This window comes from Chroicocephalus ridibundus, chromosome 12 (genome assembly GCF_963924245.1).
Source record: "Chroicocephalus ridibundus chromosome 12, bChrRid1.1, whole genome shotgun sequence".
NCBI classification, from domain to species: domain Eukaryota; kingdom Metazoa; phylum Chordata; class Aves; order Charadriiformes; family Laridae; genus Chroicocephalus; species Chroicocephalus ridibundus.
Genome location: NC_086295.1, coordinates 13781038 through 13850344, shown reverse-complemented (window position 1 = coordinate 13850344; position 69307 = coordinate 13781038). Strand labels below are relative to the sequence as shown.

The window sequence follows — 69307 nt, the reverse complement described above, 5'->3', positions numbered from 1 at the left end:
GGAGTGTTTAATAGGATCTGATGTTTAAAGTGCACATATCTAATTGGACCTAATCTTTATAATCCTCCTTTCCTCCCCCTTTGCTGGCGCTTTTTCTCCTCCTTTGCTCTCTCCCTGCCTCCAACACCGAGACCCCCATCCCTGCCTCTGCCAGGAGCCCCACCAGGGCCACGAGCTGCTCCCGAAGGGACTGTCCCAAAGCAACCGTCACTTTGAGCTGTCCCATTTGAAAACCCTCCAGGGTTTCCCAAACCGCCTCCTAATCCTGCTCTCATCACCACCTCCTCAGGAGCTCGCCCAGACCTGGTCAGTCCCAGGGATACAGGCACAAGCCCATCATTAAAAGCTTGTTTTAACAGGAACGTCAACAGTAGCAAAAAACACAAACACCTGATTTGGTGAATAGAAAACGTGTGGACTTCTTCCGTCCTGCTCTGTAAGAATCACCAGTCTCAGACTGTTTTATTTCAGTATTGCCTTCGCCAGTGCTATGAGAGAAGATGCACATTTTGGAAGGAAAAAGTCCTCTCCCAGGAGCTGCCAAGACGCTCAGTTTCAGAGAGTTGTAACCGAAAGGCTGAAGCAACAATTTCTTTTGCCTCCCCGCTTGTCAAATGGGAAAATATTATTTTAACTTTCTCCAAATCAACTCTCAAATCAGCCTCCCTTCCAAGCAAAGCAGCCTTAAATACACCCGCAGAGTGTTTCCGCAACAGCTCTGCATAGGCCCATGCCCGTCTACATCCAAGTCTCAGACGTGCCCCCCGCTAAGTCCCGCAAAGCCCCTCAGCTGACGCTGCCAGAAACACCGCACCTCCCGGGATTTCAAGGCATTCAAGTCGTCCCATGTAGTTTCTGTCATACACAAATATTTCAAGGCACTTTCTTCTCCCATTGACGGATATGACGGGTGGTGCTTTTGGTCGGTACAAAGCGAAGGACGAGTCACGGGCACCGTGCTCTACCCTCACATCGCCTTTCTGCTGCTGGCGCCCCTTTCCAAAATTCCTCTGAGGTTGCAAAAGCTTCAACAGTCAATTTTAATACCTGCGTTGACTGTGCTTTAAATTGTACTGTCTGCAGGTCAAGTGGTTTTTTTAGCACATCTCACATCTAAGGAAGGACACTGTAACCAAGCCATAAAGTTTACTGTTCCCAGTGCTCCCAGCTGGCTGTGGATCACGGAGCACAAGGAACGGAGCTTGATGGGTTCCGTCGCCTCCCCAGCCTGATCTCTGCCGCTGGCACAACCGCTCTCTGTAAAGACTTATTTAATTCCCGAAGTGCCGCTGCAGGTCCCCCCCAAGCTCAGCCGAGGCTGCCCGGGGGTCACAGCAGCCCACCCTGCACCTCGGACGTCATCTGGCAGCTCGTTAGTAATCACAGAGTTAAACAAGCCTGTGTCCAGCACGATCTTGGATCTCCTTTTCTGATGGTCCCTGGAACTTGTGCTTTTGCCCAGGTACCACAAACTGTCCACGCGAAGTCCTGCCCGCGGGCAGTGGCAGGGATGCAGCCATGCACAAGCCCTGTGGGAGGTCGGACCCTGGGCAGAGCCCTGTGCCTCAGTTTCCCCCAGCCACCTCCCTGCAGTACTGGAAGCAGACAAGCCCCAGGAGGAACTTGTACTTTATGGCCCATGGCTATAAGACCTTTCAGCAGTGCTCCCCAGAGCCATCCTCCTGCCACGTGGAGAAAACATAGAGAAAAATATTCTTGACCCCAGCTGACCAAGAGAAATTAAAGCAGAGAGAAACCTGTGGGTGGTTCAAAGGTTCATAGAATCACAGAATGATTTGGGTTGGAAGGGACCTTAAAGACCATCCAGTGCCACCCCCTGCCCTGGGCAGGGACACCTCCCACCAGACCAGGTTGCTCCAAGCCCCATCCAGTCTGGCCTTGAACCCCTCCAGGGATGGGGCAGCCACAGCTTCTCTGGGCAACCTGGGCCAGGGGCTCACCACCCTCAGTGAAAAATTTTTTCCTGATATCTAACCTAAATCTACTCTCTCCCACTGCAAAGCCCTCTCTAGCTTTCTTGTAAGCCCCCTTCAGATACTGGAAAGCTGCTGTAAGGTCTCCCTGGTTGAGGGGGATCAAAGGCTGAGGAAGGATGGAGCGTGCAGCAAAGCCAACATGGGGCAGATCTCCTCCAGTGTCTACACAGCCTGAATGGGAGGACGTCTCCCGTTTCCAGTCTCTCGGCTGATCAATAAACCCATACCGAGAAATACACATCCCTCCCACCCTCCCTGTGCCCACCCAGCACCTCCCCGGATGGAGTGGCCCAGCTCCAGCCACACCACGGGGTGAGACACCCCCTGCCCACACCTCTGCCGTCGTTCACCGCCCGCCAAATTAATTCTCCACGTTTTATTTGCAGTTGAAGCCAGCTCTGGCACTGCCCTAAGATTTATGCTCCACGCAAGCCTTATTGACAGACAGCGGGGTTGGGAGGTTAGAGAAGCAATATTTCCAGAATTTGCATAAAACAAGGGCACTTCATAATTTAGCTGATGCAGATTTGGATAAGATGAAATTGTTGGCCATTTTATAATTAGATGGCTAATCATAAAATAACCTTTGCGAGTCATCAAAAACCATTATTATACAAATGAATTCCTGCTCTGTACTAAACTTACTTTACCCTCGTCCTTGAGGATCAGAGACGGCGAAAGAAGAGCCTTTTTGGTAGAATTCATTCGGCAGCCATCCCCCCGTTGTTACGATGTTTTATGGATCACAAATGCTTAATCAATAATGCAGCGCTTTCGGGAATGATGTTCTTTCTCGTGTCTTTCCGTGGCTGGAACAGTTTGGCTGGCTGCTCGCAAATCTTTTAACGGGGATTCATTGTTTTGGAGATACCCTTTCTCTGCATCTCAGGGCAGATTCATCAGCCGAGCTAGAAGGAGGGAAAAAGTTTATTGGGGTAAAAAAAGACGTCCTGGCAAGCCGCTAGAATCATTGCTCTGGGTTCGCTGGGTGACTCGTCAGGTTAATGAATGGCCCTAGGAAGCCATTAAGTATGCAGCGGCTGGAAGATCCTTCCTTCAGCAAATAAAACCAAAGCGTCTCCTCCCACATGCCGGGGCGGCTTTTCTCAGAAAGCCGGGCTCAGAAAGGCGATTCCTGCGAAGGGACCCCCTCCGGGCCTGGGACCCCTGCGCATCCCTCGCTCCCTGCCCAGCCCTGGCGATGCCGCTTCCCCAGCAGCAGACATCCCGGCCCGCCCCAGGGCACACCCCGCATCACCACCTGGGTGCCGAGATGGAATTTTCCAGAAATTCAAGTTTTCCTCCGCAGTGTTTTTCCCTACACTCGATTTTCTGTCCCATTACAGAGGGGCAGACGCGTTGCTCCATGGTTAGAGCTGAAGAGGCGGGGCCCCAGGCGCCCCAGGCTCCCCAGCGCAGACCCACACACACCTCGTCCCCCCTCACATCGTAGTATTTCTCTGCCTTCTTGTGAGAACAACCCCTATTAAGCAGCTCACAAAAAAAAACCCCTGCACCGACACTGGGGACTTAGCTCAGCTCCAGGCCAGCCCTGGCCCAAAACTCACACCGAGCTTCAGCAGCACGCAGAGCTTGGGCTCCTGCTCCATCTTCTGCAACTCACTCTGCAGCAGCATCAAAGCTCGGGGGAAGGAGGCAGTTTGAACAGGCACAACTGCTTGGAGGGGAAAGAAAACAGCAGAAAATGGTTGGACGTTTACGCATCTGGAGGCAAAGCGACAGCCGTGGTCTGCAGGGCAGCCCCTGCCCAGCAAAGGTGGTAAGAAACTTCCTTGGGAATAGTCTGTGGGAAAAAGAGAGCCACCTAATTCCTGCCCTCTCTGTTTAATTTTCCATGCTCATTATAAGAGGAATTATCTATTGTAGTTCACCCTTAATTTGTGTGCCAATGTGTTTAACAGGTGTGCTGACCATGTTTGACTTTGCCACCTGAGTAAATGTTGAATGCGCTCAGGCCTCATGGACGAGCAAGAACAGGGAAGAGCGAACGAACTGCGTGTGGCTCGTTACACAAACCATCTAAGCCTGCATTTTTCCTGCAATGATCTCAAAGCACTTTGGCAAACAGTGATTAAACTGGGCCCCCCCCCACCTCCAGTTTGCAGGTGGGGGTGAGCAGATAGTCGGCTCACAGAGGGTGCTGCAGGAGAGGAGTCACCGAGGAGCAGGAGAGGCTGCAGGTCCCGGGCCACCTCCTTGCCACCGCTAGCTCACACCCAGTCACTGCTCCCCGAAGCGGCTGGGTCAGCCCATCCCTCCCCAAACATGACAACCAGCACCCTGAGACACAATTTCAGGATAAACTGAACCGAGATCTTATCCCCAGCTCTGCTGCAAGGGCTGTAGCCTCCAGTATGACCCCAGGTTGGAGCGGGAGCTTCCTTCACAGCAGCACAAGACCACCAATGCTGCAGGTCGGGTAGCCAAAACCAGCGGGGCGAGCCCGGGGGTTTCCATTTCCAGTTGCTGCAGGAGCATTAACTCTCTCTCATCAACTATGCAAACAGTGCATTTCAAGGTCCGTTGCACAAGCACCTTCTCACTGCAGCATACTTATATTTTAATTAGTGGCTTATGCACTGATTACCCTATTGGTATCCGGCAGGCTCTGCAGCGCGGCTGGCGGGCTCCCAGCAGGCAGGTAGGCAGCCAACAGGCAGGCTGCCCACGCTCACTGCCTGGTAGTCACTGCAGGGTGCCAACGGCACCCCTCGCCATGCACCCATCGCTCATTGCTCCAGGGTCTTCTTCCTTGAGGGTCTCCTTCCTACGGGACAGGAGACAGTCCCTGCGGGGATGCAGGAGGGAGCTTTCTCAGGGGGGTTGTGCTGGCTGAGCTCCTGTCTGAAGGATCATCCCTGTGCTCTGGAGGTCAACGGTATTCAAAGGAAAAGAGAGAAGAAGCAGGAAAGGATGGGGGAAAGGAAGAGGTGATGACAATGACCCCGGAGATGAAGGGGGTAGGAAAGGTTTTGTCACCATGGCAAAGGCTTCATGATGCAGCTCCGCAGAGGGAGGCGGGGTCTCGCCCTCTCTCCGTTACACCAAGCGACTTGAAGTGCAGCAACACGCGGGGACTCCTTGGCCCCCACCCGCAGCCCGCCGAGGGAGCAGTGGCTTGTGTTAGCCATGTCAGCCCAGGTGGCAGGGTGAGAGCAATTACCAGGGTCGGCTGGCAAAACTTTGCAGTGTTGCAAAACGATGGGATAAAGTCAGGCTGGAGGCGTCTCATCCAACCTTCTGCTCAACAAAGCGTTAGCACTGGCGTCAGACCAGGCCAGGCTGGTATAAGCATCAAACATGTCAGGAAGGCGCTGTGCCAGCCACAAGGTGCTCTACCCTTACACAAACACCATCTGCAGAGCCCAGCACCCACAGCACGCATCTCGCCGTGTACTACAAGACAGGAGGAAGACGTACACCCTGGTTCAGCAATTAGATACAGAGTCCTGGCCAACTCATCCAGATGATTCGTCCCCACATCAAACCACTTTCAGAAAGAACACGTTTAAAGCCAATGCTGCTCCATCACTTTCTGCATGGAGGCCACCTGAGACCAAGGGGCTCTCCAGGCTCGACCCTGCGGGCAGAGCTGGCCCTTCTCTCAGCCTTGGACATGGCAGGTGTTCCAGTCCTGTCATCTGTGGCTGCTACAGGGCTGGGACACCAGGTTGAAAAGCAAACTGAGGGGTGCCACCTCCAGAGAGTTCTCCACTATTTGGACTATATGGTCTTACCCTAAGTTCGGAGGGAACTGAAGACTTTGAGGAACTTCCCTTCCTTCAACCCCCAAGTGAGGTCACTGCAAAATAGCCTTTAGGTACAACCGTGACAGGAGCCAGAGCTCAAGATGGGCCAGTACCCACAAGAGTATCACAGCTGCCCTTGCAAACATCATGGGTTTCCTCAGCTGCAGCTCACGTGTGGAGTTCCATTATCTCTGAGTCTCAGCAACCCTCCGTTGGGACAGGAGATGTCCCCAACACCTCAGTTGCCAGTTCGCCCCTGCAACACATCAAGGAGGCAATTCATAAAATAACGTGAAGTTTAGGGAGCTGGGCCATCTCACCCAAAACCATCATTTACCTGATAAAGCAAAAGTCTTTGTTTTGTCCTAAATAAGAGGGATTAAATAAATTGAGGCAGGTGGGAGAGAAGAGGATTAAGTCTTTAACCTTCATATCTAAGTAGTAAACATATTTTTTTAAAAACTTCAAAATGTGGGTCATATGTCATTTACTGCAACCTATCTGCCTACATCCGCACACCGCAGCTCAGACACGCATGGGGATCCTCTTCTAAACCTGGTGCTAATCCTAAAAGCCTAAAAACTGTTGACCCATCATTGTTAATTAGCTTGCTGGTACCGAAATACCTGAGTAAGATGATCACGTTATTAATTTCTGTGCAACCTGCTGTGACGCCGTCTTGGGCAGGGGGAGCTGGACGGAAAGACTGCTGAAGGATTTCCCTCCCATGCCCCGGGAATCAGCTGCTCGCCCAGCGCAGAATTCCAGCTTGGCTGTGGTCTCATCCACAGCGCAGGATAGCGTGTCGCCATAGCAAGTGTGTAATAAACATAATTATAGAAGAAACTTATGATTATTCAGAAGCATGTGTGGGCAGAAGCAAGCACTAAGTGATGTAAAAGCACTTCAGTAACTGCAGCAGCGCTTTCAAAATCTCCTAATTCCATCTTTTATCAGAAGAACAGTGGGAGACACCAGTGGAGGATCTAACAGACCTTCCTCTTTAACCTCAATACTGCCACCAAAAGCTCAGGCTAAGCAGAGTTTACTCACACCTCCTGCTACACACGGCTGTCTGAGCGTCACACAGTGGATGGCACTCAGCTCTTTACTCCAAGGTTTGCTTCCAGAAACTGTATTGCTTTTTTCCAAGAAAAAGATGCACCGATCGCTTCCCGCTTGGCTTTGCCTCTCCCACCACCCAACGGAGAAGCCCCACTGGGGAGCAGGGCAAGCAGCCCCACTGACAGCAGGCAGATGTCCCAGTAAAGCTCACCTGGGAGGGCGTCCTGCCTGCGAGGACACCAGGCTCTGTCACACAGCCCCAGCCTGGGCTGGGAGCCCCCCCGGCCACCCCGGACCGCTGTTCGGCCCGTGGTCTGAGGCTGCCTCTGAGCCCCGACAGGCTGGTGGTGCCTTTGATTCACATTATTTACGGCGTGGGTGATGCGAAGCGTTACCAGACATAGACTCTGCGACACCAAGAGCTGACGTGCCATGCCCGGGGCGTGTTTCCTAACAGAGCTATTATGGATTTAAATGATAGCATTTTCCAAGCACTTGCACCGAGATGCTTTCAAAAGCCCCATGTGCTAAGCCTTAGCTGAATAGCTGAATGATCTCTTGCAGAGATGGGGGAAGGCAGAAAGGAGGAATTTAGTAGATTCCTTATCAGTAACACCCAAAAGGGCTTTTTTTTTTTTTTCCCCCCAGGAGGACTTATCCTCAGAAGCAGCAGCTTTGCCTTCCTCGTCTTTGCTGGCTGATACAGAGTTGGAGCTCTTTGTCCTTACTGAGTTATCCTGCTGTGTTCTCACCAGCTTCCCACCCCGATCTGGCTCCTGGTCATCTCCACCTCCCAAAGTCATTCTGATGTCCTGGCCATTGCCCTTGTCCCAGGGACGTGGCCCCAGGGGCAGGAGGGGAAAGCAGCCAGCCCAGAGCCGGATGGGCACGGGTAAAACCCCCGACTAGAATCTTAAACAAGATAAGGGAGAGAGATGGGGAAAGTTTTGTATTTCATTATGGCTTGTTCCTAATAACAGAGGAAACTTAGCAGGTCTCCAGCCAGCCACAGAATAGTCCAAAAGACCCTCGACAGACACAGCATGGCATTTTACCAAGCAGAAAATGGGTTCATCTCCCTTCACTTTATCTTAAAAGACACCTCTCGAGGTCACTTACCCAGAAAAAAACAACAGAAGGAATAACACAAAAACATTTTACGCTTAAGCTGCCTTTTCTAACATAAATACCACGTGTTAATCCCCTGCCTGATGCAAAACCAGGGCAAAATTTCTTGGGGAGCATCCCCTGGGCCACTGAGGTTTGTAGCCCAGCATCTCAAGGCAAACCAAACCCAGCACACGGGCAGTCCATGAGCCCCCTGCCCCAGCACAAGCCATCCTCCCCGGGGCCACAACCTCTGCTCCCACAGACCAAGAGCCAGCACGGCGCCGGCTCAGGCCTTTCTCCTCGGGATTTCACAGTCCTCCCTTCTATCACCTGTGGGTGAGGAGGAGGAGGAGGGCAGGGAAGAAATAGGATCTCGCTGCCTTCTCCTGTGCATCACATAAAATAAGTCCAAGATGGATCGGTGACCTACTTCATCTGAGAGGCAGTAAATAATATGTAGTGTAACCGATTGCCCTTCAGACCCCCCCAGCCACGGGTAACAGATAAATCTACCTGGGCAAAGGAAGCTTTCCCACGGCACACCATTGCCGGATCACGGTCATAGTCTCAGAAAGCCCTAAGGAATGGACCAATGAGAGGTAGATGCCAGAGACATGCAAAGCTGGAGATGCTCAGCAGGTCCGGGGTTGATGGACAGGAGCTGGGAGAAGGGGAAGATGGGCTGGATGGAGGTATCTGCCATGCAGGCACAGAACCAGCTCAGGGGGAAGCTCAGCTGAGCTGAGGTGCTGATCTTAGAATCATGGAATGGTTTGGGTTGGAAGGGACCTTTGTGGTGCTGTGCTTCTCCCCTTCCCCATCCCCCCCAGCTCCAGCTCCAGCCATAACCATCAGGGGGAGTTGTTAGGAGTTGCACCTGGACTTTGGGGGATGGCAGGCAGCACAGTCAAAACACTGCCTGGAGTGGGGACCTAAATATTTTGTTCCCATGGGAATACGACCATAAGTCAACTATCTTACTCTATAAACAGTGGGCAGCCCAAGAGCCCTTTGAGCTCTGCTGCACGGCAGCGGGCTGCAGGCCAGCACCTCCCCTTGAGGGGGGACACTCGCTTAAGGTTCTGTTCCTCAAGGCTGAGGGATTCCTTGCCGCAACAGATTCTCAGTAGGTGACTAATAGCACGCTAAACTTTGAAATCTTATCTAAGTGATATAAGGGTTGGTTGCACATATGTAATCCTTTAGACATAAACCGTTGACCAAGTCTGGGACTAGGATTGGATCCAGACGCACCCAGACTCCTCTCTGAGAAGTTCAGAAAGCCGGGGGGTCCTTTCTGAACCTTGTGCCTCAACAGGAGGGTCTCCCTGACAGTTCGTCTGACCTGGCCTCTAGGCAGTAAATAACCAAGGGGTACCTTGCCATCAAATCTCGTAAAACATTTTTCACTACTAACTTTGTTAAATCACTGTTTTATGTTAATAAATATTTCACTACTACTCTCTTACGAGTGAAGTTAATCACTCCACCCGCGACAGACCTTAAAGATCATCTAGTTCCAACCCCCCTGCCCTGGGCAGGGACACCTCCCACTAGACCAGGCTGCTCAAAGCCCCATCCAGATGTCCGGACTGCTGTGCTTGTGCATAATTGCCTGACTTTTAAATAAGGTCCAGTCAACACGAAAGAGTTTTTGGTACAGGATGCAGGGTATTGACGTGTAACAGAGCTCCCACTGTCTGGGTAACGCACGGGAAGGCACCAACACAAAGCTGATCTGGGCTTCACTGAGCCACCAGAAAGACTCGGCGTGATGTGCTCACAAGGGTTTGGGAAAGACAAACGTAGCCCTTAGAGAGACTTCCTCAGCAACGCCTTTCCTGACATGCCAGCAACATTCCCATGGCCAAGAGTCAGACGTGGCCAAGCTGGGTAGCCAAGACACAGAGGGGCTCAAGAGTCATCCGCAGGTATGAAGCCTCTCCAGGGAGCTCACCCCGCTGCCGCCGATCCAGATAGGTCCCTTTCACGCTGGGCAGCAGTGATCATCATAACCCTTTGTTTTACACCCGCTTTGAAAGCGCCAGAAGGTTGTGCTTGAAGGCAGCACGGGATTACGGCTTTCTCCCTCCTCCTCCTCACCTCACCTTCCCTTCCCTGGGAGCTGGAGGTTTCTGCCGGCGCCAGCTTTGAAACAACCCCTGGCAGAGCTCCCCTGGCCAGCTTACACAGAGGCGACGCAGCAGAAACGCGTTTCACAAGGAGCTGGCAGGTTTTCTAACCTGCTGTATTTTCCTGCCCCCAGGCTGTGCTCCCATTTACCCGCCTGCGAGATGGATACGGCAGCTCCTTCCCGTGCGGAGCGAACAGTGCTGTGGGAAGAGCTCTCGGTTTCACGGACAAGTGTTTATAAGATGTTCGTGCCGGAGCCTGTGCTTCACCCACCTGTTTTATTTTTAATCCTCGTTTCATAGAGCTCAGACAATTCTTTCAAGGTTCCCATGAATGATCTTTATCCCTTTTGCAGCTCATTCCAATTCTGTGAATAAAATCCCTGGGTGGCCCTGGAAGAAGAGAAAAAGGATGACATTTGAAATGAAATAAGAAACTGAAAACAGAACGTATTTTTAAGGAAAACTCACAACTCTAACTCCAGCAAGTCATAAACAATCGTGTTTGGCATCTGTAGACCCCCAAGCCCTTTGTAGGGAGAGGTAAAAAAATGACATGAATGAGGTTATTTGCATTTCATAGGCAAAGGGACAGAAGTCCTAACGAGGGAAAGGGTTGAACGGCACATACATATCTAGTGTATCTCATAGGGCAGGGAAATAACCTTGAGGTCAACGTGAGCACATAAATTATGACATGAGCATCAGCCCCTGCGAAAGTGCCCAAAAGCAGAGATCCTGAGCTGCCCTGCCCCAACAAGTGACTAACCCCCGTTTTTAACTCTCTTCTCCAGGCAGGGAGGGACCACTTCCACAGCAGGCTTTGCAGCATTTCTTCTCTTCTTATTCCACCTGCTCCTGTTGCAGGAAAGCCCATTTCACCAGACTGTCCATCCACCTGCCTCCATCCCCATCACGGTCTCCCAGCTCTTCATCAGCATCCATCCTCCTCAGGCCTCAAAGAGCTCTGTGGGTCAACTGCTCTCTCTCCAGCCAGTGCTACAGGCTTGGGAAAAAGTGGCTGGAGAGCTGCCCAGCAGAAAAGGTCCCGATAGCCAGCTGAACATGAGCCAGCAGTGTGCCCAGGTGGCCAACAGCATCCTGGCCTGTGTCAGGAATAGCGTGGCCAGCAGGAGCAGGGCAGTGATGGTCCCCCTGTACTCAGCACTGGTGAGGCACCACCTCAAACACTGTGTCCAGTTTGGGGCCCCTCACCACAGAAAAGACATTGAGATGCTGGAGCGTGTCCAGAGAAGGGCAATGGAGCTGGTGAGGGGTCTGGAGGACAAGTCTTGTGAGGAGCGGCTGAGGGAGCTGGGGGTGTTCAGCCTGGAGAAGAGGAGGCTGAGGGGAGACCTTCTCGCTCTCTACAGCTCCCTGAAAGGAGGGGGTAGTGAGGGGGGGTTGGTCTCTTCTCCCAAGTAACAAGCGATAGGACAAGAGGAAATGGCCTCAAGTTGCACCAGGGGAGGTTTAGATTGGGTATCAGGAAAAATTTCTTTACCAAAAGGGTTGTCAAAGGAACAGGCTGCCCAGGGAAGTGGTAGAGTCGCCCTCCCTGGAGGCATTTAAAAGACCTGTAGATGTGGTGCTGAGGGACATGGTTTAGCGGTGGTTTTGGCAGCGTTGGGGTAACCGTTGGGCTCGATGATCTTAGAGGTCCCTTCCAACCACAACCATTCTACGATTCTAAGATGCCAAACCCCCCTGGTTACAAGGGAATGATACTTGCCGTCGTTGCCCAAGACTGAAAATCGCGTCACTCCCCCCTTCCATGCAAAGCACGGGGGCATTTCCCCGCGCCCCGGGCGATGCGGTGCCCAGCCCCGCACCCCCGCCCGTCCCGAAGCCCCGGAGGGGAAGCGGCTGCGGGGAGGGACGGGACCCGCCGCCCCGCTCCGTCCCGGCTCTGCGGCGTGGCAACACCCCCCCTTAGCGGCGGGAGCCGAGAATAAGCCTTCAGACCAGAAATAAACTCTAATAGAAGAGATAAAATGATCTGGCTCAACCTGGCTCCGGCGTGTAAATCGGGGTGTTCACCCGGCTGCGCTTCCACGGCGTGGTACTTCTCACCGCCCTCTAAATAAAGATGCCTGACAGCAAGAGCGGGGAGAAAACAGGTTTTCTTCCTTGCAAGGGAAGGATGCTGTGTGCGCCCCTGAAGGCGGAGCAGGGTTGGGTTTGGAGAAGGGATTGCAGCTGCCAGCAGCCCCAGTCCCGGGGGGAAGGCAGGCTTCTCTCACCTTCCCTCTCCACGGCAGCCCAGGATCCACAGGCGGGAGGCAGCCGTGGGGCAGGATACGGCCCCATGCCAGGGAGGGCTCCAGAGACCCCTGGCTGCAGGGACTATTAGGCAGAAATTAATCTGTAAAGAAAACTTAGCAACAGTTAGAGAACATTGATTTTGTGTTTGTCTGCTTCTGCAAGGCCTGAGAAATGGCAGCTTTAGACATTAACTCGGGCTGTTTTGGCTTAATTCAAACCTCAATTTACACTAACCCCGGGAACAGACGAGTACATCAGCAGAGCTGAATCTAAAATTGTTACTTTTTCTTTTCCCTTTCCAGTTATCTAGTCCTTTTGGGCAGATCTGACACCAATTTTGGCACCCATTACCTGCTGCACAATTACAGATAACAGGTTTTATTTTTGCAGGGCTGCAGATTCTAATTTGATAGTGGAGTTTGTAGACCAGCAGTCTCCCCGGACGGAGGCACTTGGCAGCATCATCCCCAGCGCCACTGCTGTGACAGTTTTGCAGATGCAGGATGGTAAAAACACAGCTTTTATGCACCAGGTTTCGCATCCGAGCTCCAGCTGCTGTAGTGACGAGGGGCAGGGAGGCAGCTTTTATCACCTGACAATGTGGTGAACGTCAGCGCAACATGCTGGAGCATCTTATGCTGCCCTGGGTCATCGCCCGGAGCACAGCCAAGAGCTGGGCTCTCCCTTGCTGGATGGATCCAGGTGTTTTTGGCAGCTTGGTGCCCCTGGACAAAGTCAGGACAGGACAATGTGCATTCACAGAAAAAAAGGGGGGGAAAAAAGGGGGGGGAAAAAAGGGGGGGGAAAAAAGGGGGGGGAAAAAAGGGGGGGGAAAAAAGGGGGGGGAAAAAAGGGGGGGGAAAAAAGGGGGGGGAAAAAAGGGGGGGGAAAAAAGGGGGGGGAAAAAAGGGGGGGGAAAAAAGGGGGGGGAAAAAGGGGGGGAAAAGGGGGGGGAAAAAGGGGGGGGAAAAAGGGGGGGGAAAAAGGGGGGGGAAAAAGGGGGGGGAAAAAGGGGGGAAAAAAAGGGGGGGAAAAAAGGGGGGGAAAAAAGGGGGGAAAAAAAGGGGGGAAAAAAAGGGGGGAAAAAAAGGGGGGAAAAAAAGGGGGGAAAAAAAGGGGGGAAAAAAAGGGGGGAAAAAAGGGGGGGAAAAAGGGGGGAAAAAAAGGGGGGAAAAAAGGGGGGAAAAAAGGGGGGAAAAAAGGGGGGAAAAAAGGGGGGAAAAAAATAAAAGAGAAAAAGAGAAAAAGAGAAAAAAAGAAAAAAGAAAAAAAGAAAAAAAGAAAAAAAGAAAAAAAGAAAAAAAGAAAAAAAGAAAAAAAGAAAAAAAGAAAAAAAGAAAAAAAGAAAAAAGAAAAAAGAAAAAAAGAAAAAAAGAAAAAAAGAAAAAAAGAAAAAAAGAAAAAAAGAAAAAAAGAAAAAAGAAAAAAGAAAAAAAGAAAAAAAGAAAAAAAGAAAAAAAGAAAAAAAGAAAAAAAGAAAAAAGAAAAAAAGAAAAAAAGAAAAAAAGAAAAAAAGAAAAAAAGAAAAAAGAAAAAAGAAAAAAAAGAAAAAAAAGAAAAAAAAGAAAAAAAAGAAAAAAAAAAGAAAAAAAAGAAAAAAAAGAAATCGCACCTTAAGAGGCACCACTGTACAACAGTGATACAAGGCATCCCTCCCCCTGGGCTGGCTACCTCACTCGAAGCCAAAGCTTTGGGTGAGATTTACAAAACCAATCAACAACAACAAAAAAAAATCCCTAGGGGAGTTAGGAATGCAATTTCTATTTATTTTCCTACCACATCTGTCTAGTATTTTGAAAAAAAACCAAGAAAAACAACAACAACAAAAAAAAAACAAACAAAAAAACCACCAGAAAAAGCAAGCAAACAAAAATCCCTTAATGCGTTTACAAATAAAACCCCTGTAAAGTTTTAAATTTGCCTTTCATGAGCTATTATGTCACTAGGTTGCATATGGTCCAGGTGATGGTACAAGCCAGACTGCCCTCACTTGGCCCCTGCAGGGCCATTTCCATTTGGAAAACATTAGAAAAGAGAAGTTTCAGGGAGTTAACCCCCAAATGGCCAAATCATTTCCCAACCCGAACCCTTCGGTTTCCACAGCGAAATGTTTTCCCTGACCTCGTGCCATATTTTAACCTCTTATTATTCTGTACTGGCGGAGATGAAGAATTGCAGTTTCCCCGCTCCAGAAACAGGGCAGGGGGTAGAATTTTAAAGCTCAATTAGTTTCCTGTCCAGCTGCAGCCAGCTCTCAACACCCGTGGTCTCCATCTCCCACAAGATCTAGGAGCCGCTCAGCTAATCCTCAGCACGCACCTACCAGGCTAAAATCGTCCTTTTCATTTCCTAAACCTTTAAACCCACAGGTTAGAGCGTCAAAACAACAAAAAAAAAGCACATGGGAAATTTTACAAGGTTATTGCTTAGCAACTGCTCAATAAACACCATAAGTAAAGGGGGGAGAGGAGGCACTTTGCCGCTTTGAATGATCACCAGGGTCAAAGGGTTTTTTGGCAAAGCAGAAGCCCCAGCCATCCACCCCGTGCTCAGCATCCCCTTGCCCCCATCACGGGGTCCAACGCGGCCTCCCGTCCTGCACCGAGCTGCGATAAAGCTGGTGAAACGTTTTCAACTAGCTCAGGTTGCTCAGAACCCCCGTCCAACCCGGACTCAGACTTTTATTTCCTTTAGTCACAGGAAATACCCCAAAATAGGAAAAAAAAGCCACTTGATTCACTGTTTGCATCCCTCCGTGGCTGCGTGCGAGGATGGGTCTCCCCACGGGTCCTGTGCCAAAGAGCCCCCTGTGAGCAACCTGCTGTTTGTGCAGCGCTTTAGCAGAATTATCTGTGAAAATAAGATAAAAAGGCTGGAAAATCCCTCCAACCGGCAGGAAGAAGCCCCGCAGCCCAGAGGCCTTTGAGGGACAGGCAGTGGCTCCCGGGCTGCGGAGCTGAGCAGGCTCAGCACCACCCAGCTCCATCCTGAAGGAAGCCTGCCAGTAAAAAACCCTGGACGTCCCCTCTTTTTTCCCCCCTTACCCCGATATTTTTGCACTCTGCAGGTTTTCCAGGGCTTGTCCCAGCTGGAAGCGACATCCCGCTTGCAGTTTGGGCACTGCCATGACCCAGGAGCTCCAGCTCCGCTATTCCCCTCCCGTCCCTGCTAAAAATCAGTCCTTTTTCCATGTCTGGATTCAAAGAAGGGGTCATCTGCTCTGTTGAGGAATGCAAAATTCCAAAAGCAAATACAAAGTTTAAAATAAAGCAGGAGCTCAGGGTTTCTGCAGCTTTCCAGCAAGCCAGGCCACGGGAAGAGATTCCTCTCCCACATGGAAGAGGCTCCTGGGACTCTTTCATCCCGACCTTTCGTTTAAAGCTGAATTACATCTCCAGATTTCCTTTTGTGAAAGACGGTTGTGCAGCATGAGAGGGCTGTGTTACTGCAGAGGCTTCAAAGGGACAACAGTCAGGGCACAGCCGGCGACATGGAGCCCCGGACCGAGAGGGGTCTCCAACTCCAGCCCAGGGACTCCACAGCCACTGGGAAGTTCAACCTCTATGAGGTTTTTACTGGGAATAAAGCAGAGCATCCAAATTAACAGAAAAACAAAGCAAGCGTGGTGTGGCTGCTCAGTGGATGAGGAAGTGGTTGGATGGTGGCATTCATTGATCCATGGCTCAATGTCCAAATGGAGATCAGTCCCTTAGAGGTCCATACTGGGACCAGTGCTGTTCAATATCTTCATCAGTGACATGGACAGTGGGACCGAGTGCACCCTCATCAAGTTCACAGATGACACCAAGCTGAGTGGTGCCATTGACACACCTGAGGGACAGGATGCCATCTAGAGGGACCTGGCCAGGCTGGAGAAATGGGCCCATGTGAACCTCATGAGGTTCAACAAGGCCTAGTGGAGGGTCCTGCACCTGGGTCAGGGCAACCCCCCATCCCAGCATAGGCTGAGGGATGGAGAGCAGCCCTGCCAAGGACTTGGGGGTGCTGGTGGGTGAAAGGCTGGACATGAGCCGTCAACACGCACTGGCAGCCTAGAAAGCCCCCAGCATCCCGGGCTGCACCCCCAGCAGCGTGGCCAGCAGGGCGAGGGGGGGGGGATCCTGCCCCTCTGCTCTGGGGACACCCCTGCAGTGCTGCCTCCAGCTCCAGGGCCACCAATAGCAGAAGGACACGGACCTGTTGGAGCGGGTCCAGAGGAGGCCACAGAGATGCTGGGAGGGCTGGAGCCCCTCTGCTGTGAGGACAGGCTGGGAGAGTTGGTGGGGCTCAGCCTGGAGAAGAGAAGGCTCCAGGGAGAGCTTAAAGCCCCTTCCAGTCCCTAAAGGGAGCTTATAAGAAAGACGATAAACTTTTTAGCAAGGTCTGTTGCAACAGGACAAGGGGTAATGGCTTTAAATTAAGAGAGGGAAGATTCAGACTAGATATAAGGGAGAAATATTTTACACTGAGGGTGGTGAGACACTGGCCCAGGTTGCCCAGAGAGGTGGCAGATGCCCCATCCCTGGAAACATTCAAGGTCAGGTTGGACGGGGCTCTGAGCCACCTGATTGAGTTGAAGATGTCCCTGCTCATTGCGGGCGGTTGGACTAGATGGACTTCTAAAGGAGGTCCATTCCAACCCAAATCATTCTAGGATTTTAAGTAGGGCCTTTTTCCCCCACCACCAGCAGAGCAGCGCCTATTCCCAAGCCCCAGGACAGCCAAGCTGGGCTGGTACCATCCACACTAGGAGTTCCATTTCCCAGTCAAAAGCTAATTGCCTTCTTACTCATTAACCATGCCCATGCCAGGCCTTAGTAATTTTCCTTGGTATTTTTCTGCCCCTCAGTCTTTCTTAATGAACACTCTGCAACGCAGGAGACCCGGCGCTATCTGGATTTACAGCATCAGAGCAGCAGTTAATACTTCTCAGCTTCATAATCCTTTAATTTAGGGGCAGCTCCCAAACATATGTGCCAGGCTCACACGCTGATTTACTCCCCAGCAGACACTGCCTGCTCAGGACTCCCGGCTCATGTCGTCTCCGGGAAGGAAAAGCAAGACTAAGCTTAGCTTTGGAAAGTGACCTAGTGCAGGAACAGCTGAGCCTGCTAAAACCTGAGCAGAGAGGCATGGGTTTATGATGATTTCTCTTAAAATAACAACAGGAATTGAAACAGCTAAAGCCAGGCTTTCAGACAAGTGGTCCCAGCCCTCTTTCCAAAGCAAACATTGCAGCGCTGAGAAACAGAAATAAAAATGACTTCACGGATTTACTTTGGCCCAGAGCTTGTAGAAGTGAAAAATGAGCTGGGTTTCGAAAACTCCCTTATTTCCCAGGATCCAAGGTTTTATTAACAAGTTTGTCAGTAAAGACTTTTTTTTTTTTTACTGTTTCCAATGTAAGCCACAACCTTAAAAAAAAAAAAAAAAAAGAAGATTTCTACAGCCCTGCTGTTTTTCCACCCTGCAAAGGGACTGCAGACACTGACCCCATTAGGGGGCACAGGGCTGAACGGACCCTCTTATTTGCACCCAGCCAGAGGCAGATCTGCCACCATGGCTTTGGCGGCTTACAAAGGATGGCACATCACAGCCCCAGAGCTCACCCAAAGAGCTGTTCATCTGCTGCTCTAACCAGCGAGTCGCTCTTCAGTTTTTTCCAGCACCTTTCCAACTGCAAAAGCTAACATACTGCAATATAAAAAAGCTAATACACTGCTACAATTGACACATTCCATCCCTGGCTATGTCAAAACAGGACACTGTACTACTGTTATCGCACTGAAACAGCTACATGGATGCAGCGTTGGCCTCCGAAGGGAGGACAGAAGAGGCTCTGCTACATCACGCGCTCCTGGTGCCATTCTCCAGCCCACGGCTCTCTGCAGCCTCCACCAACTCCTGCAACTTTGCAGAGATCCCAGCCACGCTAAGCTCAAACACCTTCCCATGAAGTAGCCAAAACCATTTTGAAACAGCTGATGAACCTACTGAGGGTTGGGGGGAAACCATCCCTTTCTCCCCCCACACTGAGAAGCTAAAAAGAATTCAGCCATTTGCCAGCAAGTAAAAGATCCCACATGAAAACCAGTGCTTTGCTGCATCTCGCCGCACCGGCACAGCACTGCCTCCCCCCGAGCGTGGTGAGGCCCCAGGCAGAGTCAGAGTCGGAGCAACAGGGTGATGTTAGCACCATCGTTTATTTGGAGAGGGAGCACAGCCCTGAGGAGAGGCACCCACCGCTCCCCCCCTCCCCGCAGCACGGCAGTACAAACAGCCCCACAGGGAGCAAAGGGCCGACGCCAAACACAGGTCACCCCGAAGCACATCTCCCACAAGTGCACAACACCCTCCCTCTTCCTTGAGTGAGGGGGAACCGCTTCATCCCCGGGAAGGCCAGAAGGTGGGACACAAGACATGCAGGAACCTTCACAAAAGCCATTCCAAGGTACCAGAGCAGCCAACGTGAAATCCAGGCAGGCTGCGAGGCCGGTCTCCGCCGCCTGCTGCACACGCTGCTCCAAGGTGGAACACGGCCGCCTGTTTCTACTTTTGCAGAGCCCAGGTCTTGCACAGAGAGGTCTTGCCATTAGCTCTCCATCCATCCATCCCCTCCCTCATTTGCCTTTCTGTAATGATCCCAAAATTTGCATTCCACACATTAGCCAGCAGTTAGCCCAATTTATTACAATATAGACCTACCTGGGAATGGAAGGAAAGAAACCACCCATACATACTATAGCCTGGCCGAGGATATTTTTTCCTGTGGCTCCCCCTCCCCTTATAAAAACATTTTAAAAAAATAAAATAAAAAAAAAAGCAGAACAATCCTTCATGATAAGATTAAGGTCCTTGATGTGTGACTCTGTTTCAACATGCCCAAAAATTGTCGAGCTTTCTCCTGCATGAAGAGTTGGTCTCGGGTTCCACCACAGGCCACCGCTTTCCAAGCCCTGGTCATCTACAAAGGGAAAAGAAAGCACATGTACAACACAGTTAAGGGAGAGGACAAACACAATGTCAATATCCTGTTTTAAAAGGCTGCAAAAATAAATAAAACTAACAGCTATCTTCTACCCAAGGGAAATAAAACTTGGGACTTAGGAGCACCCATCTTGCAGCCAGGAGGAACTTGCTCCTGACAGCCGAGAGTCAGGTGCTCCATTTCAAGACAACCCATGTATCCTTTCAGGGTTTTCCCCTCACTTGGCTTGAGACAAAACCCCCAAAGCACAAACCCAGTGAAGCTCCTTGCGCTACAGATTCGAGAGGGATGGAAGGGATTCAAGAACAGCTTTGGGGTTTATTCAATTCCTACATGAGCTGCTCATCTCCAAGTCTAGATTGGTCAAAGGCCATCCTTAACAGCAATTCGATGCCTGTAGTTTCAGCAACTGCATGCAAAAAGGGCTCCCATGAGGCGCCTTGAACCTCTAGGAAAACCCCTGCAAATCCTCTGATAAACGCAGCCAAGAGATACACAGTTCCCTGGACTGGAAATACCCGTTTAACGTGCACTGCAAACACCCAGAGCTTGAGCTTCAGCATCTGCTTACAGTAACAACACCTCATGCGGCCATAGCATGGCTCTGGGACTGCTTTAGGTTCAGCCCACAGCCAGGTGAGCTTCCTTAATAAATAACTGCCACTGCTAGCAACACCAGTCCGGCACAATAAATCCTGAGAGCCTAACAACATCGCAGACAGCTCTGCTGGTTTTGGGCAATGGGATTTCACTGCACGCCATGCAAGCTGCCTTACTGTCACCTTCAAGTCATTCCCAAAGCTTTATTTATACAGATCTATTAGCTCTCTGGAAAATACAACCCTGCTTAGGACAGGAGGAGAAATGGAAGTGTTTAAGTAGGGTTTATTTTGAGGAGAGGAAGGAATTACTCTGGCTCAGGAGTACTTATTTGTCAGGAGAAAGAGCTTTCACAACAGACAGCTCTAATCCAGGGACGGCTGCAACCCTCCTTGCTGCAGTGTTTAGTGAAAGTTGAGCCAAGGCTGCTCAGTGAAGACAACACTGTAACTGGGCTCTTCCTGGGACCTGAAAACACCCCCACACTTGGCCCCAGTTGCAGTTTCACGCCCTGCCATGGAGAGCACGTATTTCCATCCTCATTCACGCTACCAGAGCACTCCCATGACTTGACCCAAGCCTGGGCGCAAAGACAGCGCTGACAGCATGGAGGATTGTCTCAGGACAGGACTCTATGCAGGACTGCACAGAGCTTTGTCCCCTTGTTCCTCCTCCCAAGGAGGGACCAGGGCTGCACTACCAGCTAACCTTCTGACTGGGAGGGCAGTGGCTGCAGGGCTTACCGGTGCTGGTGGTCTGAAATGGCTCGGCATTTTCGTGTAGGACATTTTCTCTGGTTGCACTTGCACGAAGGCTCTGTTGAGCAAACCACTGTCATTCTTCCTGCTTGAGGAGGAGAGGTTCAGGGACCTCGACAGGAAATTCACAGGCTGCAAAGCAGGGGAGGAGGAGAGGGGGGAAATAAGGAAACAAGTTAATTTGCCCTAACAGCACTGATATTTGGCCTGGCCAAAAGGCCAGCTAACAAATCCAGCCCTTCATCCACATGCACTGTTCAAAGGCAGCTGCAGGTGGCACAGCTCCTGCTGCTGCTTTGCATGGGGTTTCTTTGGAGCAGAAGCCAGCTCCACCCCTGCTCCGAGCACAGTTATCCCCTCACCTGGGCTCTTTTGAAACAGATAGTCTTGGGGAGGGCAGGCGTATTTTGCGTCACATCTTCATCCACAATATCCAGGGCCAGAGACTTGCGGACCTTCTTGATGGGACTCCTGCGCAACTGGGGGACACAGAAATACGAGTGTCAGCATGAATCAACCCGGTGAATTGACATCCTCAGGGTTCAGGGTGCACACCAAGCCCACATCACCCCAGCTCTGCAGTGCACCAGCACCTCAGGAAGAAGGTACGCTGCAGCCTTCTCTGGAAAAGGGCACAGCAGCTTCCAATGCTCTCCTCCTGGCACCAAGAGACACCAATTTAGAGGAGGAAGGCCACCAGGGCAACTGAGACAAGAGACTTTGCGCATCAGCCCACAGCCTTCTGGGAGCCCAACTTGCTGCAGACACTTCAAGTGTGCCATGAGTCCCTCCTGTAGGTTAGGGACACGGGATCTCCTAGCATGCCTGAGTTTACCACAAGCCAGGACACATCTGGTAGTATTTTAAGCAGGCCTTAATCACAGGCACCTCTTCAAACCCAAACTTTCTGACATTAACAGCAGGATGAACAAAACACCCCTCAACAGCACAGGGCAGCGCTGCAGCAGGTATTGTATGCAAAAATCAGCTCACCCCTTGTTTCCTCTTCTGTTTCTCAGGCTTCATGTCATCCTCTATGATAAGTTCGATGCCAGCTTCGCTTCGGAGCACTTCTTTCAAGTCTTCTTCCAGGTGAGGAGTCTGCGGCTGGTGCGAAAACAGGTGAGGAGTCTGCGGCTGGTGCGAAAAGGAGGACAGAGAGCACAAGACAAAATAATTTGTATGCTGGGCAGACTCCCTACTATTTCCCTCAATGGATAACGGAGCCAGGGGAGCCCACAGTGGGAGAATGAACATGAGAGACTCTTATCATCTGAACCCCAAACATGCCATCAAAGACCAGCATGCACAGAAGGCCTGCGATACTGGAAACTGCCATCCCCACAACACCCGCATTAAAAGACCCAGTTCCACAGGGATGCCTAGGTAGATCATTTCCTTGCTTTTCCTCAAGGTCATAAGGAGCCAAGCACTGCAGCCGGATTAAAGGGCAGGTTTTGCCATTTTTAGCTGATTTACAGAGGAGCTAGAAGTCCTGTAGCTACTCAACATGACATATTCACTGTGATAATGTCCCCTTCACCCTCCCATCTCAGCTTAGCACTACCAAACTGTACTTTGTTACGCCACAGATAACGGCTGTTTCACAGCTCCACTGCAACCTACCCCACGTCCCATTTGCATTAATTATCTCTCTTCCACCAGCAAGCAGCAGACCTGCCCAATACTCACCAGAGGCCTAATTGGTCCATATTTCTCCAGGGCATTTTTGAAAGGTGTCGGGGTGTGAGGTGTGTTGTCCACCACATACTTCTGATCTGGTGTGACAAACCTGGCAGCAGAGAGGGAAAGATGAAGGATGAGACATGCTGTAACCCACACAAAGTAACCCCCATCCTTCTGAGCCCTCTCATTACATGAGCCAACTGCAGAGTCTCAATGTGGTGGCAGCAGAAGCCACCTGCCTGGCTGGAGTGCTTCTGGGGTGCGAGCAGGGCAAACAGGCACAGAGGAGCCTTTAGCCGAGAAAACATCCTTCAGACATACCAACTATGCTGCTCCATCCTGCCAGCTGCCAAGCACCCTCATCAGAAAGCGGTACAGCACCTCTGAACCACGCAACACGCAGCTCTGCAGGCCAGCCCTGCTCTGCAATGCTTCCTGGGCTTGTGACAGTCACAGCTGAACCAGCACAAGTCCTGGGCGCAAATTCACTTAGAGCAGCCAAGCCAGCTTGCACCTCCTGGACAGGGGAGCTGTTCCGGACCAGGCTGACAGAGCCGTTTCACTAGCACAGCCAGCACCCCCAAACACGGTGCTGCTTCAGTCCACCAGCAAAACACTCTCTGTGCAGACCACCCCTTCCCGCCTGCCTGGTACAGTGCCTCAGGTAATCATTGCCCTGGACGGCCCTTCAGGTCAGGCAGAGCAGAGGGTGCAGAGCTAAAGGGATGGATCTGGACAGCTCTTGAGAAAATCAAATCCCTTCTCTGCTGGCACAGGGCTCACAGGGCTCTGTTTCCCAGGGCGACGTGCACAGAAGGCAACAGCTCACCCAGCAGCTGAGCACAATGGTGGTCACTTGGCTGCAGACTCCTGTGTGGAAAAGGACGCTGGTCAGGTGGGGATGGGGGAGAAGGAGGAAGAAGAAAGGACTTACGCTGAGTTCTTCTGGAGCAGAGGGGTTTTGTCCCTGTGCAGAGGGGTGGTGACAATCACCTTCTGACTGCACACAGGTGTGGAGGTCAGAGACGGGTTCTCCAGTTCTAGTGTATCTTGTTTGGTCCAAAAGTTTAAGAACTGCACAGCACGGGACAGAAAGAAAAGAAACTCAGTCTCAAGCATCCCAGCATAGTATCACAAGTCATTACTTTTTCCTAAATATGGTGGAAAACCTGAGTAGGGACCATCCTCCCATACAGAGTAGCACAAGAGGGATCTCTCCCAATATAAATCAGGATGGCTGTTACAGACTGAGTCCTGTACATGGATACACACGACACGCGTGGAAGCTGCCAGAAGATGCCTCATTCCTATAAATATTATTCACTTCCCATAAGGGATGAGCTGATATGACCACAAGCAGCTACAGGGTGGGAGCGGAGTCTTTCCCAGCACTGATCCAGATAAGGCCAAACAAAATAGTGAAGGAGAGGTAATGCCAGCCCACCAAAGGTCTCTTCTGACCTCAGGTTAGCAAACGTGAGTGAAGTCCATGTAACACAACAGCATACAATTTAACAGAATTTGCATTGAGCTGTCTTCAGCCTAAACTGTGAGAAAATGACAAACTGTCTCATCTCTGCTAGGATTTTATTTCACAACAGCTAGTAAGTGACAACTTTACTCCCATGAGGAATGAGGTTTGTAGCCCTGGGAGAGAACTGGGAGAAGAGCTGTGTTACATTCACTGATGGTTGACGCTCAGCCCGACAAGCAGGACATGCCATTTGCCTTCTCAGATTCACTCCAGGCCTTCCAGCCTTTTACACTCTGCAGAGACACACATTTCGGGTCCCACTCTGATTTCCCAGTTCTTGTTGGCCTTGCACTTAAGGTCCACTTGAACCTGAGCATTAGACTGTCCTCTGGTGCTCTCTCATGTGCCACCCAGGGCTGCAATAACAGCAGAAGTAATGGCCTGGAAGGCACAAGTAGACAGGGTCTGAACAACAGAGCAGCTGTAGGAACTGTGCTGGAGAACGCAGCAGCCTTTATTCTGTTTTATAGGCAGAACTCCTCCACATCAATACACCAGTGGGTTTGAACACCACAGTGCTACAAGGTGATGTATATTAGAGACCATGTGTGCACACGTGCGTGGAAACTGTAGGAGTCATGACAAAGGCTGAAATATCCTGAGTCTCTTCTGCAACACAGACAAGCCCAGGAGTATTTTCCTAAGCACAGCAACTCGAGATCTGCACAAGGCGTGTGCTGCTGAGCCTGTCTGCCTCACTTAACTGGAAACAAACAGGGAAAGCCACTTTCCCCCGTTGCCACTCTGCTACCCACAACTGGGTAATGCCCTGGGGGACAGTAATGCCCTGTTTGGGGGACAGAAGCATCGGGCTCTCCAGCGATTGCGCAGCAGGCAAGCATGTAGATCTGCACAGTGCTTTTGCTTCCTCACAGCAAGCACGTGTCCTGTCCTTCACACAGGGCAGCTGGGCTTCCCCGACACTGCAAGTGCTCCCAGAGGCAGACACAGGCTGCTGCTCCCACAGGAAGGGCATCAGTGAAGACGAGCAGAGCCAAAACCCAGCTCTGCACCTTGTTTTAGCAGACACACACCCTGTGCACTGGCACTGCCTCATTCAAGGGAGAAGAAACACAAAGCTGGCAGAGCTGATGGGAATACGAGGATTATGGCAAGCAGATAGAGCACTAACATACTTATTAGCTCATTACGAAGCCCAAGCAGGTGAGCACAGACTGGGCTCTGCCATTGCTCCATACCTGAGATGGAGAGAAGGGCAATGTCTTGACAGGGGTGCTCTTGGGCGTCATGCTGTTGCAGGAGTCAAGGAAGGAAAGGCTGGTGCTGGTGGCATTCTCGGTGACAGGGGAGAGGGAGATCTTCCTCTTCTTCTGCCTCTTCAGCACAGAGGGCGGAGTGCCAAAGCTCACCTCTGCGTGCGGAGAGATGGGGATGAGCTCCCCCTTGCTGCTCTTGCTCAGGTCAGAGATGGTGTGGCCGTCCAGGCGGTACTCAGTCACATTGGGCAGGGACGGCAACGGCTTGCTGGGGGTTTGCCTCACTGGGCTGTTGCTGCTACTGCTGCTGCCGGCAGATGGTTCCTCAGGGAGGTCAAACTGGGTCAGATCACACCACCCATCTGGGTCCTGCAGACAAGGGAAACCATTAGAAGCAGCCCAGGAAGGAAAGCTGAGCAGCCAACTGGTGCAGGTGCAGAGATGAACTAGGAGGTGAAATAAGTGGGTGTATGAGATTGCACTGGCTTTTGCAAGGAGCCTGGCTAAAGAAGGGCTCAAGTCCTCCTCCCATCTGCTGCCAGCACAGCTGAGAACCAGAGCAGGGAACTGACCCAGCCAAAAGCTGCTGCTTGTGCGTAGGGCAGATTTTTCTATTTACGCAAGGTTGGTTTCCCAGTTCAGTTCACAGCACAGCTGCACAAACAGCTGCATCCCCACACAGAGGGGACAAAAAAAGCAGCTGGGGATAGGTCTGGGGACAGGGGCTGAATGAAGCGACTGTCACCCAACACCAAACCACAGTCTTGGGCACACCAACACAGCTGGACACAGGGCTCTGCCGTAACACCCACTGCTAGAAGTAGATTAAAAATAACCAGACCAGTTCAGAGATCCGATGCTTCGCAGCTCAACCCCACCAATACCCCAAGTACCATACAAGCAGGCCCCTAAGGACCCACAGATGGGCCTTTAAGCCTTGGGCAGAGACTCTCTGTCCTTCTATACACGTGCAAAGTGGATCCTTCGCAGATAATCAGCTCATAAGTTCCTCAGGCAGGATGGGGACTGCAGTGACATTTGCCTCTGATGTCAGCAAAGTGCTCTGTTGATTCTAGCCAGCCTCCTGCCCTGGTGTCACTCCATCACCCTGGGGACCACAGCACTGCTGGACTGGCCCAAAATTACTAGTTTCAGTGAAGCTACCTCCACTGAAAGCAAGTGGTAGCATCACCCCAGTGTGAAGGGGTCTGTCCTACCAACAGGTGGGCCTGGCCTGTTCGTAGTCTGTCCTGTGCTATCCCATCCCATAACAGGAGGGAAACGAAAGCCCACGAGCATGGGCCTGAACTGCTATGAAAGGGGGAGCTGGGGTCACTCTGGCTGATAGAGGAGAGCTTGAGATCAGGTTTGCCAGCACCTACAGCCTCCCACACCACCAGAGTCCGTGCACAAGGACACCCACCTAGGGGAATCTGCAAGCCCAGAGCAGTACTGTCAGAGCTGGAAAGGCCTAATCCAGCCTTGGAAAAGAAACAGTGGGAAGTCGCAAGCCAGCGACAGACCCAGCCCTCCCCAGAATGCCCATGGTGATAAGCAAGGGGACCCAATAAGTTCACTCAAGGGAAAAGGGTAGCAATCAGTCTCCCTATATTAGCTGGGGAAGCAAGGGTCTGTTACTTACAGATTCAATCATGTCCAGAGCTTCATTGAAGGCTGGCACAGATGTTGGGCACAAGTAGTTGGCAGCTTCGACGACCCATTTGTACGGTGATGTGACAAATGAAGAGGCATCCTCAGGCACCGCATCATCTGGGGTCCCCTCAGCGTTATGCTCTGCTAGTTCGGCAGCTGGCAGCTCCGAGGGCAACTCCTGCACACCCGTCACTTCCTCATCACTGACGTCTTCTTCCTTTATTTCAGAGATATTGACTGGCCAGTTTGGCAGGACAGTCTTTGTGCACACGACAAAGAAAGTCCAGCCATTAGTAGAAACCAAGGGAACAATATCAAGTTCTTGGAGACAAAAAGCAAGGGTCCCTGGACACATTCAGCTCCGCCTGCTCTCCTACCTGCCATTCAGTTTGTTTCACATCCCCATTCTCCCTCACTTCTCTGTCCCACACACCATCCAAGCAGGAGTCCATGCAACAGAATGAGCACAGGACTATTTAATTGAAGATTTCACTTAATAGTATCCCAGGAAAGAGTTGAACGAAGGCTCAGCAGGTACCACTAATTCTGCATTTCCTACTTTTCAAGAGTCTGCCTTTGAAAACTACATGCCTTCTTCATGAAAGAACAAATGGGTGTACTTCCCCTACTTCCTTTTTTAGAGAAAAGGAACACAATACCTCTTCACCATGTCCCCCACACTGTCTGCAGCAACCTCCTTCTCCCACCAGCAACAGCACAACAGAGCCAAAAAAATCTTCGGTCTCCAAGACAGACCCGATGCTGGGATTGGCAAGGTAACAGCGCTAGCAGACTGCTGTCCTCTGCCTGGATAGCACACTCAGGCTCACAGTACACCTCTAGCTCCTGGAGGGAGAGATCTCCCAAGAATCGGAGTCTTGGAGAAGGCTGGGAGAAGGCACAGACTGTCTATGTAGACACAAGGCTGTGGCAAAGGCAGCGTGAGAGGCAGCAGAAGGGTGGATGAGCAGCTCTGATACGCATTAGCAGAGCAGGGGACTGACCCGGCTGCCTGCTGCAAATGTGCTGGTGCAGTACCTGGCTCCCAGCTCTCGTTTGACTTTGGCTCTCCTTGTCATCTACCTCCACGAGCAAGTACAGTGACTTGGACTTCTTAGTTTCATTGAGGAAGCCTCCTGTGTCCACCTTCCGCTTGATGGTGGAGTTCCAGTGATTTTTCACAGCATTGTCGGTCCTGCAGAGAAAGCAGAAGGAAATAGAAATCACCATTTGCAGCAGCTGTAAAGCACAGCTAACAGCTCCTACATGCTCTCCAGCCCCATCCTGTGAGCCCAACACATGGATCTCCACAGGCCACCCAGCTGTGAAGGCATCAGCAAGCAAAGAGGTCCTACCTCCCTGGCAGCAGCTTGGCAATCTCTGCCCAACGGTTCCCCAGGACCTTGTGGGCCTCAAAAATGATGCGATCCTCCTCCTCTGTCCACGAGGACTTCTTCACCTCAGGGTTCAGGTGGTTATGCCAGCGTTCCCGGCACTGCTTCCCTAACCGCCCTTTCAGGTGCTTGGCTATCAGCGTCCATTGTTTGGTGCCATATTTTTTAACCAGTTCAATTACCTTCGAAGAGAGAGGGAGGGAAATAAGGAAAAGGAATAAAGGAGGGGAAGGTCAATACAGTCATCTTCAGGTTTTGCTCTTCACCTCTCTTGGGACCAGGTAAGGGCAAACAGAAAAAGCTGGAGGGATCCAGCACTGACACTCAGGTGTACTAACACTTGTGAGCAACAACTCAGCCGAATGTCGGAAAGAGGCTATTTCCACACAGACATTTTGCCACATGGCACGTCAATGCAGATCACCGCTCACAGAAGATGAGGTGGAGACCGGCAGGTGCACCAGAGGCAGAGGTGCCCAGATTTAGACACACATGCCTGCTTCTGAGTGAGGGCCAAGCTCCTCTGCCCTCCCTCCTACCAAGGACCTGGCCACATAACAGTCCCCATGAGCTCTGCACGATCTGCCCGCTGGGACAGAGGGGCACAGCCTCCCTACAACAGAGGGTGCTATACCTAGGACATGCCAGGGCCTGCAGCTCCATGCCCCACTGGCACCAGGACACATAGTGAAAACTCCAAAGCAAGAACTAACAATATTTACTTAAGAGCCATTCACTTTGCTACTTCCCCTTCACCCAGCGCTTTCTCACTTCTGCCTGAGGCTCAGTGCAAATGCTTCTGTGCAGGGAATCTGTTCTGAGGCCCCAAGATACATCCACAGCAGTGTCAGAACAAAACAATCTATTGCCTGCAACTTTCAGCCCATCAAAATCTTAGAGAGGAGGCTGAAGGGTTCTCAAAAAGCATTTCTACCCTGGTCAGCTGCGCCCAGCTGAAAGGTACGGTAGCCAGGTGATGCTCACAGTGCTCTTGGCCTATAACAAATGTCCCTACCACAAAATCCTGATTATCAAGCACAGACAAATGGACAAAAGACACCAAACTGAAGGACAGGCCAAGGAGCTGGAGTGCTTGCAGGGCAAAGCAATGTGCAGTGTCAGGAGGAGAAAGCTGGAGCCCAGCCTGGCCAGGATGGCAGCAGGCACCATGACTGGGTAGGCTGTCAGTGTCAGGACACGCAAAGGGAAGGGGAAAGCAGGCAGCTATTGCTCTGCTGTAGGAAGGTGGAAGGACATCATGATAAGCTTCCTTAGGATGTGCTTGACATAACACGCAGATGGCAGGCAAAAGGGATTGTAACAGCCTGTAATGGGATCAAAAGGGAATGAATTAGGGGAGCAGAAGTGTTAGAGAGACTACGACAAACTAGTAAATTTTGCAGCAGGAAACCTTGGTAGAAGTTGGAATTCATTCCAACTTTTCTTAAGTACATCAAGATGAGTCTATCTGAGCTGTTCCTTCTCAGCTCACTCTGGAATCAGCAAAGAAACAGGCTAGCAAAAGTCATGATTCACCAAGCCAACCTCAGACGTCCACTTCAGGCACAGAACTCTACTGTGGCACAGGAAATGCCAATTTTATTTTTCTCTTAAGTCAACATGGCCAGGTCAGGTAGAGATCTGCCAGCAGGCAGATGAATTAATTCCCTTTTCTGTCTCTCCCTTGGCAGCCTACTGTAGCAGTACTGTGTGAAAGGGAGAAGGTGTTTAGCTAAAGAGGCCTAGACCTGTTTATGCTCGTCATGACCATGGCCGCATTAGTCTCTCAGAACAGGTCAGAATGCTGCTCTCATGGGGACCCACCATTGGGAAGAATTACCCAAAGTTCACAAGAAAAGACATGAGGGTCTGACACCTCCATCTTCTCTGCAGAAAGTCCAATGCTCAGATCCTCTCCTGCCCCGACTCACCTTTTGGTCCTCTTCTTTGGTCCAAGGGCCCTTAACCAAGTCCGGATTCAGCACTCTCAGCCACCGGTACTGACACTGCTGATCGCTGCGGTTCTAGGAAAGGAATGAGAGTGTCACGCATTAGACCAGAGACTCCAAAAACCCCTGAAGCAACAGCAGTCCACACACACAGAGAAAACCTGCAGAAGCACAAGGAGAACACAGACTAGGGCACTGGGCACAGAAAACAGGGACAGGAACCTCAATTCCTCATCCCAGCTCCAACAGATTTGCCCTTGAAAGTCCTGTATGCAAGGATATCTCCCCTGCCCTGAAGGAGCACCGTTTCACAGCCTGGAGCTGCAGTCACAGAACAGAGTCCCACTGTGCAAGGTGCTGCACAGTCACAGAGGAACCAGCGCACTGAGCACAAGCAGCAACATGCAAACACTATGATTCCCAGCTGGGCAAGGGGTCACTTACAGGAAAGTGACTGGCCAGGAACTTCCAGTCATTCTGCCCGTAATGTCTTACTAACATCTTCAGCTGCTCATCCTGCAAAGAACAAAGACATGCACTTTCACATACGTTGAGGCAACACACGCCACAGGCACCCCTGGGCTGACAGCATCAAGAGAACAAGCTACGCATTTCGAACTGTCAAGAAGGTTTTTTTTGTCGTTTGGAAGGTACTCCGTCCTTTAGCAACACTCCACTGCGTGGAGCCCAACTGGAACAGATCGTTTGGTTCGGGGCTCTGTACTAGGACAAACTCATACAGTGAGTAGAAAACAAAAGCTCAGCTCTGTTCCAGTACAGTCTGGCTCAAACCGTGTGGCCAAGGCTACTTGCTTATCCAGCCCCAGTACATCCCTGACCAGACAGTCCATCTCCCAGCTCAGCCACTGCTTTTGCCTGGCCAAGGAAGCTGACTGGTTTAAGTGTATCACCATTAGCCCAGTGGTCTACTGTCTTTCAGCGCTACTGGGCTCTACAGCATTTCCTTCATGAACCCCGCTATAGCCCAGGCTTGACAACTCTTACAGCTCACAAAAAGCCTGCCAGAGGTGTCCTTGCCCATGTGCTCTGGCTGGACAAACAGAAGCACGAAATAATTCCCTGCCAAACACAAGCCCAAGGCTTTGATCTCCACACACCACACTACTGGGTGTTCAGACCCCTCGAAAGAGAAATGAGGTTGTAGTGAGGTGGCAGTTGGTCTCTTCTCCCAAGTAACAAGCAACAGAACAAGAAGAAATGGCCTCAAGCTGCAACAGGGGAGGTTTAGATTGGATATTAGGAAAAAATTCTTCACTGAAAGGGTTGTCAAGCATTGGAACAGGCTGCCCAGGGAGGCAGTTGAATTGCCATCCCTGGAGGTATTTGAAAGATGGGTAGATGTGGTGCTGAGGAACGTGGTTTAGTGGTGGACTTGGCAGTCCTAGGTTAACTGTTGGACTCAATGATCTTAAAGGTCCCTTCTAACCATAACGATTCTATGAATATCGCAACTAATTTGGGCTCTCCGCCAGGATGACTAAGCCACGAGTCTCAATGCTCCCTGCTTTTGCTACAGAAAAGGGAGGACATTTCCACTGCACAATTCAGCTTTCTAGAGGCCTCAGACATCCTCTGGAAAGCCTCTCTGCTCACAAGACCGTTGCAGGATGCAAATGCCTCACTCAAGGCTTAAAGCTAAAGTGGTTGGAGCTGTTGCTTTCCAGGCTACACTTCAAAGTCCCAGCCTCAGTAAGACCTCGGCTCACATCAGCAAAACAGATACATGATCTTCTCCAGTAGCAAGACAGCAGGAGGTGGTGTCACGGCCAGTGGGAGACAGCCATGCCCCAGGTGCCATGCCAGAGGCCTTGTCCCAAAGCACCCGCTCCCAGCAAGCATCGGGCTCTCACTCACCTCTTCTTGTGTCCACTTGACTTTGCACCTCCCATCCCGCTGCTCCGGCACATCCGAGTCGGTATCCTGGTAATGCAGCTCATCCTGGTCCTCACTAGAGGATAAACAAAGGTTATATTTTCCACCTCTGACGAAAATGCAGCAGAGAGCACAACCTCCACCACGTAGAGCAGAGCTCCAGAGAGCAGCCTGCAGAGCAGCGCTCCAGATCTACTCTCTTCCAGCACTGGACCCTGACATCTTACAGGCATTCCGATGGACACTCCAGGTTTAAAGGGCTCCCTCAGCTTTGGGCTCCCGGGGCACACTAGCCATTTTAATGCTGCCGAGAGCAGGGGAAGGAGCATTTGTCTTCATTTCTGCTCCCTTCTGTCCCTCTGAGTGGGCTTTGTGTCTAGGGACTGGCACCATGTCCCCTCTCTACAGCTCACCAGTCTCCCGCACTGCTGGAGCGGACAGAAGGGACAGGAGAAGCAGCCAGGAGCCGGCCAGCGAGTGCCGGGAGTGCGGCACATCACCCGCCGGACCCCCCCGGCCTGCCCGGCCACCCCCCCACTCCCGAGCGGGCAACGCCAGGCCCACCCCCGGCTCCCGGGTGGGGCCAGGAGGAGCCCTTAGAGCGGGGGCCCGCAGAACGCGGAGCCCGAAGATGCGGGCCCAGGGGTGCGGGCCCCTCCCGCCACCCGGCCGGAGAGCGGGAACGGGCCGTCCGGGGCGGGGGTAGAGGTGGCCGCGCGGCGGTGAGGCACAGGGCTGCCCCACACCCCCCTTCACGCCCACCCCGGTGGAACCGGCAGACGGAGCCCCGGTGGCCGCGGCGGGGCCCGCACTCACCCGCGGCTGCGGCGCGCCATGGCGGGGCCGGGCGGCACTGGCACTTTCCTATCTCGCGCCAACGGCGCCCCCCCGCCCGCGCGGGGCCGGGCCGCGCATGCGCGCTGCCGCCTCCCGCCCGCACAAAGAGGCGCGCGCGGGAGGGCGCCCGCCCGCCCCGCCCCCGGGGGGACAGTGGGGACCCCCGGTGAGATCCCTACGGCCCGGGGGGGGGGGACACCGAGCCGAGCCCCCCGAAACGACCGCAGCAGGCAGCCCTGGGCGCGGGCAGGAGGATCCCCCCTCCGCCCGGTCACCTGCCGCCCCCCAAAACCCGCAGCAGCCCCGCCGGGATGGCGGCTGGGGGTGCACCGGGAACCCCCTCAGTTCACGGCGTTGCCGAGCTGTGGGAAGGGGTTCGCTTCTGTCACCGCGCTGCTGGGGGGGTCACCTCACGCCACGGACAACAACCGGCCACGGGGCCCCCCGCAGCCGGTTCCCATCAAAAAGGGCGAAAAAAGAGCAAATTGACATCAAACGCCTTCCCCACGTGGCTCTTGCGGCACGTCCCGCTCCGGGGGTGCGCCGTGGGGTCCCCGCGGGACAGCTCGGGCCTGGCGCTGCCGGGGAGGCAACATCGCGTCACCACACCCCCGGCTTCTTTTGCCTCTGGAATCCCCTAATAAAAGTTAAACCATTTTTGTGGGTTTGTTGTGGTGGTTTTTTCCCCTTACAGAAGTGGCTAAACGTACAATCTCTCATCATAAATAATTATGGCTGTAAAACCCTTGTCTTCTATGCAGTGCCGGGTGGTGGCACTGTCCCACTGTCAATGTCACACCGTCCCACCGCGTAGGGAAAGTGGGAGGGAGCAGCCACCCCGCCGTGACATCGGGTCCCTGGTGGCTCCGTACACCCGCACTGAGGATCCCTGGTGGTTCCGTGCTCTGCCTGCACCTGCCCGTGTCCCTGTCCCAACTGGAACGTCCATGCTCAACCTGCACACAGGGAGCTAACAAAACTTAAGAGACATGTCACCTTGTTGGGGACCCTCCCCAAGTGTTGTGCCTGGGTAGGAAAGCTCCGTGTGTCCTCCTCCTCCCACAGCAGAGGACCACGGCTCCTGCTCTCCAGGTTGCCCGGCCAAACACACACCCCAGCCCTGGCAGGACCCCGTTTGCCCCCAGCAGTTGCCCACGGCCCACAGTCACTGCCCCTGCGCTTCAAAGGGAACAGACAAAGACCCCACCCTCTCCCAAACTAGCTTAATTAGGAAATTAGCCTGTTAATTAACCACCAGAACTATAAAACCGCCATAAGTAACACTAGCAAAAAAGGATCAAGATCTTGAAGGGGATCCCTACAGAAGGTAAGTAGTGCTTTTTAGTCTATCCTCTTAGCATGTGCCTGTTATTTCCCTGGTACTTCTTGCATACTAACTTATTTAAGTTATCTTTAAGAAAAAAAAGAGTATTTAAATCTCTTAAAGAAAATTTTCCTTCTAGTCTGACCATACAGTCCCCTTTTGTAGTAAATCTACTAGCTTTTTATCTCTGCTTTTAATGCATTCAGTGTAAGAAATGGCTTCAGACCATACTAGATGCCTTCCCCTTCCCTGACCTGCTCCGTTCCCTCTGGGAAGGCAGCTGCTGGCTGAGCCTGTGGTGAGAACTTCCCTCCTGGGTGGAGGGGGAGTATGAAGGCAGTTCCTGCCCATGGAGTAGAAGGCTCCAAAGACCTTCCTCAGTGCCCTGTGTGGGTGGTGGGACCCTACAGGTGGGGGATACCACATGTGGGACTGAAGATAAGCTTAAGAGCTGCTCTCCCATCTTAACCAGAGACCAGCTTTAGAATCCTAAAAGGACTCAACTTTAATTGGTTAATGGACCCTAATGGTCCTCTGACTCAAGGAACATGGATAAAGTGTCTTGTACCTCCAGGGAAAACCAGCTCCATCTTAGTACTGTGAGCAGATGGAGAGGTTTACTGAGACTTTCCACACCCAGGGGTACAAAGCTAAAAGTAGTGGTATACAAGCTGAGGCTGAATAAACACTACTCTAGGAATGCTCTGTGATGACCTCTGAGCAATAAACAGGCCTTGGTGCAATTGTGTTGATCTAGAAGACAATGAGAGGCTGGATGCCCACCAACCTGTCCTGGATCCCACTCAGCTCCTTACTCTCCTAAGCAAGACTGAGACGGGATTCTGCAGCAGATCAGTTCAGCTACTCTAAGCTTGCAACTCATTAGTGAACAGTAATGAGCAATAGCATGTTTTTTCTAACAGGGACATCCTGGTCTCCATAAGCCTGACAGTGGTGGGATTCTGCACCATGCTGTCCACCAAGAGGCACGGTACCAGCATCCTGACCATAAAGGAAGTCCTGGATAATGGGTTTGTGGCTGGGGCCTCCAGCTATGCCCATTCTTCTCCCATTTGCACTTATTACGTAGACAAGAGCAATGCCTCCAAACCAGACAGCTGGGAGTTTCTCATGGACTTGGACAATGCAGCAAAAGGCAGTTCTGTGTGTGTTGTCAAGCAGTCAGAGTCTCTGAGCAGCTGTGTGAAGACTGACCTGCACAGCCTGACCCAGGGCATCTCCGACCACAGTCTTGTCTGCTTCTGCAAGGCCCACCACAGCCAGGCTGCCTTTGACCTGTCCGGTTTGCCCTGTGAGCACCCCAGCAGAGCCGGCTGCCTGATGGACGTGGCATCGCAGAACACCTCCACGCCATGCAAGAAAGAAAAGCAGCCCAAGCAGCTGGAGAGCCTGCTCTCCAAGAGCATCGAGCTCATTGGCGACCTCTCAACCCTTGGGAAGATGCCTACACCCAGCTGGGAGATCTCATCAATAAAAGCCCCCCTGGATACCAGCCTGTCCCTTGATGTGAGCACTGAGGAGTTACGGTTACTGGGATGCTCCAAACCAGACGCGTCATCCCTGGAGACCTCTGTAGTAATTCCTCTGGCTTGGCCTGGAGCCTTCAAGAGGCACCCCGTGCTGATCCACAGGTCTGCCACCCCCGAGTCCCAGCCGAGCAACCTCGAGCCTGTCCCCATGTTCTTCCATCAGGCTCTGTGATGCTGCCAGACGGGGACCCTCTGTGCTGTGGAGGGGCAGGGGGCTGCCACCCCCGGTGCAGCACAGAGGACGAAGCCCTCCTGCCCTGAGCTCGCTGGCTGGTGGCACCGCATGGTGGTTCAATCCCCCAGCCTGGGGCGGCTGAAACGCCTCTGCTGGGTGGAGGAAGCTTCGGCTGTTGGTGGCAGCAGCCTCGAAAGCCAGCACCAGCTGAGCAGCAAGCCCTGCTGCCCCCCCCTCCCTCCGCGGTCTCTGTCTTTTGTATTAATGCAATAAAGATTTAAATTTCACTCTGTCTGTGGTTTCTGCTCTCTGCCCGCCCGCCCGGCCCACGGCTGCGCTCCGCCGCACACGGGTGCAGGGCCCGGCCCCAGCCGGGCCGAGGTAAACAGGCCGAGCTGCCGGTAAAACAGCCGCCTCCGGCGCTTCCCCACCCGCGAGGGGGGCCCTACTGCCGACACGGAGCTCCAGGGGAGGGGGCCCGGCCGCCTCCCGTCGCGGCTGGCTGAGGAGCGGCGAGACGCCGCGGCAAAATGGCCGGGCCCCGCGGCAGCCGCCTGCCCGCCCTCCCCCGTTACCTGGCTGAGGGTCCCGGGGAGGTCTCGGTGAAGGAAGGCTGCGGGAGCGCGGCCCCCGCCGCCGGGCCATGGCGGGGCCGGCCGGGCCCGGCGCTGCCCGCGGGAGGCGGCGGCAAGGCTGGGCTGGGGATCCCTCTTCTGGCACGCTGTGAGAAAAGCAGGCTGGGAGCGGGCCGGGGAAGGCGACGGGGGGGTCCTGAGCCCCATTTTACACTTTTATGCAGGATTTTAATCCTTGTCCCAGCTGGAGGAGCTCAGCCTCGTGGGCAGAGCTGCGGGAGGGTTCTCTGCGTGACCCCCACGGCCTGGGACACGCAATCTAGACCGGTGGGCTCAGGACAGTGGTGTGAGGGTCAACGTGCCTGAGTGCCAGCTCCTGCACCTGGGTCACAACCACTCCACAAATGCCACAAGCTTGGGGAAAAGAGGGGCTGGAAACAGAAAAGGTCCTGGGGGTGTTGAATACGAGCCAGCAGTGTGCCCAGGTGGCCAACAGCATCCTGGCCTGTGTCAGGAATAGCGTGGCCAGCAGGAGCAGGGCAGTGATGGTCCCCCTGTACTCAGCACTGGTGAGGCACCACCTCAAACACTGTGTCCAGTTTGGGGCCCCTCACCACAGAAAAGACATTGAGATGCTGGAGCGTGTCCAGAGAAGGGCAATGGAGCTGGTGAGGGGTCTGGAGGACAAGTCTTGTGAGGAGCGGCTGAGGGAGCTGGGGGTGTTCAGCCTGGAGAAGAGGAGGCCGAGGGGAGACCTTCTCGCTCTCTACAGCTCCCTGAAAGGAGGGGGTAGTGAGGGGGGGTTGGTCTCTTCTCCCAAGTAACAAGCGATAGGACAAGAGGAAATGGCCTCAAGTTGCACCAGGGGAGGTTTAGATTGGGTATCAGGAAAAATTTCTTTACCAAAAGGGTTGTCAAAGGAACAGGCTGCCCAGGGAAGTGGTAGAGTCGCCCTCCCTGGAGGCATTTAAAAGACCTGCAGATGTGGTGCTGAGGGACATGGTTTAGCGGTGGTTTTGGCAGTGTTGGGGTAACCATTGGACTCGATGATCTAAAAGGTCTTTTCCAACCATAACGATTCTGATTCTATCAAAGGAACACAGCCACCCCTCTTACCGATTTTCTTGCTCTCCCAGTAGAGCTCCCCACCTTCCACAGCCACTTGCTCCCCTTCGTTTCTTCCCCTCTCCCATCGCTGCTTACAGCAGACACAAAGGCATGGAGAATTGCTCGTTAAAACCAGCCTTCCACGGCATTTACAGTTTGCTGAGGAACCACTATACACTCCCCCCTCTTCTGTTAGGGATGGATTACAGGATGAGAAGTCATGTTGCATGAGAGGGCAGGGACAAAAACAGGGAAAGCAACAGTTGCTTGGAGCCAACTTTTGTAAATTACAGCAATAATTTCATTTATATATAAACCCCGTGGCTAGCTGCATGCCTAACCCTACAGTGGCTGAGCCTCACTTCTTGAAAGCCCTCACCTCAAAATTATGGCAATCAGCCATAAACTTTAAGCATACCATATTCCCATGACCAAAGTAAGCATGTCCATTTACAAAATAACAGTTTAGAGGGCCAAAGGAACAGCTTCGACAGAGAGATGCAAGCTGTTGCTTCCACATACATTTCACACTAGAGCTTCTAGCCAAAAAAGCATCCATTCAGTGAAAAAAAATCTGTTCTTTTGCTTCAGCTGTCAGAGTGGCATCACAGACAAACAGTAAACAGGGCGCTGCTTGTATTCTCCCTCTGCTCAGATGACTTTTTTCTAAACCATGTTACAACAGCAGGAACAGGTGACAAAACAACTCAGAAAAAGGGCCCGGAAAGAGAATGTATTTACAGTTTGAAGTATAAACACTGCAGAAGGGTACAAACCAGATCTATAATTAGGAAGAGGATTGCACAGTTGTTTGGTTCAACTGCAGTCTGTGCCGGTTGACTGATTGGTGTTGATACTGCAGAGGAAAGATTAAGCTTATTGTGTAAATCTGTAGCTGGAATGTACAAAGTACTCTGTGTCACAAACACAACCCTGCCCTAAAGAAAAATAAGTGAAAGAGGAAATTAAAAATTTCAAACATGCTGCTATGGAAAAGGAATGTCTGCAGTGGAAGAAGAGATACTGTGTGCTAATAAAATGTTAGCAGAAATGGTTGCAACTTCGCAGGTGTTTTGGGGCACCTCCTTTAGAAAAACCTGTGCCAAGCTGTCACCCGAAGCATAAAGCAATGTAAAATAAAATGACTTTTTGTGGGGTGAAAGATGAACAGATCTTTTGGAAAAAACAGCTTTGACATTAAAAAGGCATGGCAGAGCAAGATAAAGCACAGGTGGCACAAAGTCTGCATAGAAGGCTTGAGTTGGGGAAGAATTTAAGCTTCACAGTTTGGGTGTCAGATTAAATACAAATTTTTTTGGATGTCAAAGTGCAATCTCAGTGTTGGTATAAAAAAAGAGTCCTTGCAACACAGACACGCAGTGTTAATGATGTTGACAAATCTTTTCTTCTCACCACTCACCACTCCCTGGCTGTATTTTTGCTGTGCCTTGAGCTTCAACATTCTGTGGTCAATTAATTTCACTTGAATTTTCATTATTCTTGTGCATTATCTAGGCTCGCTATCTCTGGGAATAGGCTAGATATCAAATAACTGTAAGTAAAAATATTTCTGAGTTTCTGCACAGTATCACATTTTCTTAATAATGATCCATTAAATCTTAAAGTCATTTTCACCCAAATGCCCTCCCTTCTTTTCAAAATTATGTACTTCCAATCTTATATGAGACAGCAATCTGCAACAAAGTCATTATTGCTTGATTTTGACTCCTTGCCTCCCTTGGAAGAAATGTTTTCCTTCTACAGTAACAAACCCACCTCTCCTTGGTTCTCTTTGGCAGAGAGACAAAAGGAGACTGCCTCAGGGTGACAGTCTGACATAATTTCAGCAGCTCCTGTGTTTATTGCTGTATTTTCTTTTCCACAGTTCACAAAACAACAGTCTTCCCACAGTGCAATTAAGGACTCCAGGTACACCAGGAAAACTGGCAGTAAGCCTTACTGCAAGAAAATCAATATTGGAGCCAGAAAGACCAAACCCACATTTTCTTAATATAAGATTTTTTTCATATATTACAAAATTACAGTTTCAATAAAGAAGTAGAAAAATAGGAAAATATTTGGAAAGTGCTTGCAAAATACAAGCACTTCCTCAAAAAGGCATTAGTTATCCAAACTACTACACAGAAATGACCCGAATGTTCAGTGAACTACTGAGATGGTCCCAATCAGTATACTGAACACAGAGGCTGAAAAAAAATGGAAAAGTACGTTTTTACTAAAAGGTCTGTCTCAAACTGGGGAAAGCCAGGTCTCAGTTACCATTCTGGAATCCAGCTTCACTTGTGTCAGTATCATGTTCCTTAGGAAAGGAGAAAGGAGAAAAAAGAAAAAAAAAAAGGATTTTAACAATAGGGTAGAAATGGCAGGGTTTTGTCTTATCTAGACTATTTGAGAAACAGGGAATACTTGTTAGTAGAAACAGCTGATGTGCCAGTATGTTCCAAACAGACTCTGAAGCATCAAATTTACTATAAAGAATTATTTCAACACAGTACTGCCTGTGAGTAATAAAGCTGGTTTCATGGTTTCACGTCTACATTTAGCGTTAGCAAGCACTGTGAACATTCATGAGGGCACACTGCTGTTACACAATGCACCATTCATGAACCATATTGAGCTGACATTACCAAAACTACACTTGCATGTATTAATCCCCCAATTAAAATAAATGAGAGACTTAATAAATTGAGCACTACGCATTCTATACAGATTAACAGTCGTAAGTATTCTGGATTACACTTCACTGGTCTAATTTATTAGACAACAAATGTCTTAACACATCACTGTACCTCTTGCCTGTGACAAATGTGGCTGCTACAAAGATATATCGCTCCCAGTGCAGATACCATCAACTATTCACTCGCAATTCTGTAATTAAAAATACCTGATTCAGTTTCTTAAACTCAACCACTTGGAAGAAGATGTGCTCCAGGATATGTTTGGCATCTTGCTTCTCTTTTGGGAGTTTACTTGTTACTCCTAGAATATCACCGCATTTTCGTACATAAAACTCCAGGTCATCATCAGTACCTAAACAAACATCCCAAGGAAGAAAGCAGTTGAATATCACACCTATCCGTATCAGCTGGGCAAAAACTTACTACAAAGCTCCATTTCCTGTTGGCATTCTGGAAGGTTAAATCCTACAACTAAATTCAGTGGACTAGCCATGACGTATTCCTGCAGCTAGTACTTTCTCATCTTGATTAGACTTAAGGAGTGTTTAGAATAATCTTAACATTTTAACTTCAAAGCATAAAAAGATGCAAAATTAATCAGCAAGACTGTGCAAAGCAGTTTATGCATGATATAGGAAACAGCAGGCAGAAACATAATAAAATGTCATGTAACAAACAAAATGTCATGGTACATAGTCATGTTATCGATTTCCAAGGCCTTCCAATTTCTTGGCCCAGGACGAGACCAGTGGATTTTCATTAATGAGGCCCATGTTTTAAAATTAAACATAACGACAATTTTCCTCCAAGAACTTGGACTTTATATATAAATGTGTAAACAATCAGCCTGCTCTGCTTACATTTGTTTGTAATCTCTGCAAGACGAGCTTTCTCAGAAGAAAAAGTTTCATCCAAGTCAAACAGCTCCAGAGGGGGAGGAGGCAATTCTCTGAAAGCAGGTGGAAAAACCTTGAAGAGAATAATTAGCATGGTTTATTGCCAAATATTTTTCTTACACTTTACAGATCTCCCAGACAACCATTTTAGACTTACACTGGACTTGAAGAAACTGTTTATAAAGTAAAAAGCAACTCCAAAGACCACAGTACAGAGGTACACCTTTTTAAAAATTCTGCTTGTATTTTGCAAAAATAGGTGAATATTCCAAAAGAGTTTAGTCACAAGCATGCCAGAATTATCAGCTAGCATCGTAACTAGACACACTGCATTTGCTGTCTGGCTTTAGTTTTTCTCCATGAGACCCAGGTGACAGCCGAGACAGCTGAGGTACTAAGCTCACCATAACAGTTCACCTTGGAAACGTATTCATGTTAATTCCGATAAGGGTATTTTCTTTTTCATGCAGTCACCACTTATGTCACAAGCTGAACTTGTGTTTTTAAAGAGCAGCACATGAGACACTACTTTCAGTTGCACCCCTGCAGCTATAAGGATCCCAGTGACGATTCCTCAGTGGCCGAGGTAAAGAAGGATGGTGCCATGATGGCAAAACTCAAAGATACTCAAAAATACCTGCTTTTCGAAATAAGTTTGACACTGCTGTAACACGCGCTGTTGCTGCCAGCCCAAGTCTCTGCTGGTAAAAGTTTGGCCAGCCCTTGCTATAAAAGGCCAGTGCTCCACTTTCTACTTCCCTAAAGGAGATGGGAGATGGAAGAGCAGGACAGATGGGCTCCTCCCCTGGCAGCAGCCAGTGTATTGCTTACAGCACTGCTGCTTTCTGAAATACCACATTCTCTTTGCACAGTGAAGGTGGAACCAGCACCTCACCGGACTGGGAGCAGCTACGCAGCTGAAGGCTTGTATACAGACGGTATTCTCCTATGGTACCAGATGGAACATTTTCAAGCTCTGTTGATAAACTTCAAAAGCATAAATAAGTGTTCTTTCCTAAACAATAATCCCTGCAATGTATTCAACTCCCAAGTGACTAATTATTACAAGAGCATTTATCAATTTTTTTTTTTTTTTGAAAGGACTACGGAAATGACACACAGAGGTTTTACATGAAACAGAAGGATTCTCCGTGTGCTGTATGAGTGAGAAGATGTACTCACAGCTGGCTGGAGGACAGGTAGCGGAGTCTCAAATTGAGGCTGAATGAGTTGGAGGGGTTCATGCTTCACATTCAGCTGTTCATAAGCTCTGCACATGGAGGAGGACACAGTATGAGACAAGAAACGATACAACATCCATTTCCACTTGCATGCCATAAAGGCTATAGAGATGAATTTTTATGAAGACAACAGGGTCAACGTTATGCACAGTCATAGCATTAAAAAAATGCAATGTCTAATTTTAGAAGGACCCCAGAGAACTAGGTATCAATAATAACTGACTTCTACAGCAAGTAAATTAGTTAAAATTATGACAGAGAAGAAGATAATGATAGGTGGATATATAAGATGGTAGAAGAGAAGGAAGTCACACCTCTTCAAGCAACTTTTAAAGGGATGAACGAGCATGAGGAAAAAATGATCCCGTTCAAAAAGAGCAGACTTGGGATTTCAGAAAGGTTTTTCAGGAAGTCCATAACCAAAAGCTATTTTAAAATGTTACTTGTTATGGGATGAGAAGGGAGATCCCACTATGAATTCACATCTAGCAAAAATACAAGAATAGAGTAAGAAGAAAGAGTGTCCACAACAGAGTGGAGTTTCATGGAATCTGTGTTAAGCCTGCTACTACTCAACGTGTTCATACATGATGTGGGTAACAGCTGCGTTATGAGGGACAAAGCCGCTAGTGATACAAAACTCGTAAAACTGAGCAGCAGATAAATCTCAAGACACAATTATTGGTAAATGCAAAGATGAATGAAATGCAGCTTCAGTAAAGGCCAAGTAATTCAAAAGTGGAAAAACAACGAGCTCTCAGTTATCACTCCACAAAGTACCCAACATAACTGCAGACAGTTACACTAAAAGTATCAGGCCACTCAATCAGCAATAGTCAGAAAAAAACAGAAAACCATGTCAGAAACTACAGCTAAGACAAGAAGCAAGGAAAAACATCACTGTCACACTGCGCAAATCAATCTTCTGGTATCTCCATATTCAGAATGCTGCCTGTAGCTCAGCCTCTTCTGCTCTTAGGCAGACACAGTTAAGCACAAACAGAAAATGCAGAATGCACAATGGAAAAATAAATAAATAAATCAATAAATCACAGCTGCTGACTTGATAACTGAAGGGAGGGCAGTTGTATCCAGCTGATACAGGGATGTATCAAACAGCTTTGTGAAGTCTCTTGGGTTCTCATCTCCTTCTTGCAGACAGACTCGCAGTTGCTCAGACAGCGCGGCTGTGTCTGGGAGCATGGTATAGTCTGAAATCTGAACACACACACACACACACACACAGAGGTACACACACCTATGATTTAAAAAGACCAACCCATTGACATAGTCTCTTTCTAGTTTATCTCTCACCTAACATCTCATCTAGAAATAATTACTTCCCTCTTTATCAGCTATGACCATTTGCAGTGCAGCTTACTACATTAGTAGACTGTGCAAACTCTATTCTATTAGCTATAAAGCTACTCACCACGTGGACATTCTATCTGGATTTCTGTTAATTCTTTAAAATTAAGAGACAGCTTACTAGTCAACTGTGCAAGACTGTTAATTCTTTTTATGCAGAATATACAATTTTAACACAGATATTCCCAAATAAAAATAGTATTTGCATACATCCGTTAAAAAAAGAACTAAAGTTGATACACAGGTTGATCCCCACTCATATACAGAAAGCCTGCTTTCACTTCATGGACATTCCTCTTGTCCGAAGACTCAGAGCGAAGTGGAAACTTATTAAGCTGGAGCAGCAAATGATCTCATAAAGATGGGCAAATTGGGAAGAGTCTTTCACAAATGAAGTCTGCTAATGAACAGCAATCCAAGTCTGACAGAGATACAATGCCATTATTTTTTTTATGCCTAGTCCATCTGTCTACTCAATCTCAGACCCTGAATAAAGGGTCTGCAACAACAACAGCATCCATGTAGCTGTTAAGCATTTTGTGCCAAATACATGGTTTGCCAAAACCTGTGCTGCTGGATCACACTATTACTTACTTCCTCGTGATGGATCTCTCTTACCTCAGGGTCCTCCATATCCATCTGGTTTAAATGGATATCTGATGTTGTGAGCCACTGGAAAAGCACATCCTGGAGAAGGACAAGACTTAATTTCTAGAGGGTCCAAGTAATCTATTATAATGCTTAAACATTCATATTAAATCTATTAAATAACACAGCATAAAGGAAGAAAAAAAAAGGTAATAAATCAAAGAATATCTGGGGAGAAAATACAAGCTTTATTTGTATTTACATCTGGAACCAATGCTTCATGGCAATAAGCACACTTTGTATGAGGCACATACTTTCAGGAACGCCTCAGCAGGAAACTCCCCATCTTACACATAACAACATTACATACCCCACTTTGGAAAGCGCATTACAATCTCCAGGTATCAGGAGCTACATATGCAAACGTTTATTATTAATCATGTAGCCATAATCAAGGGCTAAGGAAGCTATGAAAAAGTAGTAAACAAAAAAAAAATCCCCTACTGAATATTAAATTTTTAAAAACAATAAAGTAGCAAACAGAAGTTGGAAAAGCTTTTCTGAGTCCTGTAACATAAATAATAAGCTATATCTTTAAAAACTCTTTCCTGCTACTTGTGCTCTAACAAATTCCTCAGGATGGTAGTATTGGGTTAGAATCTCCATACTGAATCCATTTCGTAGCTGCCTTGCTCTAAAACGAAGCCAGTGAACTTGGATTGCTTTGCAAGTGATGAGGATATCCACTAAGAAAACTTAAAAAAAACCAAACCAAAACAAACAACTTACCATGATCTTACCATTTTCTTCTTTATCTAAATACTGATCACTGAACATGTGGGAAGATCCCAGCGCTGCCATCTTTCCACCTTGACTCTACCAACAAAGAATACAATATAGCAAAAAATCCTTCAAAATCACAGTTTTAGAGGCAGTTGTTAATGCTAATTACAAAGTGATTTAAAGAAATATGAAATTTCAGAATAAGTAGTGACAAAAGTTTCAAACTTCGCAAGCTCACAAGAGCACAGCAGCATCGTAGGTGTATATGCTTTTAAGGTTCATAAATTTATTAAAAATACTGATCTGCATTTCATAAGAGTAGGCAGACAACTGGCTGGCAGTCAAAAAAAAAAAACAGAGAATATAATCAAAACCAGCTGCACTTAGGTTATTTTTGCAGAAAAAGAACACTCTTTTTTTTTTTTTTCAATCAAGCGAAAAAGAAAAGCGAACGCATTAGTAACTTTCTGCAACCCATTCTTCCGTGTTCAGAATGTCAACCTAGCGGCTAGTGACCTGCATGTCAATATAGCACGTAGTCATATCAGGTAATTAGAGAAGAGTCTGGTAATTTTATTATTTGTAAGATAAAAAAGTAAAATGCAAAATATTTTAATTTAGCTAAATTAAACATGCATGAAAACACATTCATGAAACATCTTTGGAATACTTCTCTAAGATCACCCCTTAATCCTTCCACATAAGAAATAGTCAGTTTTCAACAGAACAAGAAACCTGTAATGCTCCCTGCCCCAACTGTGAAACTCATAGCATAACATAACAATGGATACTGCTGTAACAAATTTGAAGATACATCAAACAAAGCTCCAGTTTGTTTAACAGATTTCTGATGTTCCATGTTTTGCAAGGTTTTAACCTGAATTCTACGTGCTTTACCCACAATAGCATAACTAGGTAGCATCCTCTGCTCTTACTTTCCATTCCTTCACCTTCTGTTGCTCTTCTTTACCATATCTCTCTTTCTCTCCATGAGATCTTGTTTTCCTTCTACCAAGTTTCTCTGCTCTGCTTGGGAGACAACCTCTGTCTCTGGCTTCATCTTCTACCCTTGTGTCTATAACTTCCTTGAGCTAGATAGGAAAAATGATGCCATCTATTTGACACTCATGTCATGGTATCGTATCAAATGAAGAACTATCAGTATGATGTGTAATTGTTTCCACAGCACAAACCTATCACGCTTCAGTGATCAATCCATGCGGCACACTTCATGAAAGTGCAAGCAAGTTATATGGATTTCCCTTACTGCTTAATTTAGTTGTTATAATTCTTAAAAAAAAAAAAACGCTCCTCTCCATACCGATTAGGTGAAGCACATGAGACCCCACATAAATAGGCACATCACGGGTGCAAAGTTAGGCATGAGTCTATGGGTCCATTGGATCTATGTGCAAATGTTGTGTGGGTGGAGGGATTTTATTATATCTTACTCTGACAGCTGCAGATAAAACGTGAGCAGCAAGTGCAACTCTAAGTTCACCTCACGTTGCTGTATTTGCTTTGATTTATAGGGTTTATTTCAGCTACAATATGGGGGAATGAAGATATCAAAAAACACAGTAGTGTTACAGATTAATCAACATAGTAAAAATGTGTCAATGTGTTTATGTTCATAACAATATTAATTCTTTGTACCCATAAACCACTACTAGAGTTTTTTATAAATTGACAGGGTTGGACGTGTAAGATAACTTAAAAATCTACTATTTCCAAAGTGATAGTCCTCTTCCTTAACTCAGTATGGCATATTTATGAAGCTAATAATAACCTTTCTTACTGAGCGATCAATAAAACAGTGGGGAAAAAAAAAACCCCAACTTTAAAGAACTAAAAATATCCATTTGTCAACCAAATAAATATATAATCTGTGCTGACCATCAAATTAATTCTCCTCTAAACCCCATGCAAAGAAGTTTTCCATAAAAGAGGGAGGAGTCACTAGGCTCATCTGGAGTTTGCAGATGCATCAAAAAATAGCAGTGGGTTTGTAAGTACTCCCAGAAAATCCACTCACAATTTCCGTGTGGGGCAGGGGGAGAATGCAGGGTTTGTTACACGCAGAATCATACCTCGTGCTGATAAAAAGCAAGAATAGGCCTGTTGAGCGGGAAGCAGACAGATCCCGTTGACAGAATAGCCACCGCTGGTTTCATCACATTCAGTGTGGCACCAAATGGATACACAAAAGTGAGCGCTCTGCAGGAAATACGGGAACTCCTTAAGTACCTGCACATATCAGGTAGGCCAGACATATTTATAAAATATGACCAACCGTAATTGCGGAACACCAAGAGGCATGGTTTCAAACATTCAGATCGTTATAATGACATTTTAGTCTCTTTCTACAGGTTTTTCCGGATTCCTTAAATAAGGAACAAAGAACACTCTTGATTTCTGGATGCACACTCTGTATCCGAGAGAAGGGTAGTTAACTCAAAGAAGAATATATATTCTGGAACAAAACTACATAAAATGTTTTTAAACTTACATTTTTCCTTGTAATCGACCACATGGCCATTTATTAGTCTAAAATCTAGCTGCAAGGAAGAATACAGACATTTCTAGTTATTTACTGAAAAGCTGCGTTCTTCTCAACGCCTTTTCACTCCTCTGCAGCACAGACAGATGGAAAGCGAAAAACTGCAGTAAATATCTATCTTACCCTGGATTAAGGCTCTTTAAAGATGTAGGATTGCTCGTGCCTGCAGCCAGACCACTTACTATCTAGAGGTTATTCATATTTACATTGTTTAATCAAATTCAAATCCACAGACAAGGGACAAAAACAGATCTGGTCAGGAGAGTAGTAATTCCCTTCAAAACCTCTCACTCTTGCTCCTCTATTGGTTATCAGGCGTTATTAAACACATTCTCCTTTCCAGATAGAACCTTGAGGAGCAAGAAGCTGATGTAAGAAATACATCAGAAAACCTCAACACAAGCACAACACGCTCCTGCTAGATTGCAAACCTGCTAATTCCGAATTATTCTAAATCTTTTCACATTAGCTTCCTCACAGGAAAACACTTACTGTGAGTCATGTCCACTTCCATCTTCATCTGTTGTCTCAAGCAATGTTTTTCTTGCAGCTTCACTGATTCCCCTACGAGATGTTGAAAAGCAAAACTTACTGAAAACAATACGGATTCTAAGAGTTTACTGCAAAGATTTATATACCCCAAATATTTACCTATTCAAAACTCCATCAGAGATCAATGCTTCTTTTGGGTGGTGGTACTTGTAATATACATTTCGTACTACAGCATCTTGAACAAAGTAAGAAAATAAAGAAATTTAAATCTTAGCCAATCGATCTGCTAGATATAGCAAAGAAAAATGAGTTTAGCTCTCAGAATTCCTAAGTGTTTGCTTCTAACACCACAAAGCTGGCATGGGGCTCCCAAAAGAATTCAGATCAGCCTTCTCTACTGTTTTCTTTTGGATGTACAGATTTAGAACAGGAAAATATTTGCAAGTTCAAATAAAAATGAGTACGTCTCCATGTCTTCTGCAAAGCAAATTCAAATTCTTTTTTTAGACACCTTCCAAAAGCACGATGAATCTAATACTGCTGATGCAAAAACACAGGCATAGTCTAGAAATGCCACCAAAGACCCTAAAAACATTTTATGTACACTGAGACACAGTTGTTTTCTTTTTTTCTTTTTTTTTTTCCCCACATTGCCAGAAAAAAAACTTAATGAATGGCATTTTATTGATCTGCTAAAGAAAAGTGCCGCTCTTTATTCAGGGTGAGCATGAAGTGATTCAACTCATTCAAAAACATAGAAATAATGTCTGAAATGAAAGGCTTTTTAACCAAGAAATGCCACTAGAATTATTTCTTACTAGTAAATACCATTAAAATTGACAACTATGGCAAAGGAATGGAGATGGCCGAGCTGTTATCAAGGTACTGTCTCCATGGAAAGCCCTTGTTGTGCTTCAGTTTTACTCTGCCATGTACCTGTAGGTTTCAAGAAGAAATACCTCTTCGACCAACAGGGACTTTGTGAGAGGGATCTGCTTGGCTTCTATCTACAAAGGCTGAACCCGCTCTTTAGATTTTGTTGACAACAGAAGAATAAAAGTTATCAGTGAGCCCCATTACCATTATTGAAAACGATCCCATATTCTTCTAACAAAAAGTTAATATTTGTGCCATATCGTGTCTCTCCGCCTTCTCTGAGCATCACCAGGATGGCTCCACCATCCTCCAGGAATTTCTTCAGAACTGAAAACTAGAAGACAGCAGAGATCCAGAAAAAAATACATGTGAAAGAAGCTACACACAAGACTGCAGGAAAGTTATATGGAGATGAGGGAAAGTAAATGATTCCATTTACTTGCAATGAATATAATCCTATCAGAAAAGCACTCAAACCTCAATTAGTGTAAACTCACATACAGCAGTACTATTCCATATTCCTCTGTGATGTTCTTTTCTATTTCACATTAAGCAGATCTTGAAACGTGACTAATTTGCAAACAATTATTGACTTCTTACCTCAGCAGCACTGAACTTTTCTCTTGGCCCTGCTGTAATCCACAATTTTACCCCAAACAGTTTCTCGGATGTGATCTCATCTTTCAAGCTATGAATAGATTAATAAAGACACGTGTTATTCTTGGATATAGTCCTGAACCACAACTTAATTTCCTTTTTTTCTTTTTTTTTAAGAAGTAGCAAATAAACACAAAGCAATCACTTCAGTCACTTCACATCCTTTTCTGAGTTTAAAGTTGACAGTTCCAGTGAAAATAACCCTTACACATTTCAACCCATTAAATAGTAAAGCCCCTCTAACGAGGTACTGTGGCAGATCCAGAACTGGTATAAACTGTCATAGCTGCTATTAAACTTTGCACTTGAGGAGCTTCCTCTTATTCTTTTTTCTCTTTTTGTGTAGTGGACAGATACACAATATAATATCTACAAGAGGTGATTTCTTTTTATCCTAAACTCTAAATCAAGATAGACTCAAAAACTTGTATCAGGACTTTTATCCTTATAACTTATGCTCTGTCTGTTCCACAGATAAAACAACAAAAAGCTCCAAAGACAACTATGCACAGCGTCCGACAGTGAAATTACAGCTAATGCCACAGAGTGCAGTCAATGCAAGAGAGGTGTTCGCTTACGACAGCCACTCAAGACACTCTGGGTATTGGATGCAGACCAGGAACCAGTTTCAGTCTCTCTCCGGGGACCGCGGGTGCCCTGACTCCTTTCCCGGGCTGCGGCCCCTTCTCTCGGGAAGCGGAGGTGAGGACGGGGAGGTGAGGCGCATCCACACATCCAGGCCAGGCTTGATGAGGCTCCCAGCAACCTGATCTAGTTAAAGATGTCCTGCTCACTGCAGGGGGGTTGGACTAGATGACCTTTAAAGGCCCCTTCCAACCCAACACATTCTATGATTCTATTCTATGATCCTGGGCTGAGGGAGGCCTCTCCTCCACCAGCTGCGAGGAGCCCAGGTGCGACTTCGGCCCTGCAGGTAACGGCCCCTCCGGCCGCGGAAAGGCGGCCCCTCTCCCGCCCCAGCGCTCCCGGGCAAGCTGCCGGGAGGGACTGGGAAACCCGCCCCTCACCTCTGGATCTTCCAGTTACCGCGAAGCCTTTTCCGCAAGGCTTTGTAGCTGCTGGCGAGGGTGAACGCCTCCCCTTTGGACGCGTTGAAGACTATGGCGTTCCGCAGGCCACTCTCCATAGGGTTACCCGGGGAGGGGGTGGGCTACCGAAGGACGCCAGCTCTGGGGACGCCAAGCGAGCCTCCCACGCCCCTGCTCCCCGGCGGGAACCGCGGGGCCGGGGTCGGAGGCCGGGTCGGGGCCCTGCCCGCCGCAGCGGCGGGGAGAGCAGGCCCGGCAGCCGTTACCCGGCGCGCTCCGCCTGGCAACGGGACGGCAGCAAGGGCGCATGCGCGGAGGGCGCTGCCATGGCCTGCTCCACGGGGGGGGGGGGGGGGGGGAGGCCGGACGGTACCACTGTGGCGGGCGGGGGGGAACGGACGGATAACGGAGCCCGCGCACCGGACGGGCGGCCCCGGCTGCTCGCGCGCCGGCCAAGGCCGGGAACTGTCCAGGCCTGCCCCGGACCAGGCCGCCCCTGCCCCCTGGAACATATTTCTGGGCCCGCGTAAAAGCAAAAAATCCCAATCGTATTAGCCTAAAGTAGGGAGGTTCTATTTAATTAAAAAAAAAAAAAAAAAACACAACAGCAAGACGACACGTGTCGCGGTACAGCTGCTCACAGGAACAGGCGTCCCAGTCTCTTCACCCTCCCTTACACACACAGGACAGAGGTAGACATATATCTGTGTATGCTCTTTAATATAAACTGTGTCATGTTTCTGACAACTTCAGCATGTACAAGATAAAGTCAGATAAAAAAAATAAGTTGTTCAGCATGAGCATCATCATCACACAGCTTTAGCCCCCTGTGGCAGGTGGAAGCTCTTCATCCCCTTTCTGCTCCCCACAGCAATAGAACAAAACAAACAAGAAAAGGGAAGTGGCATGCCAGGAATATACCAGCATTTAAATTAAGGCAGAATAAATAACTGTTCTACATGAGTGACGGGTGTTTTCAGAGGGGTGCTGGAGGCCTCACGCAAGGTGCCAGGGCCACCCCAACGCTCCCCTGGATTGTGCTCATTTCACCAGTGTCAGTGTGTCTTTCACAAGCTGTGACAGGATCCCCCACCCCAAGCAGGGGTTGGCCATAAGGTTATTCTTATTTTGCCAAGCAGAGCTCAGCCTCTTCCCCACCCATTTTATCTGGGATTTCTCCACACACATACCAGCTCCTCCATAACAGCCTCCTTGTTGCCTAAGCAGCATCCCAATCCCGGGCAAGAGATGATCCACTCGCACTGGGGAGGCACTTGGCTGGCACCAAAGTCCACAGCACAATTCAGGATTTACAGACCTGAACAGTAACCGATGAACAGTTTCTGAGCCCAGCTCAGTCCGGGATGAGCAGCTTAACGGGCACAGTCCATTTAAAGGAAGCAAGCCACTGCTTCTGGTAGAGTGAAGAGTTGCCCTTTGTATGGGGGGGACAAAGCAGTTGGACAGAGCTGCTCCACCAAAAGAAAAAGAAGTGGCCAGTTAGAGGGACATGGCTGTTGATGTGAATGATGGTACATACCTCAACCATAAATGCAACCACAGAGTGAATACAATTCTGCCCAGTAGCACAAAACACTCAGGGAGGGAAAAAAAAACAAACCAATAAGTGTCCCACTTTCCCTGCCAGGGGAACAGTCATTTAGAGGGAAATCCACCAAGCAGCAAAAGTTAAGAGCTCTGTTCCATCCCAACCAGTTAGTGTATTAGCCCCAATTTCCTTAAACCATGAGGAAGGGACAGTACCAATCCTTTCAAAAAAAAAAAAAAAAAACCCAAACATAAAACCACATTCAGTTAAAATCTGGCTTCTCAAAGCCTTTATAAAACCTAGATGTCCTCTTCAGTTGGTGCATAAGAAAATCCTAAAAATGCATCTGAGGCACTGGAGCTGCTGGCTGCTAGGTCAGGCGTGTGGGTGATGGAGGTGGAGATGGCTTCTTGGGTGAACTCTGGGTCAAAGTGTCGCAGATCAGCTGGACCAGCCTAAGCCAAGGAGCAGAGAGGCACATCGTCATTTCCAGTGAGCAGACCCCAACCAACCACTTGTGCTCAGACAGTATAAACACAGCTGCTCTTCCAAAAGAGTTACCACCACTGCATTTGCAGTTCCTAACCTCCATTTCAGCATCCCTCAGTATCAGCATAAGACATCTGGAGAGGATTCCTTTTGTACCACTGTATAACAGACACCAACAGAAATACCCACTTACCACATTGGGGTTAAACGGAGGAGTAATCCGCTTGTGGTACAAGTCGTCCCAGTTTATTGGGCTGAAGAATACATGGTTCTTTATCTCAAGCTGCATAGAAAGCAAGGGGGAAAAAGAGTCACTCTTCTGCCAACCCTCCTTTTCCAGCACCTACCAGCTGGCTTCATGGAATTAAGTGGCTGAAGCAAAACTTGGAGCTACCACATTTCCACATAGGGGCTACGTAGCAAATCCTTAATACATGAGGGTCATGGTCCAGTAATCCCTTGAAGTGAGATGCCACCATCACGTGTTGGTGTCCTAGTTTGCCACCAACCCTTTCCCTTTGGAAATCCAAGTCAACCCCATAGGGCCCTTTTAGGGGGCTGGAGAGACATCAGCCTGCACGGAAAGCTCTTCCCCAAAGCCATACTATTATCATTAAAGAAAGGCTCAGAATAGAAAGGTTTCCTATCCATCCTCCCTCCTGATCATAATGGAGGCCACCTACAAAGTCTGTCTTGGCACCCAGCCTCCTCTTCTGGTCCTTGTGGAGAAGTCCCTGGAGGATGTCGCAAGCTGCCACAGTCTTGGTTCCCTGGATCTGGAGTGGCTTGTGAAGAATGTTGTCATACATCTGAGACACATCTCGGCTGTAAAAGGGAGGCTAATTTGAAAGAGAGGAGAAGCAGCCTGGTAAAACATCAGCTACCATAAGGAACCACGCATCGCAGGTAAAGATGAGCCTTGCAGCAAGTACATGAGGGGGACCTGCCGTATCTTTGTTAAAAGGGCAATGGCATTATTGAACCATGTCATCTAATTCAGGATTCAGTTGTCTGCATCAGGCACCATGTGAACAGCAGACCAACCTCACACCACTACTTTGGAAAATAAATTCTCCACCATGTAGTAAAAACAGACAGCTTCCAAACTTACCAGTCCAAACAGCATCTCATAGAGGACGGCTCCCAGGCACCACCAGTCTACTGTCCTGTCATACGGCTGCTTCTTTAGCACCTCAGGAGCCAAGTACTGAGAAGAGTCAGAAGCAAATATTTGAGTCAAATTATAAAGCAAGGGCTTCTTCCTCATAAGTACACAAACCTGGGTGCAGTTCAAGCCGAGCAACTGCATTAGGAAGCACACAGATGCAGTTCCTACTATGCTTTAATGGACTCTCCACTTGCTTCAGAGAAGTGGGGTTGAAAGACACCCACCAAACCCCCTAAAGTGTTTTTCTGGGCTGCAGAAGGTTGTCTTCCTATAGAAGACTTGTACAAGGATTCGCCACCCACCACAGCTCAACCACCAAACCTGTCCTGCACTGACACATTACACCTCCAAGACGCTTCTGCGGTTTTGAGAAAACTGGAGTTTTCAGCCCCAGTAAGTCTGCCCGAGGCAGCAAAACTACCAATAACCACCACCAAGGAGGCACCAACCACCACCAACAGGCAAGAATCCAAGTGGCCTGCAGAACATCAAGGCTGGTCTCACACAGCATTATCTCTGTGTACTATCAGGCTCCCTGTCTAGGGCAGGGAAAAACCAACGCACACCAAAAAAAAAAAAAACCCCCACAAAACCAAAGCTCAAACATTCCTGCTTGGTTCATGCTGTACTATTGCACAAGCAGGTCCCCATTGCAAGCCAAGGGCCACCACCAGGAAATTCTGCCCACTTCTACTGAGCTGGAATGCTGAAATGTATCTCGTTTACAGACCTTTCCTCAAGCTACCTGAGGAAGGGCAGCAGGACAGGGGTATTACCTAGGCCAAAGTGCTACCAAAATCCCCATCTCAGTAAGAAGCAGGAAAAAAGCCTCCAAGCAGCCAAATTGGAGATAGGTTTTAGCAAAACCTATTTGAGGCACATCAGGGGTTAAAAAAAAAAAAGCATTTCCTCCACTCTAATCATTTTTCACATTGCTGAGGAGAACCTGGTCCTCTCGTCTGCACAGGGTGTTTCGCAGCTCCTGCGTGCCAAGGACACACAGAAGGGCATAGCAAGGTCCTGTGTGTGTCAGTACCAGCAGGCTCGAGGGTGTCAGAGCAGGTAAACAGCCTGCTTACACGCTTGCTCACGGGCTCCCAGGGTCAAGGTTGTCTCCACAGCCACCTGGAGCAGCCCCAGTTTCACAGAACTGGCCATTTCTAAGCGCAGGGATCCCTGCCACGGACAACACAGCAGATTCAGAGTACGCATGGCCTGGCACAGCAGGGAAGGCTTATCTAAACTCCAGCTAGCTAGTTGTCCAGCTGACGACCTCCAAGAGCCCAAGATGATCTAATTCACAGAGCCCATGTTTTGAGATGCTGAGCACCCATGCAAGCCTGAGACCCAGAGCAGCGAGTCTCTGGAGGTTTCCAGCCCCCAGGTCACAGCAAAACCCCAGCACGTGCTGTACCTCAGGAGTGCCACAAAAAGTAGAAGTTGTCTCCTCTTGCTCCATTCCTTCTTTGCAGAGTCCAAAGTCTGTCAATACTATATGTCCCTAAAAGAAGGGGGAGAAATTTCAGCTTGGCCCACCCTTTTTAGAGAGGAGACAGGATTTCCAAGCATTGGTCTTCACTTTGCATCTTGTGTTTATTTTAGTTCCCCACTGCTCATCTGCTTCCCCTCCCTCACCTTCTGGGCATCCTATAGTACAAGTACAGGAGCCTATAGAAAGTAGAGTCTAGATTTTTTTTTTTTAATATTTGTCTACAACTGCATAGCTTTGAAGAGATCCAGCACTGCTGTGCTTTGCCACTGATTTATCCCAGAGCCACTTTATATGGTTTTATATGGTGGTCACCCACCAGAGCAGCAGCAGTGACTTGCTCTTTACATCCCTGATCCCTGCCCAAAAGCCAGGTCCCAGCTCTTGGGAACAAGCTGAGAGGTCCCCAAGCGTGTGGTTCCGCAGAGGGCAGGCTCTCTCCCTCTTGCAGGGTCTGCACAGAAACACAGTGGTGCACACATACAAAACCCAGGCAATGAAGTGAGCTATAGCCCAGCTGGCAGGACCATAGCCCTCTGCTTACGGTCCTGATGCTTTTAAAGCCAGAAGGAAGGCAGTACAAGCTGTGAACATACCTGGCAATCCAGGAGGATGTTCTCAGGTTTTAAGTCCCTGCAAGACAAAGAGTGCTGCTTGAGAAGATTTGTCCAGATATTTAGAAAAGCCAGATCTGAAACAGCATCAGCTAAGAACAGGAGCTAAAAAAAACCCAAAACAAACACACGCTTCCCAAGCCAGTTCACCGAGACTTCCCTAAAGTGCAGATCCCCAGCACTGCTGTGTGTCAACATGCAACACACGCAAACACAGAAAGACTGCTGTCATTCTAGGTCGGGTTGGATGAGGCTCTGAGCAACCTGATCGGGTTGAAGATATCCCTGCTCATTGCAGGGGGGTTGGACTAGATGACCTTTAAAGGTCCCTTCCAACCCCAACTATTCTGTGATTCTATGGGGTGTTAGCCTGCATTTTCCCGCATTATCTAAGCATAAATTGCTACTGAGAGACAATTTCTAAAATAAACCTAGCTCAATAAGTAAGATCTTTACACTTAACCCTTCTCTCTCCTTCCCACTGTCAGGCTGGGAGTATTTATTGTCCATCGGTCCCATGCAGATGGCACCCCTTCTGCAGGATAAGTGCCAGCAGTGTATTGTTTTGTCTGGGGTAGGACATTCTTCAGCTACTCCTGTCCTGCATTTTGCAGGACCCCAGTGAAGCCCTTTTCCTCCCCAGCACTGCACACAGCCTGGCTGGGCAGACTTGGTGTCCCTGCTGTCCCCAGAGAGGACATGTGCCTTACCTGTAAATGATGTTTAAAGAATGCAGGTACCCAATTGCACTAGCGACTTCTGCAGCATAGAATCGGGCCCGGGGCTCACGGAAACAACGCTCCCTTTGCAAGTGGAAGAAGAGCTACAAACAGATCATAAGGGTGATCATTTCTTCCCTGAAAAAAATCTGAAGGATATCAAGAGCAAGCCTGAAAGCTGGCTACTCAACTGAAAACTGACTTGCAGCAAATGGCACAAGAACCACACCAAGTAAGTCCAATCCAAGTGATTTTAAACATTCTAAACACCTTTCTAGAAACTGCTTCATTTGTCCTCCTCTTATATCACCATCTCACTGAAGAATTCACGCCCAAAAACATGGTCATCTGCTGATCTAGTTAAGCTTCCTAGCTTGCTACAACTCACAGGCCAGTTATAGTGGTAGTCCAGCCATGAAATGTGATACATGCAGAGCTGAGCAGACCAAGATCCCCAATATGAATTCTATTTGGGCAAGACATCCATGTTAACAGTTTCTCCCAGCCAGTTTCAGATAGCACAGAAAGACAGCTGAAAAAAGGTAAGCTTCTGCAGGACAGAAAAAAGAAATCTAGCATCCTGCAGTGGCATCACCCAAGCACTACGCTGGGATCCAGAACTGTCCCACAAGTGGGTTTTGCCTAAAGCTCACCAACATCAGTATTTCCCTTATTCTCCATAGGATTTTAAAACACCCCTAACACATGCTTAGCATCCTTGCCCTGGGAATCATCTGACTCAGGCATAGCCAGCAAGATCTTCACTCAATTTACAGGTGAGCTACTCCTGGCTGGTCCTTGCCAGCAGTCAAAGCAACATCCTACTTCAACATCATTGCCTTCTGACAAGAAACAGTTTTACACAATAAAGCAGCATGTTTGGGAAGGACCAAATAGAGGATTTGGTAAAGCCCGTAAACACACTCACCTCTCCTCCATTTACATAGTCAAGCACAAAGTAAAGCTTCTCCGAGGTCTGGAAGGAATAATGGAGTCCCACAAGGAAGGGATGCTTGACATTTTTCAGGAGCACGTTACGCTCTGCCATGATGTGGTTTTGCTATCAAAAAAACAGGCAAGACAGAGTTTCAGGCAAGGGTCTAGTCCAGTCTGCTGTAGGGGCTCACTGCTGTTTTAAAAACAAGTGGAAGCCCAGGAGGATCATCTCCAGGCCCAGAAAGGGAACCACACTCTGTCTGACCTGATTCGTCTCCATGTCCCTGTGGCACAGAGAAAACTAACACATGAGCTGTCTATAAGAATGCCAGCCACAAGATATCTCAATTGCATTACAACGATTGCTCATAGATGACCACTATTCGCAGAAGTAGCCAAGGAGAGCAGTCATACCTCCTTTTTCTTTAGGATGGTTTTCTTATGCAAGACTTTCACAGCATAAAAAGTCCCATCACACTTGCGTTTGGCCAGGAGAACCTGCAACAGAAAGTCCTGGTCACAGGTTTGAGTCTCTCACCTTCTACCACTTGCATTTCCTTAGCTGAGCACTCTTGTGAATGACCATACACAGATTACAGCTTCAGAGGGTCAGGTTTTAAAGACCAAGCTCCATCCCACTGAATTCCCGGAAAGAAGGCACGCAACACCTCCACATACATCTCTTACACACCCAATAGGAAGTAGTTTTGGAGCATCTGGGGACAGTCCCATTTGAAGTGGACCTTTGCTATCTCAAAAGGCACAGTTTTGTCTAGGGATCTTTTGCTAGCTGAACAAGTCTGAGGCTTATTTTAAATCAAGTACTGCTCCTCACCATCACTACCCTGAGGACAAAACACCTCACTCTTCTGTCCTTCGAGGTTGCAGGTTGGCTCAAAGTAAGAATGGATATGAAAACTGCCCTGGTCTCAGGCCCACTCAGGCCAAACTCCTCAGGAGAGGTGCAAGCAAAGGACACAGCTTGGAACTCCTTCAGCAAGGAAATCTTTCCAAGCTGCCTCTGAAGAGCTACAGCCCACCTGTACAAATCCACTTACTTTTCCAAAGCTTCCTTTGCCAATAACCTTCAGGAAGTCAAAGTCTGTTGGCTTGGCACTGTTGGGCAAGAATGAAGCAAGTTAATGTTTCTGGGAGAGAACCATGCAACAGCAACGCTACCATCAGAGCAGTGGTCCTTCTTGTATACACGGGTGTTTGTGAAAGGGATTAAAGGGCACTGGACAGGTGACCCTCGCTCCCAGCTGCCAGCAAGTGAAGGGCTTGCACCGCCTATGTCGGTGTGGCCAGCAGAGGATGAGCGATACCTCAGCACCCCACCTGCTGAACACAGGAGCAGGTGAAAGCACCTGCCAGGACCAACTGGCACCTTTACAGGGGACACAGTTTATCCCCATTTCTAGAGAGAAAGGTAGTCAGGGAGCCAGCAGTGATGAGGAAGATCTTCCCTTACTACCTCTGAAGAGAGATGGCACAAGGGGCTGCAGTCCTGGGCAGGAGAGGATTATTATGATAACAGGGACCAGCTATAGCTAAATGTCTTGAGAGCTGGTGTGTTGATGATACACATGGTATTAAAGGCCAAGTAATGTAATTGTTAGGACTTTCGCAGGCACCACCCATGCAGGACACAGGGAGCAACTGCATTCCCCTGCCAGATCTCTTCACTGCAAGCTCCGGCTCACACCCTACCTGGCTTTTGCAGGGAGCTTACTTTGGATTAGCAGAAGGTCCAAGGTTGATGTTGTCAGTTGGTGTTGAAGGCTAGGGAGGATAACAATCACATTAGTCACAAAGACCTCGCTGCAGGTTGTGCTTTCCTTTCCTCAATGCAGCATCACTTGCACAGAGCCATTGATAAACATCCATCAGCAAGAGACAGAGTGGATGCTTTGGCAAGCTTTTGAGTGATGGGGAAAGGGAGAACAGAGCTGTGCACTACAGCAATATCATCCCCAAGCTGGAGGCTGTACTAAGCTAGTCTGTGCTGAAGTCCTTGTCCCATACTAGCACAAAGAAAAAGAGTACTAAGCGACTGCTTGGCTCCTGACCTGAGGCTTTCAAGACCTGCTGTGCCGTCACAGAAAAAAAGGCACTGTGTGGCTCCATCGCTCACCGCAGCACCGAGACAAAAGTCTGTGCTTCTGCCTGTGCTCAGCAAGAAGCCCTGTGCACAGCTCTGAGACAGAGGAGCACTCCTGCAGCAGGACATCAGCATACCCCCAGACCCTGCAGCCCTCTGCCCACTCCCATTAAACCCCAAAACTGCCAAGTCTGGAGCCTTGCAGGTGGCTTTATGCACACCCAGCACCACAGAGCTGCAGCCTCCCTATGTATATATACGCACAGTCTTCCTCCTGTTCCTGCTCCCTTGGAATCTTCCCCTCCCCAGACCCTGAGAGCATTATGCCTTGTCCAAAAGGCTATATAGGGTCTCTGTGCTCTCCTTTTTTTCCACCCAGCATCACCCACAGGGATAAGGCAGCAGTAAGACTCCCAGCCAGCTAACACAGGCTCTCCTCCTTGCTTTTCTCCTACAGGCACCAGCCCCTCTCTTCATCCCAATGGTGAGGACTTGCTGGCTCAGAGCCATGATCTCACCTGGCTGCTTTTGTCCGGGCTCCGGGAACGATCCATTAAAAAAGCAACTCGTTCAGCACTTGGGAAAAGAAGAGCAAGCCAGTATTGGAAACAAAAATCCAAGAGAGAAACAGCTTCGCACCATTAACCTGCCAGGGATCAGCACAGACCCCAGCGCATGCTCCCCTCCTTCACAGGAGACCTCAGATGAGTTCCCCAGCTGCCCCCAAGGTGGGGCATGCTGACAGGATATGGGGGGGGAAAGGTGCCTGGGTGCACAAGTGATTTGAACAAGCACAAGCATATTTAATGCCACAATTAGCCCTAGATTTGGAATGGCAGCAACAAGTTAGGGCACTGATACGTGAAGACCAGCACAGCCCCAGCAGTGACACAGCATCAGGGCCAGACGAGACTGCAGCCCTCCTGGCCATGGCCAGATACAGCCCCCACCCCCCCCGACAGGGATGCTGTGGCACCCAGACCTGCAACCCAACAAGTGTTCCCACAGGGCAGCCAGGAGGGTCCAGCTGGGTCCCACCACCACGTGCCATCCAGGCTGGCAGCAGCCAGAGGTTGCCCCCCCAGACCAGGGCAGGCTAAGGCAGTTTGGGGCTGTTGACACTGCAGGGAAGAGGGGCTGGCTGTGGCAGCCAGGGTTTGCCCAGGGAGCAGCAGCGTTAAAGCACAGGGCTCTCATCTTGCCCAGTGCAGCTGGGGCTGGAAAAGTTGGACTTGAACACTCGTTGGTTGGGACCCTCCCTGCTCAAGCATCGCTGGGGAGGGAGAGGTCCTGCCACCCCAGGGATTCCTCCCCCTGGTTTGAAGGGTTCCCCCACACTCCTTGCAAAAGCTGGGATTAAAGAGATGACAGAAGAAAGAAAAAAGCTCTGTATCCTTCTCCCCTGCCCCAGAGAGCTCTGTCGATCCCCCGCCTCAGCCCCACCAAGCTCTCATACATCCCAGGGAGGCTTTGAAGGCCCCTGTCCCCCCCAGCCACCCTCCGCCCTGCCCCTTCCAAAAAAGGGGCCCAAAGATGCCACCAGCCTCCCCCAGATCTCACCTGTGGGTGCTCCCCCTCTCTGTCCCCACGCACCGCCAGGCAGAGACCCACGGCCATCCCAGAGCCCCCCTGCTCCCCGGCCGGGCTGACCATGGCAGGAGATGCTGGGCGGCAGCGGGTACTGGCGGCTGTCCCCGGGGACTGCCCACATCTGGCCGGTGCCAGCCAGCTCCATTCACCACCCAGCCAGCCCGGGGTGATCAGGATGAGCTTTTAAAGGGCTCTCATCCCACTGGGAGCCTTTTGTACTCACTACGAGCAGAGCCTGGAGCCGGAGGCCTTGATGGTTTGTCCTAACCTCTCGCGGCCGTGCTTGATGAGTTCTGCGAGGAAAGTTGGAGCACCGATGCCGATTAGCTGGCGGCGCGATCACAAGCGCACAGAGGCACATTTGTTCTTCACTGACCTTGCTCTTCTCTCCACAGCTGCCCTCCTCCCCCTTCCACCCACATACCGAAATAACCAGGAAATTATAGGAACCAGGACAGCTCCCCTCCCAGCCCTGCCAGGAGCCCTCAATAGCTCACAGGACAGGGAGAAGTCCCACAAAACAGACACCGTCTCCCATGGCAGAGAGGACTCGGGCTAAAGCATCACCGCCAAGCCTCCCTGAGCCACCCCTGGGTCCCCAGGAGGGATGAGGAGAGTGCTCACAAGGACAATGTTGTACTAAGATACGTCACACACTTGGCACATCCACTGCCCCTTTCATTCAGGACTCTGCAAGTAATTAGGGACATGAATGAAACCTTTCAGGGCCCTGCAGGAGGTAAGCCAGCACGCACACGTCGCAGCAAGTAAGTGACTTGCCCAAGGACACACAGCCAGTGCCAGACGCTGGGATTCCCACCGTGGAGCATCCTTGCTGCTCAGCCATGCAAGTGGTTGCCATCACCCAGCATCGACACCTCTCCTTTCGCAGAGAGGCAAAGCCCTGAGCCCGCTCCTCCCAGCACAGGGCCAGCAAGAGAAGAGCCTGAGAAGTGCAACCTGTACCGAGGAGTTCCTTGTTTTGCTTTAGGAGCAGATAACAAAAATATTCCAAGACTCAGTTTTACTCCCTGGCTCAGCCCTAGTTTTGCTACTGGAAGGAAAGAATCAAAACATTCACAGAAACATATGTGCCAAAAAAAGGTGCCTTTGTAGACACAAGCAAGTTTTCATCCTGAAATAGCTCTTCTATGGGCCAAGGACTTGGCAGCACTGGGTGCCAAAGCCCATCTCCCCATGCAAGGGGTTTGTATGACAAGTTTTGAGGTAAACATAAGCCCATTTACAGAGCTCTTCCCGCAGGATCTGCCAGATGGAAGGACCTGCACACTCCAGAGAGCTACTGAACCGGGCAGCACCAGCAGTTCTGGGACCTGGGGGCAAATTTAATGAGGAGCCAAAAACCAGGCTGTGATTTTAGAGTCTCTGAATGGACAGGGAGGAGAAAGCAGGAATTGAAAGAAAAACCCACAAACCATTCAGTGGGTGAGCTTACAACATCAGGCTGGTCTGAGACCCTGACCTTGTCGGATACTTTGCCCCGCAGCAGGTAGGAGAACTTGTCCCAGCAGGCACCCACCAGTTAGGGACAGTATGTGGGCAGCACCCAGACAGATCAATCCCCATCTCCTCCCACCGGGCATAGTCCTTATTCCCCTGACAGTCTGGCTCTCCTCGGCTCACCGAGCCCTACTGAAGGTCATCCAATGCCTGCCTAGGGGCTGCGTCTGTCCCACAGGCTGCTCCACAGACCAGCCAATATCACGGTCACAGCAGAGGGACATCAGCCCTGACCTCCAAATCTGAACCCCTCCACATGCTTGGGTTTGGCCTTGGGCTCAGCTTGCTGCCATAGACACGGTTCTCATCCCAGACTCAGGGGAACATAAGAGACTCCCTTCAGGCTCAGGTGGGCATGTCACAGCTCCGGCATTGTGGGGAGCACATGGGCTCATGGAAACACATCCATCTGCCTTGGGGGCGTCTGCTGGCAGCATGGGATGCAGGACAAGTTCCTGGCTTGCTGCGAGGGGCTTGGACAAGGCTGCTTTAGCAAGGTCTCCACAACTGCGGCTGGGCAGGAGCATCGCTGCTGAGCAAAGCTTCCAGGGCCACAGCCCAGCAGCCCCTTCATGCTTCCCTCCACCAGCCCCGTCCTGCTCCGCTGCTGCTTTCCTGGAACTGCAGCTACTCAACAAGTCCCTGCTGACCAAGGGCAGCGTTTTCCAGCAACGCTATTTCATTCAATGCACTTGCTCTGAGACAAGACTTCCTTTCTGCAATGAAGTATCCCACACATTTAAGATAACGTATATCCCCATCCTGTATCACTTTCTCTTCAGGCTCAGAGCCACCTTCTCCAGCCCAAGTCCACCTCCAAAGCCAGGTCAGCTTCCAGTTTAAATCTCCTGAGCAGCCAGAGTTTTCCTTATCACTAACAAACCCTACTCCCCCTGAAGCACAAAGATTTCCTGAGCGCACACACGCTGAACAACAGAATCAGAAGTAGGTCACGAAAATACGCTGGAATCCTTGGTTATACATGCCCGGCTGCATCCCGCCTCGTGCCTGCTGGGGCAGCAGGGATGCTCCAGGCACGGCCAGGGCCACAGAGAGCATCAGCAAGCAAACCGAGGAGTTTCCTGATCCGATGTGACTATTACACACCAGGAACAAACCGCTGCACCCCACAGCCCCCTCCTCAAAGACCATTTCACCCCAACGCCCAGACCAGAGGCGTCCCCCAGGCAGCAGGCACCCGCTCGCACAACATAAAGCTGCTACTTACAAGTTGGAGACGTTACTGCCGCTAAATCCCCCCCCACCAAACATCCCTCAGTAACATACGTTTTCTTCCCAGCACAGCAGAAGCAGCTCCCTCTTCCTTCACCAGTTCTGCCAGCAGTGACCCACATTCCCATGCTAGCCCAGCGTTATTTGCTACAAACACATTACTAATGCAACGCGTACCTTGCACGGAGCAGCAACCTCATAGACTCGTCATCTGCAAGCTGCCTCCCACCCTCTTCCCTGATGTCACCGCTCTCAGCATCCTTTCCTACCTAACCTAGATTGCAAACCCCTCCGAGCAAGTGCCTCATCCTCTCCTGCTCCTGGAAGGGCTGGTTGCCAGCACGGAGAGGCAAGGAGGCCTGGCAGGCTGTCACCGGGATGGCAGGCAACACTTTGGAAGAAGTGCGGGGTTTGGAGGAGCGAGGCTGAGAGAGGGGTACCGAAGGCAGCACACAGCTTTCACCCAGCAGAGGGGCTGCATGCAGCGAAAGGGGGAGATGCCCCAGTTTCAGCCCAGAGAAGGAGCGCAGGGGGAGGTAGGAAGGAGGATTCCTGCAAACACATGCTTTTACTGGCAAGAAAAGAAAAGCCAAGCTTTCCCCTGGTACACATCTAAGAGGTAGCTCCAGGCCAGTACTGAGCTTCACTTTCATTCCCATTGAGACACTACAGCAAGCCCAGGAAGAGGTTAGGAAAGACTTTAAAGGCCGCCTTCACTTGGGGAAGCTTTCTTAGCTGCCCTTTGCAGGGCTTCTGGCTTGCCCCATTTTCTCTTGAAGATCCTTACCCCTACACCCCAGGACACCACAATCCTGAGCAGGAACCCCAGCTAAGCAGCCCTGGCTCTGAGCAAGCTGGAGCCCACAGGCAAACAACCTTCCATACTTTAGAGAAAAGCTACATGCAGAGCTGAGGAAAAAAAAAAAAAAGTAGGTGGCTAAAGCTTGCAGCATTTTGCAGAAAATCCAGTCCCATGAAAACAGAGAACAAAGCATCCAACAAACCTGGGAGCACGTCTACCAGCAGAGGCTGCGTCCTGAAGCACGGGAAGCAGCTCCCAGCCAGCGAGCACAGAGACCCCTCACTCCCCATCCTCACACCAGCCCACCCCACCACACCCAGAGCCCAAGGCTCTTTCCTAAAACTCAGAGGGGACCAGCTTTGTTTCCTGCAGCAGTTCATTTAACCCACAAACACCCCCACCTTCCCAGGACAAGCTATACCACTGCTGCTAGCTCACCGCAGCCCTTTAAAGAGAGGAGGAAAAGCTGATCAGCTGCAAAAAATGAAGAGACACCACCCAAGGAGTGAGAATTTAGGTGGGGGTGGTAGGTTTGGATGAGGAGGGAGGGGTGCAGGTGGTGGGTAGGAGCCAGTTACACCCTGGCTGCTATCCCAGGTGTTCATAACAAATTTTTACACATGGTAATAAGCTGGAAATTTGTCCCCTGTCCTGTAGTTTGGAGGAAGGTCAAAACTGTCATTTGGTTCAGGTCAAACCCAGAAGAAGCTGCTCTTTCCAACATTCTCCACCGACCCGGGGAGGTTGCAGCCCAGGGCAGCCACACCGGCACTTTGCAGCGGTATTAAATGCAAACATAAACACGCACGGAGGGGGAAACCTGGTGTCAGAGGCATGCAGTGATTTGAGAGAACAGAGACTAAGCGCTGAGCAAAAGGAGCTGGTGTCTTCTCTCTCTCTTCATTAAAAATAAAACATTCTCTTTTTGCTTCTGTTGTCATTTCTTATAAAATCTCCCATGTGTGGCTGCAGCAGGAGAAAATCCAGCTTTCCCGGGGGAGCGGAGGGGCTGATCACTGTGGGACAGGTCCCCAACCCCAGACTGTAGCTACCAGGAGGAAAATATCTGAAACATCCAATGTGCTCGTTGCCGTGTGTAACGAGAGAGGGAATGCAGTGTGTTGCTTGAAATATTGTCCTCTCTCAGGTCAAAGCCTGGATTTTTTGCTCAGCCAACATCCTCAAGCTGTTAGCATTGTCAGCTTTTAAAAGTATCTCCTATTATGTGTTTATTTTCTCTGGTTTTGCCTCAGCTTTCATTGAAATGGTCAAGTTTCAGAATACTTTCAGCAGCTAACTTACATTTTCAAATCAATATCTGCTGCTTTTGTTTTGTTCAATAAAAACCTTGGTATTAGCAACAAAATCTGCTTGATTTGATTTTCCACAGAAAGCCATCTTTCATTAAAAACCCGTTTTCTATCCAAAGAAGAGAAAGCAGAAGGGTCCTGCAAGGAAACTTTTTTACCAGCTAGAATACATAAAATGCCTGATCTGGAGTGTGGCCAGTAGTGATAATGGTTACTGATGGACGAAGCAATGGTGGGGCTGGTTTTGTCCATCCTGCCTGCTCCGTCTGTAAGGGTCGCTGGCACACATGGGCTGTGCGGGCACGGGCTGTAGCTCAGGGCCAGACGCGCAATGGGAAGCTGCCACCCTCCGTACACACAACCACCTCCCGGCTCCCCCGTGGGTCCCATGGGAGCCCGTGCTGGGAAGGGTGAGCCCCGCTGGAGCCCACCTGGAAGGCGCACAATGGGGCTCTGCCCTCTGCCAGCTGCTCCGCAACCCAACGCTGGCAGGAGACCTCCATGAGGAAGCCTCCTCCATGCTCTCACCATCCCTGGGGGGGGTCAGTGACACCATACCAGCCAGGAGCATTACCCTTTGTCTTCCCCAGGGCAGTGGAGGTGGGCTCCATCCAGGCCACGTACATAAAGGCAGTCGAAATAGTCCCCTCTCCTTAGGGCTGTGATGGGAGCTCAGCCACCGGCACCGGGCGTCCTCAGGAAGCAGTGCATGCAGACCCCCAATGTTCCTCCAGCTGCAAAGGCGAAGGGCAGAGGAGTAAGAGGAGAAAAAAGCTCTGGGGTGCAGTGCTGGCTGCCCACCAGCTGGGTAAACGGCTCCAGGACACGGGGCCGGCTCCCTGAGCCTCGTCTGGCCAGCACCCACCCAGCGCTCGGTCTGGTGGAGATCATCGGGGTGCTGTGCCACCCCTCCGGTATCCCTCTCTTTGCACTCCTCTGGAAAGCGCTCTGGGACTGGCCGATGGAGGGCACTGGAGGAGAGCTGGGTGGTACTGGTTGGTTGTTTGACTTCTGTGCAACAGAAGAAATTTACCCTACGACTGTTAAATTCACAGATTTCTGGTCTCGGGAAAGGATTTTGTTGTTTGATGGTTTTGAGGAGCTGAGACCCAATTCATCCTCCCTGTACCCACGGTGACTGCCCTGGCACTGGTGGCTCCCTGGCACAGGAGAAGGCATTCCCTGGAAGCACACAGGACACATGGACTGCCACTAAATCCCCAGCATAGGGCAGGTCCTCACCTGAGGATTCAACACCAGATGCCACCAGATGTCTGGGGCAACTGCAGAGGGCTTTGCCCTGGAGAGCCCCATGACTCGCCCTGGAGAGGTGACCTGGGCAAGCGGTTGTCCCCATGGTGGAGGACGTAAGTGGCACAGGTAGATGTGAGCAGGGTCAGCCTCCAGTGTGCTGCCCACCCGGACAGCCCTCCCCACGTGCAAGAGGTGAGACTTTCCCCCTTGCCCACAGCCAGCAGCAGCAATCGCCCCTTGCCCAGCGCTGCCCCTTGCCCATCACGGGACACCTTAGTGCCATGTTGAAGGAGCTGCTGGATGTGGGAGCGCTTGCAAGGCACATAGACTATACCGGCACGCAGGTACCCCTCCCTACGGGTACTGCTGGACATGGCCATGCACCCCTTACGCTGCGCTGGGCTTGGCCTGTTCCCCTGCCCAGCACCCATACGCTCCAAAATTAATCAATTCTAGTAAAGCCAGAGGCCAGCTTGTGTCAGCGTTAGCTTTTGCCAGCACTGCTGTCTTCTTCGGTGCGGGGGCGGTGTTCCCCTGCCCTCCAGAGAGCACATCCGTGCCAGGAAAACTTCTGGCTGGATCAGGGTCCAGAGGCGCTGAGCAGCTCTCGGGTGGTTTAACCCCTCTGTGCGCTGGGCTGGGCTCCCTCAGGCCACGGGGGCAAAATCAGGCAAAGTGGGAACAAGCCCTGGGCACAGAAAGGTGATTTTTTCAGCTGCACGGAGCCTCCAGATGTTGCCTGTGCTTGGAAACATTTTCCCTTTACCCCGAGGGAGGAAAGCTGCCTCCACTTCCCCAAGCCCTGTAGAGGGTCGAGGGCTGCGTGGCCCCTCGAGCTGTGGCCACTGGTCCCTCCTTGGCCAGTGCCGCTCACCCTGGGGAAGCCACATTTGCAGCTTCTCGGGGGCTGGACAACAGGTCCAGCCTGTTGCCTCTACACGCAGAGAAGTGTATAACATTTTATACGCTATGCATATATGCTACTTTATAGGAAAAGATGTACTATCTTAATGTCCTTATCTAGCAATATCCATAACCATAATCATAAACGTGTCACTGAAGTGGAGCCGTGCAGCCCTGAGCAATCGGAATTGCAGGGAAAGGTCCAGATAAGATTAAAACAAATATTTCTCTAGAGGGCACACAGCAAGTTTCCATCGACCTGCAGTGAAAGGTGACCCGAAATGTTTGGCTACTCACTTATCTCTGTTGGGTAAGGAACAGGATAGGCATGGGATGGGATGGGATGGGATAGGATAGGATAGGATAGGATAGGATAGGATAGGATAGGATAGGATAGGACAGGACAGGACAGGATAGGGTATTCTTTGAAAGGTCAGAACCTATTTCTTTATCTTAAGAGGATTCAAGAAAGATTAAATAGACTTTCGATGACTGGTGGGGTTCTTTAAAATATGTTTCCCTCCCTCTCTATATTTTTCTTTTAGCTTCAAAAAGCCAGGGTTCTGCATTGCCCTTGATTTTGCCACGGAGTGCCACACGGGTGCTGGGAATTTTCCGTGTTTTAGTGAAAGGAGCCAAGAGGAGGGCGCTGGGGATCAGGTTTTTATTCTGAAGGATGGCTGAAGTGGGCTTGAGCAACTCTCGCAACTTTCTGTGCCTCCATTTCTACAAATATGAACGTGGCAGAATATTATGGATCTCTTTTAAAGCCTTTACATCTTCAGAGGAATAAACGCCTGATCTTATTATTGCCATTAAATTAGTTAGCTGGGACTTCCTT

The 69307-nt window shown here is 49.7% G+C and overlaps 4 protein-coding genes across 8 annotated transcripts; 1 reads left to right on the top strand and 3 right to left on the bottom strand.

Moving 5' to 3' along the window:
- Positions 1 to 18545: 18545 nt before the first annotated feature.
- Positions 18546 to 39041, bottom strand: MYBL2 (MYB proto-oncogene like 2). The gene is made up of 15 exons (XM_063350341.1): positions 39000 to 39041; positions 36473 to 36618; positions 31994 to 32087; positions 30563 to 30634; positions 30101 to 30193; positions 28131 to 28351; positions 27814 to 27970; positions 26765 to 27034; positions 25105 to 25491; positions 23306 to 23445; positions 22378 to 22477; positions 21679 to 21792; positions 21048 to 21164; positions 20671 to 20817; positions 18546 to 19303 (listed from the first exon to the last, which is right to left on the bottom strand). The coding sequence occupies exons 1-15, from the start codon at positions 39039 to 39041 to the stop codon at positions 19175 to 19177; spliced, it is 2229 nt and encodes a 742-aa protein (XP_063206411.1). The 3' UTR covers positions 18546 to 19174.
- LOC134522286 (uncharacterized) lies at positions 35142 to 35894 on the top strand. The gene has a single exon (XM_063349801.1). The coding sequence runs from the start codon at positions 35142 to 35144 to the stop codon at positions 35892 to 35894; it is 753 nt and encodes a 250-aa protein (XP_063205871.1).
- Positions 39042 to 39793: 752 nt separating the features above from the next.
- IFT52 (intraflagellar transport 52) lies at positions 39794 to 51103 on the bottom strand. Of its 3 annotated transcripts, none has more exons than XM_063349615.1 (14): positions 50768 to 51103; positions 49683 to 49770; positions 49287 to 49416; positions 48366 to 48441; positions 48207 to 48278; positions 47245 to 47371; positions 46090 to 46245; positions 45161 to 45247; positions 44402 to 44470; positions 43479 to 43633; positions 42357 to 42444; positions 41139 to 41247; positions 40485 to 40630; positions 39794 to 39899 (listed from the first exon to the last, which is right to left on the bottom strand). In XM_063349615.1, exons 1-14 carry the CDS (start codon positions 50884 to 50886, stop codon positions 39852 to 39854), a joined length of 1470 nt encoding a protein of 489 aa, XP_063205685.1. In that variant the 5' UTR covers positions 50887 to 51103; the 3' UTR covers positions 39794 to 39851. The 3 variants fall into 3 exon arrangements, with proteins under 3 accessions (XP_063205685.1, XP_063205688.1, XP_063205686.1); XM_063349618.1 differs by lacking the exon at positions 50768 to 51103 and adding an exon at positions 50363 to 50747; XM_063349616.1 differs by lacking the exon at positions 46090 to 46245 and having other exon boundaries at positions 50768 to 51099.
- A 388-nt stretch (positions 51104 to 51491) lies between these two features.
- On the bottom strand, positions 51492 to 67063 carry SGK2 (serum/glucocorticoid regulated kinase 2). 3 transcript variants are annotated; one of them, XM_063349619.1, is made up of 14 exons: positions 66884 to 67063; positions 61667 to 61736; positions 60372 to 60429; positions 59485 to 59534; positions 58811 to 58868; positions 58167 to 58250; positions 57745 to 57876; positions 56808 to 56920; positions 56080 to 56116; positions 55409 to 55495; positions 53938 to 54033; positions 53510 to 53665; positions 53020 to 53109; positions 51492 to 52792 (listed from the first exon to the last, which is right to left on the bottom strand). In XM_063349619.1, the coding sequence occupies exons 1-14, from the start codon at positions 66933 to 66935 to the stop codon at positions 52637 to 52639; spliced, it is 1239 nt and encodes a 412-aa protein (XP_063205689.1). In that variant the 5' UTR covers positions 66936 to 67063; the 3' UTR covers positions 51492 to 52636. The 3 variants fall into 3 exon arrangements, with proteins under 3 accessions (XP_063205689.1, XP_063205690.1, XP_063205691.1); XM_063349620.1 differs by having other exon boundaries at positions 66934 to 66996; XM_063349621.1 differs by lacking the exon at positions 66884 to 67063 and adding an exon at positions 65202 to 66865.
- Between the last annotated feature and the right edge of the window lie 2244 nt (positions 67064 to 69307).

Bases quoted from the DNA above. Each gene is read 5' to 3' on its own strand.
- LOC134522286 (XM_063349801.1), top strand. From the start codon at position 35,142: ATGCTGTCCACCAAGAGGCACGGTACCAGCATCCTGACCATAAAGGAA.
- MYBL2 (XM_063350341.1), bottom strand. From the start codon at position 39,041: ATGTTGAAGCTCAAGGCACAGCAAAAATACAGCCAGGGAGTG. The intron at 30,194-30,562 runs GTAAGTGACCCC...TTCCTTTCCTAG, and splicing joins TCCTGGCCAGTCACTTTCCT to AACCGCAGCGATCAGCAGTG. The intron at 25,492-26,764 runs GTAAGTAACAGA...CCTTGTCTGCAG, and splicing joins CTCTGGACATGATTGAATCT to GACCCAGATGGGTGGTGTGA.
- IFT52 (XM_063349615.1), bottom strand. From the start codon at position 50,886: ATGGAGAGTGGCCTGCGGAACGCCATAGTCTTCAACGCGTCCAAAGGG. The intron at 48,442-49,286 runs GTAATGGGGCTC...ACTTTGTTCAAG, and splicing joins TGGGATCGTTTTCAATAATG to ATGCTGTAGTACGAAATGTA. The intron at 44,471-45,160 runs GTAAGTTGTTTG...GTCCTTCTCCAG, and splicing joins AAGAAAATGGTAAGATCATG to GATGTGCTTTTCCAGTGGCT.
- SGK2 (XM_063349621.1), bottom strand. From the start codon at position 65,379: ATGAACTGCTGCAGGAAACAAAGCTGGTCCCCTCTGAGTTTTAGGAAA. The intron at 56,117-56,807 runs GTAAGGCACATG...TTTGTCTTGCAG, and splicing joins TCTTTAAACATCATTTACAG to GGACTTAAAACCTGAGAACA. The intron at 53,110-53,509 runs GTAGGTGGCCTC...CTTTCTATGCAG, and splicing joins TGGGTGCCAAGACAGACTTT to CTTGAGATAAAGAACCATGT.